Below are 72089 nucleotides of genomic sequence, written 5' to 3' on the forward strand. Positions count from 1 at the left end.
CACCATCATCTCCACCATCGACATCGCCATCTCCACCGCTGCACCCCGTCATCGCTGTAACATCTAGGGTTGAATCTTGATTGTTTGATAGGGGAAACTCTCCCGGTATTGATTACTCCTTGTTATTGATGCTATTGAGTGAAACCATTGAACCAAGGTTTATGTTCAGATTGTTATTCATCATCATATCACCTCTGATCATGTTCCATATGATGTCTCGTGAGTAGTTCGTTTAGTTCTTGAGGACATGGGTGAAGTCTAAATGTTAGTAGTGAACTATGTTGATTAATATTCAATGGTTTGATATTTAAGTTGTGGTGTTATTCTTCTAGTGGTGTCATGTGAACGTCGACTACATGATACTTCACCTTTATGGGCCTAGGGGAATACATCTTGTATTCGTTTGCTAATTGTGGGGTTGCCGGAGTGACAGCAACCTGAACCCCCGTTGGTATATCGATGCAGGAGGGATAGCAGGATCTCAGAGTTTAAGGCTGTGGTTAGATTTATCTTAATTACTTTCTTGTATTTGCGGATGCTTGCAAGGGGTATAATCATAAGTATGTATTAGTCCTAGGAAGGGCGGTGCATTAGCATAGGTTCACCCACACAACACTTATCAAAACAATGAAGATTAATCAGCTATATGAAGCGAAAGCACTAGACTAAATTCCCGTGTGTCCTCAAGAACGTTTGGTCATTATAAGTAAACAAACCGGCTTGTCCTTTGTGCTAAAAAGGATTGGGCCACTTGCTGCAACTATTACTCTCGCATTTTATTTACTTGTACTTTATTTATCTGCTATATCAAAACCCCCTGAATACTTGTCTGTGAGCAATTACAGTGAATCCTTCATCGAAACTGCTTGTCAACACCTTCTGCTCCTCGTTGGGTTCGACACTCTTATTTATCGAAAGTACTACGATATACCCCCTATACTTGTTGGTCATCATACGCCCGCATCGACTCCTTTTGCTTCTGCTGGCAATGACGCAACTCATCAATCCCGACGGGCCTCTTGTAAGTCGCTTGAAATTTTTTGACGAAAGCGTCAACCAGGTCCTCCCATGACTTGATGGAGCCCTTTGGTAAACCCCTCAACCAGGCTCGTGCCGAATCCTTCAAGTAGAGATGCAAGAATTACATTGCCGCTATCTGATTCCCCTTATGTAAAATCACGGTTTGTAGATAATCATCTATCCAGGATCTCGGCTCCTGCTTCCCGTCGTACTTGGCAGCGTCGGTGGGAGTAGGTTTGAACCTTTTGGGTGACATCGTCTCTCAAATCTTGTAACTTAAACAATCGGCTCCTCGCATCTCGCCGTCGTACTCCTGAGTTTCTTCAGAATCGCTGCTATCATAGTCTCCTCTTGCGGTTCGCTGTCGTCGAGCTTTATCAATCCTGCTCTGAGTAATGTCATCTCGAGCGTCTCTCGACCGATGCTTGGAGCCACTACCCTGATGCGTAGATTTCTCTTTTCGAGGAACCAGTTTGTCTCACCAAGGCACCCCGATGAGCTTGCGCCATGGGCCCCTCGGGTGGTGGTTGCTGGTTGATCGGGTATGCCGCGAAATTAGCGTAGCTCCCTCAACAGTTTTTGGTCTCAACATGCCTGCGGTGTCCATAGTCATAAAAGATTTGGACAAGTTCGAGGTTATTTCCCTTGCATCTTCTTCCGAGAGCCGAGGCATCCTTGCTCGATATCTTCCTGAACCTTGGTTTCTCCGAGATGCCCCTGCCTGTGAGGCCCTTCGGTGCTCGCTGGATTGGTCGGCTACGACCCAGCGTCGATCGAGGGTTGCTTGATCATTCGACAGCCGTACTCGATTTCTCTATAATATGGAGCGGTATGCATTAAGGGTACCTACCGAGGTCCCAGAGGGGAGCCCGGTATTGTTGAGTATAGCAGCTCGAGCCGCTTCCCATTCTTCTTCGGTGATAGTGTAATCGCTGTCGTCATTGCTAGCGCTGTTTTCGCGGTTGCGGCGCCTGCTGGCGTGTGGTGTACGTTCTCCTTATTCTCCTCCATTCGTCGAATTAATAGCATAGATCTGATGATGCGCCATGTTCCAAGCGGCTGTCTTGACGATGCTGTCGATATTTTCCTCATCCGAAGAGTAGTTGGCACTACAGATGAACGGTGTGTCGTCCGAGCCCAACCCGTGCCTAGTATCGCAGTTTAAACAATAATATGAAGTCATGTCGGATGACATGAAATCATCGGATCCAACTGACATAGATGACGTTGATCGGGGGTCGTTGGCGGTGAGGAATTTGCTGATGCAGTCAATCCAGCCAACATATCAACTGATGATGACGTAGTAGATCCCGTTGTTGAAGAAGATGGTGCCCTTGCTGAACTAGAGACGAACGGCTCGGGTAACCGAAGGACTCCTTCAGTGTTGACGTTGTAGTGAACGCTTCCAAACGTCATGCCCAAACCTCCTTGTAGATCCGAAAAGGTCGGGTGGGACGAGTAATCATGTGGCGTGAATTTGAAGGACCCGAATCGAATCGAGTTCCCCAAATTTGGTGATGAAGGAGCTGACGATACCGCCATTGATGATGATGAAGTTGCTGATAACATGGCAGAGGGAGCCGATGCTGAGTCTTGTGCCGACAGGCTTCCCACAGACGGCGTCAATTGTCGAGGGTGCTCCTCGGCAATGCCCACCTTGGGGTCTTAGGGTTGATGGAATCCTGCAGGCTAACACGAGACATCGGATACCAAAAAACGGGGAGAGATATTTACCTAGGTTCGGGGCCCTCGTAGAGGTAAAACCCTTACTTCCTGCTTGTTTGATATTGATAAATGAGAATATCAGATTACAATGGGGTATCCGAAGGCTTGGACTAAGGACTCGACGAAAAGCTAGGATTGTGTATGACCTAACTCTCGACTTGAAGTTGTTATGGCTAGATTGACTGTGTGTCCCTCGGCAGCCCCTCTCCTGGCCCTTATATTGCAAGCCAGGTTTTGAGAGATCTGTCCGGGTACGACTAGGTTACAAAGAGTGCTATAGCTAAATTTTCCTTGTTTCTTCGTCTCCTTTCCTTGTCCTTCAAGAATCCTTTACGGGAACCGACATAGCAGCCCACCTTGGTCGGTGGATGATCTTCATAGGCCCCCAGTTGGGCCGTAGGAGGTAGCACAATACTAGTTACCCGAAGGGTACTGCCCACATCACCTACAGTTGAAAAAGATGTTTTATTGTCTCATCTTGATGACAGAAAACACATTTATTACAACCATACCGGTTGCGTTTAACAAGGTTGTCTTTGGTTAAAATCACACCGCGACGAAGGTACCACGCAAAAACTTTAGTTTTCAGTGGTATCTTCATTTTCCGAATGTATTTATTATTGAGAATCGGTTGGGGAATGGTAAGCGCCCTATACATTGAATTGACCGAGAAAACACCGTTCTTGGTTAGGTTCCATCGGAATTCTTCAGTCCCTTGAGCTAATTGTATTGAAGCTAACCTCTGTAGCAATTTATTCCAACTAGTCAGTCGGCGGCCAATTAGATCACACCTGAACGTCATAGAGGGAGGAGAAGTTTCCATAACCTTCTGCAAGGTGTCTCCCTTATAATGAACAATATTGTACAAAGCTGGATATTGTTCCCGAAGAGTAGTTGTTCCCAACCATCTATGTTCCCAGAACCTAATCTCCGCCCCATTCCTTATGGAGAACGAACCAAAAGGGAAAAACTGCTTCTTAGTTGCCATAATGCAATCCCAAAAGTGAGAATCTCCAGGTTTCTAAAAGACCTAAGATAACGCTTTTGAGCCCACATACTTTTTCCTTAATAGTTGTTGCCATATTGCGGTGATCCAGTATACCACTGCATGGTGTAGTACGCAAGTCGTTGACATAACACAAGTGAAACATCGTTCCACTCGTATTACATCACTCATAGTGGTACAATAGAAATATATGCGAGTCCAAGGCATGTCTGTAGAAGGATACACGAACTGTTTACAGAAGATCAACATAGCCTCCTACTTTACAGTGAGGTAAAACTGCAAATAAAGCTTGAAAAGAACAACTTGTAGTCTAACTTATTGATAACTCTAGCTCTAGAGATACTTGGCTTGCTATAGAACTCTAGCTACTTAGGTGCTAGGATTAGGGAAATGGTTCCCTTCTATTACTAGTCGAAGTTTTCACTCTAGCTGATGCAGAAGTTGACTCCATTGACTTCATTGACTGGTTTCCTCTTCTTGTTGTACTTGACTCATTTGTCTTCGAGTTCCACGGTAGTTTCTCCTGCGGTGACTTTAAATCTAAGAAGGGGGTTCAAGAGGGAGGGAATGAGTACGAGCATACTCAGCAAGTTCATTATAGGAAATAGGTGTATCATGCACTAGCTACAACCATAGACCAGAAAGTCATAGGCGAATGCAAGTTTTTGTAATCATTTTTTTAAAAGGTTGATTTTATTCTGAAAACTTTGTTCGCCAGTCTTCACAGGTTGACCAGAACTTCACGGAGTTCCTTTCCTACCGCGTTCGTAGTTCCCTTTCCAGAACAGGGAGTGACAGTCAGAATTCAATACACTCTGCAGAGGTGAGTTACTTTTCCCATAAGAGAACTTATCCTTGTTGCCAACCAGGCTCGATATTCCCGTCCACACTTCCTTGGTGTGAGGCCCAGTATAAGATCCAAGCCAATCATTGCCTTCTCCGCGATCCCGCATACCCACCCTTTTGTAAGTCTGTCATGTCCTTTATCTATAGGTAGACCGACCCGGGCATTTGTTCTCCCCTTTACCATTAAGGTAGACCGTTCTCAACAATCTACATGCCCTGTCATGTACACTATAGATAGACCAACACAGACAACCCTTACAATCCATTATAGGCCTTTAACAAGGCTGCCCTCTCCTGTATCTATTGGTAGACCGTTCTGGACCAATGTCCTCACCTTTACCAAATAGATAGACTGATCTAGGCAACCTTTATTACTGACCCGTTGATATGCGAGAGGAAAAGGATACAACTGACTTCCTCAGAGCCGTTATAGATCTCATGGTTAACGCGATATGTACGACGCTAGAATCACTAGACGATATTGGTGATTAGTCCTAGATGAGTAGAACCCTTGCAATGGAACCTCCACCATCAACACATATCATGATTCCATTGCCCACCACATAGTCATATTCATAATTGTAAAGTAATATTTTGATGTTCAATGCCGGAGTGATAAGTATATTACTTTGCATATAGTTTGATACAATAATCAAATGACATGAGTAAGCGATGAACTTGCCTTTCTTGACTGCAAGATTATGCAGGTAAAAGCTTCGATACGTGATAACTTCAAATTCTGAAATACCATCATCGTCCGGTAAGGATAATGTTTAAAGAATTGGCAAAGATGCTATAATGCATAGTATGAGATGCAATCGCCCCGAGCGTAGACTAACCCTAATGATTTAGGATTGGTGAGTTGTGAAGATTTCTTTTAGGGTGTGTTGCACTTTTAGAGTGGTTTCTCACACAAGGTTCTTATTAAGGTTTGATTATCTTAGTAACATAAACAAGTGATATAAGGCATCATAACAATCATGCACACAAAGTAATAGTGATTGCATAATATGTAAAGAGTAGTGGTCAGTTTTAAGTTCTACAGTGCATGGTTGATGATTAATTATTATATTTCAAAAGAATAACTTTTGAGAAACATGTGAATTAATATTTAATAAGTATCTCAAGTAAGAATTATTTGTTTTTATTGTTTGCTTGATATTTACTTCAAAAGAATAACTTTTGAAGAACATATCTAATAAAGAACAATAATTACTATAAATAGGAGCTATGTGCTTCTAGGGTTTACTAGGGGCAGCGCTACCAATCGGAACCCGATGGTCTGCTTCCCATCGGACTAGTCCGTGGCCACAAGATCAAATAGCTATGTCCGTACGATGTTGAAGCCAATCCCGGGCGTGTGTTTCTCAAAAAAAAAAAAAAAAGAAGCCAATCCCGGGCGTGACCACCTCCACAGATCGTGCGCCAGATTGCATGCTTATGTGGAACAGATCCGGTAATCTCAGTTACTAATTATAAATTATATTTTGTTTCCTACTAAATGCTTCCAGATTTTCAGGCGACTAATTAATCTGATAAATCATGTTTCCAAGAATTTGTTTCCTTATTTGTTTCCAATCAGGAGCTGATTGTGTTTTCAATAATATTTGATGTTTCACCGTGAATATGAATTTGCTTCAAAAATAATGGGAGCGTTCTTCTAGTAATTCATTTCCAACAAAATAAATGTAGAAAAATAATTAGGATTTGTATTTTCAATATGCATTTTTCTTGATGACAGAAGCATTCGTCCTGATCGATGGAAGCACCATTTTTTCAGTCTCCATTCGTTTGCAACAGCATCACGGCGACATGTTTTTGAAACAAGAAAGCACTTATATTGACAAATGGAAGCATCATTTTTGTGGCGCTAGAGACACATTGCAGTCAACGTTCTTTCTACGATCAATAGAAATATTTATTTATACATGCTAATATTTTTGATATATCAATACAAGTTTTGATGGAAATATTTGCTTCGTAAAAACAAATCCGTGGAAGCACAACATGAAGCACGAAGCAAAGAACAAATTAATTTGATTTAAACAAAAAATTACAACTCTTGTGGTGACAAAATTATACAGTACTACAAAAACAGTTTCCTAACTTCTCCCTAACCAAAATTATTGACCATTGTATGGGTTGATCATGGACGATCATGTGCTGCAAGCTGCTCCTCAATAAGGCATTTGTATCCCACCAGCGGCGTACTTGGCAGTATAGCAACATCACTGAATACACAACTAGAATAAGGTTAGGCAGAATTATATTCATATACTAGAGGCATCAATTAGTAACACGAAAGCAAGCCCTAGCAGTAAGAAAGATTGAAGCACCAGTTGGAAACTTTGCATGAAGCAAACACATATGGTTGAAGCATCGTCTCCTAGCCGTTGAAGCAAAATTATTGTACGATGAGAGCATCACACAATGGTACTAGTTGAAGAAACAAATCAAGTAGGAAAACTTGGCCGGCGTAAAGCAAGGATATTATGCCATGAGAGCATATATAACCTGCACTAGCACTAGAGAAAATCCGTTTATGCAAATCAGCATGCTTCCGGACAAATTTTAGGTACTGAAATCCGTGATCTTATTGATGTCGCAGAACATATGTGAAGCATAAATTATAGTTCAAAGTGCTTGATAAGAAGTGAAAGCATACTTATTTGAATTGGCAAATTTATTTCCTTGAGGCAGAACATGTGTACATTAGAAGCATTCTTTCTCAGCTATGTGCTTTGCTTTTGAATTTCTTCTACTCAAGCATATGCAATATTTCATGAAATCCAATGAAAATGACAACTTCTACATTCACTCCACACACAAGCATGATCACTTTAACTGGATGTGTATCCAACTTCACCATCATCGCTAGTGTATAATTCTGGGAGACATTACAAAAACACGAAGCATGAAAATAAGCCAAAAAAATATAGCTTCCATTTCTAATATACATGTCAAGCATCCTAACAAGCATCATAATAAGGAGGATAAGGAAGCATCAAGGCAATCATCGTAAGAAACATCATAATAAGCAGATATGGAAGCATAATAAGCATGATATGGAAGCATTGAAACATGGAAGCATCAATTTAATTTGTACGCAGCAGATTGCAATCTATATGGAAGCAAACAAATTTGAAATGTATGATATAACAATAGTTCCCGCAAATTGTACAAAATATGTATCAACTTCATCGTCATCTGTGCATAATTCTTGACACACAAAGTATGCACAACCAGTATGTTAAAGCATAAATAAGTACTAAACTTACCCCGTAAATATCTACAAACTAGAAGATGCAATGTATGGCGAGAAAAAAATGGTTATATGATTCGGCTGGAGAAATTGATTTCACAATTCCAACAGGTAGAGAACTACAAGGACTTGCAGTTCATAAATTTCAGAAAAATGGACGCACACCTAGATCTAGATCTAGCTATTACCTTCTCCCCGGATCGAGTTGCTATTGAAGGGAAATAACCGGAACAATGTCGGTGGAAGCAGGGACGGGATTGAGACGACTCGCAAAACTGGTGGTCAGTAATGCTGGCAAAGCGACATGCGTGCCGCGGCGCACGAGACAAAGCAGCCGCCGCCGCCTGTGCTCGACCGGGATTGAGCAGCCCACGAGACAAAGTTACCGCCACTGCCTGAGGTCGAACAGGAAGCAGCCACCACCACCTGTGCTCGACCGGGATCGAGCAGCGCAGGAGACAAAGCAGCCGTCGCGCGCTGCCTGTGCTCGACCGGGATTGAGCAGCATCGTTGGAGAACGGGGGCGAGGAGAGGAGCCTAGGGCCATCTGAGGAGCAGGACGACGATGATGGAATCATCGCTCTCCCATGGCGATCGATCTCTGGAGGCGTCGATTAGGGAGGCGTTACGGCAGCCGACGGGTGCAATAACTACTGTCATGATTTTGGGAATTTCGGTCGGGCCTGAAAAAGAAAAACTCGACGAGCCGTCCGATCTGAAACTACATGGACGTCTCTTGAGTGGGCCGACCAAACGATTCTCATCGGACTCCGTTGTATAGTGCTTACCTTTACTAGGATTCACTATTAGGTTCATTTAATTCACCAATAAGAGACTAGTTGGTTACTAAGTAGGTTGGATCCATAGGAAGCAAGTATTGGCGTGTTTATTACTATGGTTAATTATAAGTTATCATATTAAAGGATGGTTATCAAGGTGGTTCCATGGGTTAACCATTAGGGTTTACTATACTTTCCTATTTGTCTCACTAAGTAATCAACAATGATTTCCTAAACTAACTGATTCATTAACCTCAAATAGAGTTTAGTTGAGTAGAAGCATGTGGAGTGGTTTACTACTACAAGATTGGTATTGTGGTTGATCACTATGGTTCTACTAAGTTGTGAGTTAAGGTTGAGTATATGCAACTAACAAGTTAATTAGGGTTCACCATTATGTTCAATTGAGTCTTTCAAATAGTATTAGAGGAACCTTACATAGCTGAGTTCATAAACATCTAAGGCTTGCAAGATTTGGTTAAGCATTAGCACCATGAGGTGATACTAGTTGGTCATATAAGGTTTATTCAAAAATGATGACATGAAATGATGAGTTCTGTTTTATTTTTAGTAGATCATGAGCTTGAATTTATTGGTTGCATAATAAGGATCTATAGGTAAAGGTAAAGTTCAGATGATCCCATTTCATAAACCCCAAGGATTTTAGAGTTGAAAATGATTTTAGGGTTTTCACATAAAATAATAAGATCAAGGTTCTCACTCATATTAGAACTAGGGTTTCTAAATTGTGATACAACTCTTAAAATAAGAATTGGTAATTGAGTTTGAATTATTAATGATTTTTAAACAAAAATAATAATGGACTTAACATTTTATTATTTTGAAAGATTTAATAATTAAGATAAATTATATTTAGGGTTTAATGCAGGAATTAGAATTTTATGGTTGTTATTGAAAAATAATAACTTGTTAACTAAAAAGAGGTTAAGGTAAATAAATAACTTCTTACTGCAAAATAATATTAGTTTTAACATGTTCTTACTTTATTATTATTTAAAGAAAATGGTAATTTGCAAATTAGGGTTTTTAAAATACCACTAATATTTAAGTTAATGAAAATATGATAAAGAAAATTAATCTTAATATTTTCTTTACTTACTGAATAGCTATTATTTATTTTTGAAACTTAACTAATTATTGAATTTAAATTGTATTTTGGATAAAAGAAAAAAAATAATTACTAAAGTTTAAAATAATTGAATTTTTATTTTGACAAAAATTTTCATATTATATTTTTATTTAATAGAGTTTATTTTTGTGAGAATTTTGATATCTTATTTGTATTTTTAGGAGTTAAAATGAATTTTATAAATTTTATCAAAGCTTCAGTTATTTTCTGGAATTTGGATTAAAGTATAAATACTAAACGTACCGGTCTGGATCTAGCCCTAGCCACAGATAGGTGGGACCTGTGTCCACCTTAGGTGCCACGCCGGTGAAGACCGGTCAAGGGCCATGATATGGTCCCACGGCTACGTCGGCCTTGCCGGTCAATGGCTGCCGGCGGTCAGCGCATGACGGCGCCGCCGATTTACGGCCTCTCGGAACGGGCTACTAGTTGTGTTCGATTCCCCTCAACATCCTGAGCAAGATGGTGGTGGTGCTTTTCGCGGGTAATCACCGAAGCATCGCTGGCGAGAGGTACTGCGGCGATGAGCTCCGACCAAAATACGAAATAGAGCTAGAATGCATTCTAGGAAGCGAGTAAGAGCTTAATCGACGCGCCATCTCACCGTGATGCTTCCACGATGGTCGACGAAGTCAATCGGAGACGAAGACAACGATGAGCTTCACTTTTCTGCGGCATGCCGATGAAAGGGAACAGACGGTTGGCGGCGTCTGGGACCTCCTCTTCTCAGTTCCTTCAACCCAGATGATCAATTGACTCGGGCGCTTCTCCTCGTCCACTTCAGAGACTCCGGGGTGGCCCAGTCGATGGCACCATGCTCAATTCCGGCGACCTGGCGTAGATGATTGTGAGAGTTTGGGAGCTAGGGAGAGTTAGAGAGGAATTAGGAAACGATTAGGGTTCCTCGGTGGTCCTCCCCATCCTTTTATAGGGCTCGAAGTGGTCAGGAACGACGACACGATGGCGGCGTCCGGCCGAGATGCATGACGATGTCGGTGCTAGTTCTGCGCGCGAATCTTGACGCTCCTGCTGGCAACCGATGCAGATGGGATTCACCTCGGCTCTGGAGTGGTTGTTGGCGTCCGGGGATCCTTATCGGCAACGCGGACATGGCTTCGTCGCGCTGTCGATCTACAGCGAGGAAGAAGACGACGTCTTTCTTGGCACTAGTAAGCTTGCACGTGTCATGCACGTCTTGGCTAATATGAACCCAATATAATGGAAAAAAAAGTAGAACAAATCAATGTTCATTTGAGATAATTATCTGATCCCGGCCATTTGACTCTGTGTCATCTACTTCCAAATGAATAAGGTATAAAATACATGGGAAAGTAATTATGAACACTAAGCAAGGAATTTTGTTAAATTACCCTAGTTCATCCACGTGTACAACATGTACCCTTCAATCTCACTTGAAATGTTTATGTCCTCCGGTTCCTCTTTAATCAGATTCATTACTGAAAATGTACTCAAGTTGTTATTAGTCAGCACACAATATCAGAGATCAATAATACTTTCGATGTAAAGCACTAATTAGAAGAGGCATTTGTAGTCTATGTTGCTAGTGTACAAAAATGATAAGAAAAATATGCATTCAAGATAACATTGATAATAATACTTGGTATCATACTTTGCAAGTTGCATTTTCATTAGCTATTCGTCTGAAATTATGTATCTCGACTGAAATATGATGTGCATAATACAGTTACCCAAATTTCTATTTAACCTCACATTCCAACAACCAAAAAAATTGGTTCCTAGTTCATGCAAAATAGGGGTTGTATTCTTCCAGTAAATTTAAATCACTTATCAGCTCCATTTTCTTAAAAGTAAAGTTAGTCAATATCCATTCCAGGGATTTCAATTTTTCAGCCTAATGGAAAAGTAAATGTATATGGACATACCTCTATAATGGCTTGAAGATCAATTGGTCATTGCTGGTTAAATGAGACAACTTGTCTATCCGAAATAAGATCGAACTAAACCTTCTTCTGTAATGTTCACCAAGTGTACCTAGCACAAGGAAAGATCTTGCCGGGTCAAACAGGAATGAAAACGATAGTTGAAGTTTTCGTTTACTAACAACTGTATTCAGTATCAAGCATTAGATAACTAATGTATGCTTTTCTATTATACACCATCATCACAATTACCCCTTGGCTGAGAAACCCATCACCGCTAACATAACCCCTTTTGAGTTAAAGAACTGCAGTGAAATATGTTGACTCGAATGTCCTACAGAACTATTACCCAAACATTACAATCTTAAACTATGAAAGCATGAGTATATCTATATGTACCTCTCATGACTACAAGGTGAGGATTAATGCTACAAAAAAAATTGTAACTTTTTTTCAACCAAACATTCCTTACTTAGAACCTATAGAACAAAAAGGGGAAAAAATCTGAATCTTATAGAAGTTTAGTAATAATTATCTGAGGTCAGTACAAAGTAGTGCTACATCATTAGTCGCTGTAAGGTATAGTGGGAAATCAATGAAAAAATAGTGCAAGCATGGTAGCAAATTATCTCCACTAATTGGAAGATCGTAGCATGTACAGGTCACTTACCAGTTCCATACTCCGCCCCCTCGGGGCCTCTCCAGAACTCGTCACCTGACGCAGCTCGTAGCTTGACCCTGCTCCCGGTTAAAAGCACGAAAAGGGACCATGGAAATAAGCTAAATCTAATTGGATTCAGAAAAATCATGATCAAACCTTCCAGCTGAAATGTTTGGGCTACTGGTGCTGCTGAATCGATCACTCTATTGCTAGCTGAACTGTTGGGCTAGCTGAATGGCTCGTCTCCTCCACAGAAACAATCACAGTTTGCTAAATGACAGATCATATATATTGTACAAACGATGATGTCAACATCATTGAAGATATCTCCATACCTGACCTTGTAATAATAGTGCATGCACACAATTGAAGACGTATCCTATATATAATCATATCTTCTGGCTTGGAAAGCATACAATTTATTCAACTACAAAAACAGTAAAACACAAGCCCTGATGCAGTTATGACCATGCATAGCACAAAAGCTGACTAAAAATCGGAAGGCACCTAAAAGCTCCAGAGCATGCACCATAATATGAATTCGAATCTGATCGCCTCCGGACTCATTCATGTATAATAAAGAGATATCCTCTACTTTCTTTTCCTAAAGAGGAAACGTAAACAAAGTCCAGTAAGCAAAATATATAGATTGCTGATAGCTGCAGACTCTGCGTTTATGGAGAACCAGTCAGCAAATTTGGATAAAAGTCCAGCATAGTTCAATCTGAACGTGATAAAATCCTTGTCCGCTGTCGAGCAGGGCATGACTGTAGGAGAACCGACGGGGATCCAATCGAGAGAGAGGTCGAAAGCCTTGGTGGCAGGGGAATATGAGGGGCACGGAGAAGAAGGAAGCAGACCTCGTTTCCAGCGGGCGTGGGTCGACGACGCTGAGGGTCGTACTGGGCAGGCGGCACCGCGGGGGTGGCCGCGGGGATCACAGGGATCCAAGAGGCCAGGGATCAAACTCGGATGCGGCGGCGGCTCCATCCTCAGGCGCGGCTTCTACGGCGTTGGCAGAAGTTCCACGGGGTGGCGAGCCGAAGAACACCGAGGACGACTGTGGTGTCGTTGTAGGGGAGTTTTCCCTGGAGGCGGCGATGTGGGTAAGGATTTCCTCGGTCGCCTCTGGCTCTGGGAGATCATTGGTATAGGAGTGACGGAGGGGAAACTCCTTGCGTCGGCAGATGTGCCGTGCGGCCCGTGTGGGGCGATCTGGTCCTAGAGAAGGGGAATCAGCGGCGCAGTTTAGCGCTGGAAAGTCGGGACTCTGGCACCATGAGAACGGGGATTGCGCGGGCGAGGGTGTGGGAGAAAGGATGATTCTGAACCGTGGGATGCGCGTGGATAAACGGTCTAGATTAAATTTTCCAACACATGTTCGTGCCTTTATAAGTAGTGGAGATGGAGATGAGAACGGGGATTGCGCGGGCGAGGGTGTGGGAGAAAGAATGATTCTGAACCGTGGGATGCGCGTGGATAAACAGCCTAGATTCAATTTTCCAACACATGTTCGTGCCTTTATAAGTAGTGGAGATGGAGATAGAGATGATTTTAAAGCAAATCGGTACGTGACTGGCTTTGTGGGCTTCTCCTAGGTTGGCTTGGGCTTGGCTCCGAGGCTGATTGCTGGGCTACTGGGCTGCTGCGACCTGCTGTGGTGGACAAGCAAGGTAAGCTCCTCTCTCTCTATTTTCTACTAGATTTAGATGTGCGCCTTGGCGCACGAGCCCGTAGAATTCATAATGATTTGCAGTTTGTATTACGACGATAAAAATCAGGTGAAAAAATGATAATACACTTTTTTAGGTTTTACAAAGAAAATTCGATAGGATGAAACGAAAGAAATCACGAACAAAGTAGCAAACCCTTATAGACATCTTCCGCAATGGTAAACAATTGGGAAAATGCTATATTATGCTTCTATAAGGATCGATGATAAATCGCCATCCAACAAGTAGGCCATAAGATGCAGGAAAATATATTACACATAGCAGTATCAATATATAATTTTAAAGATAAACGCATTGTTTCTCCATATGCAAGGTTCTGCAGCTCTGAATACATGAGAAGTTCAGAATCACAGTAAACTTTACGCAATGAAAAAGTACATAAAAGTAGACTTTAAGCAATGAAGCATCCCTTATGCCTCGCCTTCCTCCTTTCTCATAACTGTCGTAGTGGTACTACTACTATACAGAGCGCAAACCTTGGCTACTGGCTGTAAATGACACTGCAATTTAAACAGAACATACGCTGAGAAGATCAAGAATTCATGCATATGTGGAAACAACAGGAACACTCAGTTAGTATTCTTTATGCAAAATAACATGGTACAATTCCATATATTTTAGACCTCCGAATTGCAAATATGTGGTAGGTGTATTATTCCAAAAAATTGCAAACAAAAAGAGAAAGCAAGAAGCAAACTACAAATGGAAGAATAGATCAACAGCACCATATGGATGGGGTGGGCCACCAAGCAGGTTTAATTACCTGACCAGGGGAAAGACATCACGAACTATAACAAAATCTGAAAAGGCTTTTTTCTGTTCTTTCAGACATCATGAGTAGAGGACACCGATTTAGCAACACTGGAGATAGCAATGGTTGAAAAACATCATTGGCATTTGAGATGTAACTAACATACAGGCAGCTAGCATATATTTGTCCTTTGGATTACATAAATCGGCCACATGATTGTTTAAATGAAAACAAGTAGTACCCTCTAGTATTTGAGGGCCAGTGAGTGTAGGATCTCCCACATCATATACAGTAGCCTATACAATCGATAAAAAGACAATTCAGGACAACTATTATGCAGAGGTAGGAGAATCAAGGACTTGTTCATTTGAGGCCACAATCTATGCAAAGGTTGTTTTGTGTAAATGGAAAAGTATTTTGGTGTTAATGAAGTACCACAGTTCAAAGCATGCAAATAAAGACAGAATTGACCATAATCATAAAGGGTATCCTGGTACAAATTTTGTACAAATCAAGGTAGGGGAAAAACCAATCTTTTCACACATCATGCTGCATGGGAGTAAATGGTCATTTTCTCACATATATAAGAGGGCTACTGTCCCTTTGTCAAACAATTTTACACCCATATTATATCAACAAAAGCTCAGCTTAATTAGTGTTCTGCAAATAACCTACAGTGAGTATCAGACAAAGCATCAAATTGAATGTCTACAGGCTGCAAATTTCAAATATGACGATGCATAGATAATCTCCTGTTATTAACAAGTGCCTGGATCAAAATAAGCCAAGTGAAATAAGCTTACCTTATATTCTTTTATATCCATAGAAAGTGGCGTTTTTCTTACTCCTAATACAACATCAAAATTTCCAGTTACATTACACTACACTTCTGCAGAAAAATGCCCCTAAAATTAAGGAGTATATAAGAAGTACAACACAGCCAACTTTACTTTCAGATATTTAGGCGTACAATATGATCGAACCTGTTCTTGTAAATCTTGAAGGACTAATGTAGTGAAGCTCTTAAATCAACAGTTATCTCCAGCAGTATAGAACCACTGGAAAAGGGCGCATAGGAAGCTGAACAAAGAGAACTTTTGCAATGTATTTACTTGCTTCCTGAAATATCATACTCGAATCTTGTCAGTAGGAAAGAACACCAACGGGTGTTCAATTCAAACATAGATGCAGGCAGACAGTAAAATGCAGACAAAAGGTATGTGTCAATGTTTTGAAGTGCAGCATGATAAATATGCAATTTTCAGTACTCTGTCAAACTACTCAGAACAAACAACATGAGCAATTTGGGAGTAGGTCACAGTAGATTAATGCAGTTGAATCATGCAGTGACGGTGAATCTACCTGTGTACTAAGCATGCCCCGAGAAAGAACCAGTAATAATATAAATTACTCCAAAGGAGATACTACTGTATTCCAAATAGACAAACAAAAAATGTTGTAGACAGGATGCATGCAATAGGAAACTCATGTATCGATTTGGGCCGCGTGTACCACTCCTAACATGGACACGCATGAGCATACTGCATCAGCATTCGTTGTGTGCATATAGTAGATAATCTTGCAAGTTAATATCTGGTACATGGATAAGCACTTACAATGGTTAAGACTGCCTTGCATATAGATATGTGCTGGATATACCCTAAATAAATAAGATGAGAAACATCAAACCTTGGTAAAAAAGAAGAAGCAATAATCCTAGGAGAATAACATGAAGATCATAGAAACTTACTGTGGTTTTGTCTCTGCACTTGCATGTAGTAGACATGATCTTTCAACAGTTGTAAACCACCAAATGTGACATTCGACATCCCTAGACTGGGCAAATATTTTTTAGCACCTGAAAATCCAAAACAGAGCCACAACATAGAAAATAATAGAAGGTGGATTCACAAAAATACATTTCAACACACAAATAAGTAAATCTAACCTGCGATATCTTTATAATGTCCTATTAGTTTTTGAAGAACGATGGTGGGTCAGAAACCTGGCAAACCGCCAAACTACCATCAAATGAACCATAAGCAAGCACATCTGAAATTGCACAATCAAGTTTCAGTATTGTAACTGCCAAGAGTAAAATCAATAATGGATGAGTATACTACTCAATTAACTCAGGAGTATGAGAATACTTCATCTTTGACAGAGAACAAAATGTATAACTATGATAAAATAACCTGATGCTTTGCAGTTACCGAAGATGCAATGCATTCGAACAAAAGAGAATGCAGGTTCACCAAATCTGACATGGCACCCAGGTGGCCTCTCCTTGGCGCTCCCCAAGCAGACCACTTCCCTGGCTTCATAGACTTCCTCTTCAGTTCCTCTTATGGAGCCATTTTCTCAAATTTTCGGGTGCCAAATGTTACCTGCCCAGGAAAAATAAGCTGAAGTGAGTCCAATGGAAGGTACAAACTTCGTATTCTGTACTCCTAGGAACATATTTTGATATTATAGTTTGCGCTTCTAGTTCTATATAATATCATAAGATCGATCTTTGGGCATCTGGAATAGTAAAAATGAACTGTAGGTTGTAGCAAGATAAATCAACATTTTAGGGATAACTTAGATAATACAGAAAATGGTTAAACAATGAGATGTATAAAATGCACTCATCCATAATGTGATCGTCATGGAAGATCCAAGTTTGATGGTGAAGCAAAATAGGAGGCTAGGATCATGATGATCACGGCAATGATCACACATGGCATCATGTTGCATGGAAAGAACTAATGTTATGGAGAAATTTATTAACATTATCCGACAAAAACACGAGCTATGTTAACCACACAAAGTAGGGTGGTAAAGCAATAACTTTTACTCACTTAGATTTAGTGAAGAACTGAAGATGGATAGTAAAAATAAAATGTTCTAGAGGCAGAGGACATAAGGAAAGGAAGAGCAGAGAGTGTATACCCCAGCTTTCACCGCGTCTCACAATGAGGCAAGCCCTGGGGAACACCATGGAACCGCAACACCAAAGCTCAACTGAGTTGAGCAACCTCAAATATGCTTCTCTATTATCTCTGGTTAACCAAAAGATCAAAAAGTATGAAAGCAATACAAGAACAGAGAAATAATCTGCTATATATTTAAAAAAAGCTAATCCAATATGAAAACAAAAATGTAGCAACCCACTATCCAGATGGCTCACTTTGGCTACAGAAAAGCTCAAGTGAGATGAGCAAACTCAAATATGATTTTTTTTAATCTCTGCTTAACCAAAAGATCAAAAAGTATAAAATAACCTGGTTGTTCACAACAGATGTTTCTGCAGTAGTGGGGGTGGACATAGACTCTTCATCGTAGTAGTCTTGATCCATGGAAACCAACGTGAGAAGAGGTAGGAGTTCGCACAAGGGGAGGTGGGTGCTATTATCTCTGAATGAGATTATAAGCAAACAATCTTGTCTAAGCAGAGGATGAGAGTTGACATATGATGGCAGGAACACTTATAATAGGCTCGTTGCCAGGCTCCTTGATAATGGACTCAATATGTATATAGCACCGAGCTCATCTACGGTGTCACTGTCATCTGTTTTATCGCGGGTAGTTCAACCAGTTCTGCATGTAGAGTCATTGCCCAGAACTGCTCTTCATGTAGTTTCTCGTGACATCTTTTAGGTGGTACCTGATCGTGAAATAAAGCCAAATCAATCTCCTGACATCTTTTAGGCGGAACCTGAAAAACTGGTGTGCTAACTTTCTATATCACATCAAATGTAAATAGATAAACTAACACTAGAAATGCAACAAAACAGAACCATATATGCATCATAAAGGAAACAAAACTATGACCTACTGGGATATTTACTTTATCAGATAAGCAATATCACTGACAACAACGCCATATACACAACAAAACCTACGAAGGTAAGAAATAAAAAGCTCAATCTATTCACAGGCTAAGTTTAAATAATTAACAAATTAAAATTCTATTTTCTGAAGTCATTAAAGAGAAAATAGATGAAAAGGGTCATTGCCGGGAATGCTGTGAATTTATAGAACGAAGAGCAATGGTTTGATAAACCATCCAAAGCAGCAAAACGGAATCTTGAGCTACAGTCTATTAGCACAGTAAATCAATGTGGATCATCTAAAATACTAAAGATAAAAATGGACAAGTAATGCATTGTAATTCTAAAATAGAAATTTTCACATTGATATAGTCACCTAAATTTAAATAAACTACTGAGTGAAATGGTCTCAGTGAACAATAACAGCAAAGAGGCTTGAGGTAGCAAACATTCATAGATCTCTAGAGATGCAAAAGAACAACCGGTTGCACAATATTGACATGGGCAGGAGAAAAAGGAAGTGCCTGAGAAAAGAACTGTTATGGTCGGTCTGACCTATACACGTAGGAAGCCCACTAGTGGCTAGTTGTGGGCTTAGCCCAAGTAAATTAGGGGCTTAGCCCAAGTAAATTAGGGTTTCGAGGAGGCCGTCCTCCTATATAAACACTTGTATCCCTTCGAGATTAAGCAGACAAATATTCAGTATCATACTGTCTCGTCTCCTGAAGGGAGACGGGAGACCCCTGCGCCCAGCCGCACCCAACCCTAGCCGCCGCCTCCTTCCTCCGCGACGGCGCCCAGCCGCCGGCGCCGAGCCCTCCAGCCTCTTCGCCCTCACTTCCACCCTTACAACCTCCGCCCTAGACCCGGTAGAACCCTAGCCCCTACCACTTTGGTATCAGATTGTCTAGGTCTTATGGGCTCCAACAGCCCCCCCGTCGACACCATCGCCGCCACGTCCACCGCCGCCACCACCACCACTTCCGCCGCCATGACCGGCGCCCACGCGCTGCAGGGGGCCGCCGCCGCCAACGGAGACCAGGCCGCCGCCGTCCCCACGGGCCTCGACCTCCTGCCCGCTACTTTGGCGGACCTCGCCGACAGCCTCCGCGCCATCCGCTTCGAGCTCGCGGAGATCAAAGCCGGCCAGCACCCGCCGCCCCCACCGGCCGCCGTTCCGCCGCCGCCCCCACCGGCCGCTGTTCCGCCGCCGCCACCACCGACCGCTGCTACGCCGCCGCCCCCATCGGCCGCCTCCGTCGCCAGCAATGGCCGGCCCGCGTGGTGGCCGCCGTCGCCCTCGCCGATTCCCACATGGACCGACGCGGCACCCGTCTACACTCATACTGCGGCGCGGACGACGGTCCAGCAGCCCGCCCACCGCCTTGGCGGCCCTGGCGGGTTTCCGGGGCCCTTCGCCGCGAGCACGTCCGTCAACCCGACCAGCCAGGAGGGCGCCCCCATGGTCCCGGCCGTGGCACAGCAGCCGCCCCGCTTCACGAAGCTGGAGTTCGCCACCTACGACGGCGCCACCGACCCCCTGAACTGGCTGAACCAGTGTGAGCAATTTTTTCGGGGGCAGCGGACGCTCAGCACCGACCGCACATGGATCGCCTCCTATCACCTACGGGGCGCCGCGCAGACTTGGTACTACGCCCTCGAGCAGGACGAGGGCGGGATGCCGCCTTGGGAGCGTTTCCGCGACCTGTGCCTCCAGCGGTTTGGACCGACCCTCCGTGGCAGCCGCCTCGCCGAGCTGGGACGCCTCGCCTTCACCACCACGGTCCAGGACTTCGCCGACCGCTTTCAGGCGCTCGCGTGCCATGCCCCGGGTGTCTCGGCACGGCAGCGCGCCGATCTCTTCGTCGGCGGCCTCCCCGACTACATTCGCGTCGATGTCGAGATGCGCGAGCCGGGGGACCTGCAGACGGCCATGTACTACGCACGAGCCTACGAGCAGCGCGCCCTCGCCATGCAGCAGGTCTACGCGCAACGTGGCAGCGCCCGGCCCGCGCCCCGACCCGCCCCGACACCCACCGCCCCACCGCGTCCCGCACTGGCCGCTGCGCCCGCAGGCCCTCCTGCGCCGACTCGCCCCTTCAAGCGGCTGACGGCTGCGGAGCAGCTTGAGCGGCGCCGCCAGGGGCTGTGCTTCAACTGCGACGAAAAGTACGCGCCGGGCCACACGTGCGCCCGCCTCTTCTACTTGGAGACCGTCGATGACGCCGACGTTGAGGCCCTCACCGCCGAGCTCGCGGCCGCCACCGTCACTGAGGCCGGTGTCACGACCTACGCGCCAGTCGACGCGTCCGCCTTCGTCGTGTCTCTCCATGCTATGGCGGGCATCAAAACGGCAAAGACGATGCTGCTTCCGGTGACGATCAATGGGGAGCGTCTAACTGCGCTGGTGGACACGGGCTCCACACACAACTTCTTGTCCAGCACCGCCATGCGCCGCCTCGCTCTCCAGCCGGCGGGCTCGGAGACGTACAGTGTTACCGTAGCCAACGGGGATCGTCTTACGTGCCAGGGCGTGGCGCGACAGGTTCCCGTGCTTGTAGGCGACGAGCCCTTCTCTATCGACTGCGTCGGCCTCGACTTGGGCTTCTACGACTTCATCCTCGGCCTCGACTTCCTGAGCACCTTAGGCCCCATCTTGTGGGACCTCGACGTGTTGTCCCTCATCTTCTGGCGCGAGGGCGGCCGCCGTGTTCACTGGACGGGCATGGGCAGCACTGGCACATCCCCGCAGCTACACCTGATGGCCGCCGCGCTCGACGAGGCGCATCCGCTCCTGGCCGACTTACTGCAGCAGCACGGCGACCTCTTCGACGAGCCGCAGGGCCTCCCTCCCTCGCGACCCTGTGACCACCGCATCCACCTGCTGCCAAACACGGCACCCGTAGCTGTGCGGCCGTACCGGTACCCCCAGCTGCAGAAAGACGAGCTCGAGCGCCAGGTGGCGGTCATGCTCGCTCAGGGCATCATCCGGATCTCGACGTCACCATTCTGCGCCCCCGTGCTTCTGGTGCGCAAAACCGACGGCACGTGGCGTTTCTGCATCGACTTCCGCGCCCTCAACACCGTCACGTCCAAGGACAAGTTCCCCATCCCCGTCGTGGATGAGCTCCTGGACGAGCTGCATGGCGCGCGCTTCTTCACCAAGCTCGACTTGCGCTCGGGCTATCATCAGGTGCGCATGCACCCGGACGACATCGCCAAGACGGCGTTCCGCACTCACCATGGCCACTACGAGTTTTTGGTGATGCCGTTCGGCCTCTCCAATGCGCCGGCGACCTTCCAGGCTCTGATGAACGACGTGCTCAGCCCCTACTTACGCCGCTTTGTGCTTGTTTTCTTTGATGATATTTTGATCTACAGCGCATCCTGGGTGGAGCACCTGCAGCACGTGGCCATCATCTTCAACGAGCTTCGAGCGCATCGTCTTCACCTCAAGCGCTCGAAGTGCTCGTTTGGCACGACCTCCGTCGCATATTTGGGCCACGTCATCTCCGCCGACGGTGTCGCGATGGACGCGGACAAGGTCGCTGCCGTCGCCGCCTGGCCAACGCCCCAGTCGCCACGAGCTCTTCGCGGATTTTTGGGCCTCGCAGGATACTACCGGCGATACATCCAGGACTTCGGCCTCATCGCTGCGCCCCTTACGCGCCTGCTTCGCCGCGATGCTTTCTCTTGGGACGAGGAGGCGGCCACAGCCTTCGCCGCCCTGCAGCGGGCACTCACGACGGGTCCCGTTCTTCAGATGCCGGACTTCGACGAGCCGTTCGTGGTGGACTGCGACGCCTCCGGCATTGGCTTCGGCGTCGTCCTTCACCAGGGCGAGGGTCCACTCGCCTTCTTCAGTCGCCCCTTCGCCGTGCGCCACCACAAGCTCGCCACATATGAGCGCGAGCTGATCGGGCTGGTCCAGGCGGTGCGCCACTGGCGGGCGTATCTTTGGGGCCGGACATTCCGTGTGCGCACGGACCACTACAGCCTGAAGTTCTTGCTGGATCAGCGCCTCTCTACCGTGCCGCAACACCAGTGGATCAGCAAGCTCTTCGGCTTCGACTTCACCGTCGAGTACCGCCCCGGCCGCCTCAATACAGTCGCCGACACCCTGTCCCGCCGAGACATTGACGACACTGCGGACGCGCCCACAGTTGGTGCAGCCCTTTGCATCCACTCCGGGCCATCTTTCATCTTCATCGACGAGGTTCGCCGCGCTACTGCCACGGCTGCGGATGCGCAGCAGCTGCGCCAGCGCCTGGCCGACGGCGAGCTGGCCGCGCCATGGCGCCTGGACGAGGGACTACTCCTCCATGGACGCCGCATCTTCGTGCCGGATCATGGAGACTTGCGCCACCAGGCCTTGTCCTTGGCGCATTCTGCAGGTCACGAGGGCGCCCAGAAGACCCTGCACCGTCTCCGCGCTGATTTTTACATTCCAGGGGATAGCGCCCTGGTGCGAGACTGGGTGCGGGCGTGTGTCACCTGCCAGCGGAACAAGACGGAGACGCTCCGTCCGGCAGGCTTGCTGCAGCCGCTGGACGTGCCGTCCCAGGTGTGGGCGGACATCTCCATGGACTTCATCGAGGGGCTGCCGAAGGTTGGCGGCAAGTCCGTCATCCTCACGGTGGTTGACCGCTTCTCCAAGTACGCGCACTTCATCGCCCTGGGCCATCCCTATACGGCGGCGTCCGTGGCACGCGCTTTCTTCGACGGCATCGTTCGCCTCCACGGGTTTCCGTCCTCCATCGTCAGTGACCGTGATCCTGTGTTTACGGGTCACATCTGGAGGGACCTCTTTGGGCTGGCGGGCGTGAAGCTCCGCATGAGTACGGCGTTTCATCCTCAGACGGACGGCCAGTCCGAGGTCATCAACAAGATCATCGCCATGTACCTACGCTGCCTCACCGGGGATCGTCCACGAGCTTGGGTGGACTGGCTGGCGTGGGCCGAGTACTGCTACAACTCCGCGCTGCACGCTACTCCCTTTGAGGTGGTCTATGGGAGGCCACCACCGGCGATGCTTCCCTATGCGTCTGGCACGGCCCGTACTGAGACGGCGGATGACCTGCTGCGTACCCGCGATGAGATACTGGCTGAGGCGCGCCAGCGACTTCTTCAGGCTCAGCAGCTGGCCAGGAAGTACTATGATGCACACCATCGCGAGGCGGAATTTGCGGTGGGCGATTGGGTCTGGCTACGCCTTCTTCACCGGACGACCCAGTCCTTGGACCCGCGCTCCAGGCGCAAGTTGGGACCTCGTTACGCCGGTCCTTTCCGTGTGCTGGAGCGCATCGGCAAACTCGCCTACCGCCTTGAGTTGCCTGCGGGCTCGCGCCTCCACGACGTCTTCAACGTCGGCCTCCTGAAGGCATACCGGGGCGACCCTCCTTCTGCACCACCAGCTCTTCCACCTACTTCGGATGGGCGTCTCGAGCCTGCCCCGGCGAGTGTGGCTCGCGTGTTGAAGGCCCAACAGCGCCGTGGTGTTTGGCACGTCTTGGTGCATTGGACCGGCCTGCCCGAGGACGAGGCGACTTGGGAGAAGCTTGAAGATCTCCGTCAGCAGTTTCCAGAAGTTCAGCTCGAGGACGAGCTGTTTGAGAAGGCAGGGAGAGATGTTATGGTCGGTCTGACCTATACACGTAGGAAGCCCACTAGTGGCTAGTTGTGGGCTTAGCCCAAGTAAATTAGGGGCTTAGCCCAAGTAAATTAGGGTTTCGAGGAGGCCGTCCTCCTATATAAACACTTGTATCCCTTCGAGATTAAGCAGACAAATATTCAGTATCATACTGTCTCGTCTCCTGAAGGGAGACGGGAGACCCCTGCGCCCAGCCGCACCCAACCCTAGCCGCCGCCTCCTTCCTCCGCGACGGCGCCCAGCCGCCGGCGCCGAGCCCTCCAGCCTCTTCGCCCTCACTTCCACCCTTACAACCTCCGCCCTAGACCCGGTAGAACCCTAGCCCCTACCAAGAACCTTCGTTCTACACCAGAGTCATTTGATGAAGCAATTAACCCGTGGTGTGCCAACCTACTCATAGGACATACTGTTAGCTCAACTGGTAGAGTATGCAAAACTTTGCAAGGATACAAATTATTGTAAAGTCAGAGAAGCTAAAACACATCTAAGAAAATTAGATATGGCGCATATTGGTTGCACTCACCTAAAATGAGTAACTTCACTATGATGCTTTTCTGAGGTACACAATCATCAAGCTCCATTTTTCTTGGATGCAATAGAAAAATCCAAGTGAGATATCACCATCTATTTATTATTCCAAGAGGAAAAAACAATAATTTCAGCACCACCCATGAAGTCCTCTTGCAGATCCTTTTAACGAATTTCAAGGTGCAGCTCTCCAGCTCCATCAATAATATGCTTAGCACTCCTCCATGGAGCATATGACTATAGGATCATAATTCGCCAGAGGCCTCAAACTTGCACATGCTTGGGAAATGGACAAAGCCTCACCTTGGGTTAAGTAAAGCATAGGGTCAGAATGCAAGGCAACCTTGCACTGAAAGGTAACCTATAATTTGAGAAACTATTGAAGCATCAATAAATTAAGTAAAGCACATAATGATATGAACACGAAAAAACTACAGCGAATCGACAACGGCTCACCTGAGGCTAGCGAATTTCTACACCGGCCATCGTGCTCGACGGAAGCAGAGGATCCTGGACCTGCATCTCTCCATAACCTCCACCGTGTTCAGGTTACACCAGCGGTCGTTGCTCCAGTCTGTTCGCGGCATTATGTAATCAAGAAAAGAGTATCTCAGATTAACCAAACTCAAATCACTACCATGAACAAATTTCATACCATGAACAAATTTCATCAAGCTTGGTACACAGGTTGCAGTTGGACAAGAAAAGTTTTTTTCTGGCAAACATTGGAAGGGAAAATAACCCGCCATACAAAGTTCGCATCCTGGCTCTCGTACCTGCAGGTGTAGATATAGGATTTGTAAACACACCAACAAATGATAAATCTAAAAGTTGTAGGATTCCCAATCAAATAAATGGTAAATCTATGTACAAAGCACGTGCACACAAATCTCTTTCACAATAACCTGTTGTGTAAAAGCATGAAGATTGTAGGTACACCAATAGAAGGCTACATTCAACCGTATTTATACCACACCCCAAAAAAGTGAAATGGGGTATTCATAGAACAAATCAATTAACAGATAATAATATATGTATGATAGCCACATATGTAAAACAAGGATTCGTCATTTAGAGGATTAACGGGCCATGTAAGCATGTCCCTTGTGAACTCGAATTTTTTCCTCCTCTTGTAGAAACGGATCTGCAAAAACCAAAACGTAATGTTCAGAGGACTAAATCAAGCAAAAAGAGTCTACTTCCACTTTTAGTTCAGCCTATAGGAGAGGATGAATCCATGTAGAAATGGATCTACACAAACCAAAAACAATGTCCATGGGACTAAATCAAACAAGAGAAGTTTGCTTCCACGTTTAGTTCAGCACTTAAGCCTATAGGAGAGAGAGATATGATGAACCTGGGAGCGAAAAGGGGCGAGTCACTTTTCCCCTTTCGCTCATCCCACCTCTCCCTCTCTCTCCACCGTCCTCTCCAGATCCGGGCCGGCCGGCCCCTCCCCCTCCCTTCTCCGGCGTTTGCCGGCGTTGTGGTGCGGTGAGGGACCCCTCCCCTTGTACAGCAGTAGTTTAGGTTTGGTCTTTGTTCCTGTGTTCAGCTTCTTGCTGCTGGTGTCTGGCGCTATGCCGGTTTGGAGTAGTTCGCCGGAGATTGGCCATGTCCGGCGATTTCTGGTGGTCTTCCTCTTCTTCGTGGTGCTCCAGTGGTTGGAGACGAAGGCGGAGAGGGGTTGCACCGCTAGCATCTCCATGAATAAGGCTGTTTGGTGCTATCCCCTGAGGTGGAGACGAGGCGCTTGGAAACTTCCTCCGGCCGGCCATGGTGGCAAGGAGAGGAAGTGCGCCGGCAAATCGTGCTCTGCAGCGGGAAGATGGCGGGGATGGATTCTGCTGCGCCTTGGTAAGAAGATCTCTGGGAGTTCATCATCAGCAGCACTTCTTCGACGGCGTCCTGTCGTCCAGCTGCTGAGCTTCATGGCTGTGGGGCAGCCACTCCCTCCCGTGTCGCCAGTTAGCTAGCGAGCGCTGCCAAACCTCCAGGCCATTGTGCCAGATCGGAGGCCCTCTAGCGCCGATGCAGTCTGCTCCCGACGCTCTACCCCAAGTGGCCATGTCCCCGGTGGTGGTGCTGTCGTCTGCGTCTGGTTGCTTCGTGAAGATTTCGGTGGAGAAGGAGCTAGAAGAAGACCTGGCCTTGATTGCTTTTATGTATTTCTTGCTAGGGTCTTTAGTGCAAATTTCAAGGGCCATATAGTATTTTCTTTTCTTTTCAAGGTCCTTCTTGTAAAACTTGCTCTACCGACAATAATATAATGCAGCAGTCGGGGTCCTTCGTGACCCCACCCCTTGTTCAAAAAAAAAAAGATATGATGAACCTGAAAAATAAGGGGTAAAGGAGGATCTAACGGCCCAACCAATCCAGTGCCGGAGCTCCCTCTGCTGGAGCTTGCCTGAGCTCACCCGAGCTCGCCGGAGCTCGTCCTGGCGGAGTTCGACCGCGCCGCCCCTGCTGGCCATCCTTCGACACTCCTCCGCGACCGCGCCGTCCTCGCCGGAGTAACGGAGGTCGCCGCGACGCCCTGTCGGGACTCTCTCGCCCGGCCCCTCACGAAGGTTTCCCGCGAGCGAGGCAAAAGGGAGGCGGCCGAAATGATGGAGCGCCCGAGGGAGGCAAAGGGGAAAAGGAGGAGGCGGCGGAGCTCGACTGGGGATGGTGAGGGCGCAGCCGTGAAAGGGCTAGAGGAGGCGCACGACCACGCCGACGGAGATCGACAGCGGGGAGTTGCAGGCGGCGCAACGGTGGCCGCAGCCGGCAGCCGGCGGCCGCGAGGGAGAGGGGCGGGGAGGAGTCTGGCGGCCGGCCACACGATGGAAGGAGAGGTGGCGGCGGTAGAGGAGGGGATTTGGGAGGAGATGAATGAGGGGATAGGGATTGCTTCTCGCGTGCGCAGCCGGGATGGAGAGATCTTTTTGCCTGGCCAATCACGCGGCGCCACGTGTGCCAATCAGTGGAGGAGAGTTGAGGCACGCCCAGCCCTTCCACGACGCATGGCATATCGTGGATAGGCTAGAATTGCTCCATGAGTATGCAACAATTATACCTTTAGATTCCATTTTCTGTTATATTATATTTTCCGTTTTGAATTTGTTATTTGAATTCAATTTAGTTTGAGGTGATTTTGAATATATCCTGCTAAAATTTATTTGAGATGGTTTAAGTAATAACCTTGTTCTAAGGCAATATTAAATGAGTTAATATGGTTGTACTTTAAATCATGCATCAAGATTTTAAATAGAAGTGCTAATGAACATGATTTTCCTTCTCTTTATTAGGAGATCCAAATTATCTTTCTTGTAACTTTTAAAATTACCTTAAGAATCATAAGATCTTTCATTTGGTGTTTCCACTCAGGTAATAATTTACAGAGTAAAGTTTATTACTTGGTTTTAATATTAAGATGATGATCTTGGGAACATGATTTCATTTGTTTAATTATTTCTTAGAACTTTAGAAAAGGTTTGGTCCATTTTATAATCACTAATCTTGTTTTAGAAAAAAATATTTTGAAATACTTAGGTAGATCCTATGCTCATCATAATTAATGCATTTGCTTATATGGTGGTTCTGTTTTATAAGACACTACTTCATTTGGTCCACTATACAAGGCATTTGGAAGGCAAAGTAGAATTTGATATTGGTTTAACTCTAATCACCTAAATGGTATTTAAACTTAAGGTGGTTCTAGCTCAGGTTTATACTTGTGATCCATGATACACAAGTTAGGGTTTAGGCATGAATTCTATGTGGTATAATCTAGGGTTTCCCTCATACTTATTAATTGAGGTAATAAGGAAAATAGGAATATGGTCTAGGGTTTTGGTTATGTTTCATTAATTGAAACATAAATGGAAATGAGGTGCGGTAGGGTTCTACTTAGTATTCCAAGTGATTCATGGATTGGAACTCAAATGTGGTCTAGGGTTTTAGTTGTGATCACCCAAGTGATGCAAAAACTAGGATTAGTATATGGGCATAAGATATGGTTATGTTTTATTGGCTAGGGTTACTCTTCCTCACTTTGATAGGATTCATGTATTAAGACAATACTATGGTTGTCTCAAGTGTGTGGATAAGCAAGGTTTTAAGTGTAATGTCATTACTCCTCCACCCAAGATATGAGGAATGATCTTGGTTTGACTACTAATGATCTACCTATCATTTCATGTGATGGATGGTATCTACTTATCACATAGGTTTAAATTATCATCCAAATCTACAAGGCATGGCCATGCATGAGACATAATCAACTTATTCCTCACTAGTATCTCTTTACTATTCCTCTCATCATACTCATCTAGATGCTTAAGGTATATGATCATTACCCAATTTGTAATGATCAAGGTATTGGCCTCCTAATGGTTCATTAGTGAAACATGGTTCTCCTCTCCAAGATCAAGTATTGGTCAATATACTTGAGTATACACTTTTAGCTTGAGCTCTTTTAGATAGGTAAGATTTCTCTAGTGTTTATGATCATTACCAAGATGTGATGATCATAACATTGGCCTCCTCATGGATTACTAGGGAAATAGATTCCCATTTAGCATCAAGTGTTGGCTGGGTTAAATAGGGTTTAGCACTTCACTTGTATTTCTCATAGCTATAGTTAGTATCAATAACTTACCTCACTTGGGTATGGCTTGAATGATAACCTAAGGTTCTACTTAAGAAATTATGTAAATGCTTATGGATGATACTCTCCCTTCTGTGAGGTTTAGTAGAAATAGGTTTGGATAAACAAGATTGGAATAGTCAAGGTTTGATAAAGAACTAATATGAATATCCTTGACATGTGTTCAATTATTGTAATTGAAAATATACCATCTGAATCGTGGTAGGAATATTGATTTAGTAGAAAGGACATGGAAAAGATAAGTAAAGAATAATTTCTTAATTATTTATGTTCATTGGTTTATAGTTGAATAAACATTCATGCGTTGTTGCAAGGAATATCATGTTGAGATCTTTGATAAGATCTCATATTTGATCCTCACTTAAGGTGTTGTTATTGTAAAGTTAATCTCATTTGATCTAACCCATAGATCAAATCATCTCTACCCAAAACAAGATTTTAGCAAAGATCACAGTGAAGTTTATAGCTCTTGACTTGATGATCTACTTCAATTCCACCAAGTCAAGTGAAACTTCAGTTACTGTGATAAGTTTTATTTAAAAGCGCGAAAATTCCCCGGATTTTCTATGCATGAATGCAATGTACACTCTGGTGTTCTCTCATTTTGTAGCACCCAAACCTGGGATATTACACATATACCATCCTCAGTTAATAACCCGACCAACCATTTTGCTAGCAAAGCCCTGTTCTTAACTTCAAGATCGTGAACACTAAGTCCACCTTGATCTTTTGGACGGCATACAACGCTCCATTTAGTTAACCGATATTTCTTCTTCTCACTGTCCCCTTGCCAAAAGAATCTTGAACGTAGATAATCTAATTTATTCAAGATTCCTTTGGGTAGATGGAAGAAAGATATCATATAGAGTACCATATTCGTAAGTACTGCATTTATGAGAACTAACACTACAAGAAAAGTTCTGATAGACAATGTCTCAAAATCGTCCGCTAAGGGGTATTTTTCATCGCCTATGTGCCTAACCCGACGATATGGGTTCTGTTATCGAAACTGCATCAGGCAAAGTCCTACGACGATTTTTTCGGTCCGTCGCGCTTGGGCGCCCTTCCGCCACGGAAAATCGGACCGTTGCCCAAGTGTTTTCGGGAGCCCGTTGACTGCTGACGTCATGCAAACTGACACATGGCAGACGCCGTTAACTGGCAGTTAACGGCGTTAACCGGCTGAAACCCCGTGGTAGATGGTAGGCCCACACGAGGCCTGCCACGTCTTAAGCGGGTCGGCCCATTAAGTTTACGTGCCGGGCCAGCTGACTTAGTTTGACCGGTCAACTATATAGCTGGGCTGGTCCATTAGTTACGTGGGCCGGGCCTAACCTCTAAGGTTGACTGGTCAAAACTTTAATGGGCTAGCCCACTAAGCACGTGGGCCGGGCCGAATGCACTCGTTTGACCGGTCAACAGGCAAAAGGGCCGGCCCACAAGACATGTGGGACCCACTTTCCTGTTACCGGGCCGGCCCATTTAAAAAGTGGGGTCCACCTTAAAGCAAGTGGGCCGGCCCAAGAAGTTATTGGACCGGCCCAATTAGCATGAGGGTCCCACTTTCCTGCTATCGGCCCGGCCCATTTAGTACGTGGGGTCCATATTTGATCAAATGGGCTGGCCCAACAAGCCAGTGGGCCGGGCCAAAAGCACAGGTGGGTCCCACTTCCCTGTTAAAGGGCCAGCCCATTTAGTGTGTGGGGTCCACCATATAGCAAGTGGGCCGGCCCAACAAGATAGTGGGCCGGGCCAAAAACAAAGGTGGGTCCCACTTTCCAGTTAAAGGTCCGGCCCATTTAGTATGTGGGGTCCACCATATAGCAAGTGGGCCGGCCCAACAAGATAGTGGGTCGGGCCAAAACACAGGTGGGTCCCATTTTTCTGTTAAAGGGCCAGCCCATTTAGTATGTGGGGTCCACCATATAGCAAGTGGGCCGGCCCAACCCGCTAGTGGGCCGGGCCAAAAACACAGGTGGGTCCCACTTTCCTCTTAAAGGGCCGGCCCATTTAGTATGTGGGGTAGACCATATAGCAAGTGGGCCGGCCCAACAAGATAGTGGGCCGGGCCAAAAGCACAGGTGGGTCCCACTTTCCTGTTAAAGGGCCGGCCCATTTAGTATGTGGGGTCCACCATATAGCAAGTGGGCCGGCCCACCAAAAAAGTGGGTCGGGCCAAAAACACAGGTGGGTCCCACTTTCCACTTAAAAGGCCGGCCCATTTAGTATGTGGGGTCCACCACAAAAGCAATTGGGCTGGTCCAGCTAGTTAGTGGGCCGGCCCAGTAGTGGGTGGGGTCCACCTTAAAGCAAATGGGCCGGCCCAATTAGAGTGTGGGGTCCACCGTAAATCAAGTGGGCTGGCCCAATAAGTAAGTGGGCCAGCCCGTTTAGTTGATGTTTATATGCCGGCATAATAGGCGCTTTAGGATTTTGCGGGGCGGCACATATGTGATTTCGCTTAATTGGGCCGTTTAAGGGATGGGAATTCGTGATTTAGATACTGAGAATATTTACGCAACATTGATTTCTGTCGGATAGCCTCACTTACCACAAGCAACAAAGAAAAAATGCTCGAAAGAACTATAAAAACTAACTAAATATTACATCAGCTGCAAGGCTTTGAAAAAATATTACAAAACCCAGAGAAATTGAATGGTAATTAAACCTAGCAATACAATGAAGCGATCCGGCAATCTTTTAAGTTGTCCATGTAGCACCTATATCTGAAACAAAGACATTACAAGTTAAGACATCAACAATGGAAAGGCAAAGACACTACAATATTGTTTGCCAAAGAATTTGGAACTCATCATTTCGTCGTTATAACAAGATCATTGTAATGCGCACAATAAGCAAACAAAGAGTGCATGCCGCATACCAACAGCCAATATAACAGAGCATGTTAGAATGAAACAGCAGACTTACTACTGTCGAGTCCCATGCAAACCAACATGTTCAGGGAGTACAAAATTGGCATGAACAACATAGTATCAGGCTATAAATTTTGTAACAACGACTGAGCAAGATGAAGTTATGATGGCTACATCTACAGAGCAGGGAATGTAAACCAAAAATAGAAGTTACGATGGCAAAAGCTAAAGAGGAGGGAATGTGAACCAACATGTGCCAAGTGCAATTACTTCATTTTGGCCGTGAACTAAATAATACTCCTGAACTTATAGTGAAGGGGATGCAAATCAATATGTTTCGGGATATAAACTTGTAATGAGCAACACATAGAGGATAGTTAATGCTGGAGCTTAGGATGGACCAGATACAGAATATAGTGGGATCACCTGTGAACTTGTATAAGAGGGAATGCAAACCAATATGTTCAGCATTCCATATGTGAGCGTCATGCCAAGTCAGAGAAAAAAGTCAATAATGCAGCTTTTGAAGAACAAGATGGCACACAAAATTATTATCTAGTAGTATGACAAGTTTATTTGTACTACAGACTAGATAGCAGAGTGATAGCATGCCAAACTAAGTCCTTACTTTGTTAGCTTACAATGAACTAGATACAAAACAATGGCATCACCTGTAGTACAGGGAATGCAAGCCAACATGTTCATGGAGTAAAAAATTGGCACAAACAACATAGTAGCAAGCCATAATTTTTGTAACAACGGCGAGCAAGATAAAGTTATGATGGCTAGATCTACGAGCAGGCAATGTAAACCAAATATAGAAGTTACGATGCCAAAAGCTATAGAGCAGGGAATGCAAACCAACATGTGCAATTACTTAAAATTGGCCATGAACTAAATAATAGCAGGATGTTACTATAATAGCTAGGAATAAAACAGATAGGAGTTATAATGGCATCACTCATAAACTTGTAGATAAGGGAAACAAATCAATTTGTTTCGGGATATAAAGTTGTAATGAGCAACACATATAGGCAGTTACTTTGTTAGCTTACGACGAAGTAGATAGAAATAACAATGGCATCACCTGTAGTACAGGGAATGCAAACCAACATGTTCAGGGAGAACAAGATTAGCATGAACAAAATAGTAGCAGCCTATAATTTTTGTAACAACGACTGAGCAAGATAGAAGTTATGATGGCTACATCTACAGAGCAGGGAATGCAAACCAAAATGTTCAATCGCTTAAAGTTAGCAATGAAGTAGAAAATAGCAACGTGTTACGGTCATAGCTAGGAATGAACTAAAAGAGCTTTAGACAAACAAGCATACGAACCCCGAACATGGCGCTAAAACAAGGGACTTACATTAGGAGAAGCACTGTGGGAGTCACGACGAGATCTTCCTGGGGTTGATAGATCCGGTGATGAAGTACGCTACATGTGCTACTTGGGGTTGGAGAGACGGCCATTACACTTCATGATTACTCATCTCATCTGCAAAAACGTAACGGCGCGTCGTTAGCACAAACAGGTTCCCCCAAGATTAAACAAGAACTTGCAGGCAAGTAATAGAAAAGCGACAGTAGAAGAGTTTAGATCATGCACGGCGCCAGTGAAGCAGATCCGGTTCATGCACAGCGGTGTCGGTGAGCAAGATCCGATGCGGTGGACGACGGATCCGGCGAAGCGGCTCAGCTGAAGCGGCTATGATGAAGCTGCTGGATGAGCATATGGTTTCGAGGTACGGCGGGGATGATCCGGTCCGGTTGATGACGGCGTCGATGAAGCGGCTCCGGCAGGCAGCCGGATGACGAGGATCGCGAGGGCTCGGGTAGGCCAGGGAAGTCCGGCGGGGATGTTCCGGTGCGGTGGTCGTGGAGGTGGGAGAGAGGGACTTGGGAAGTTCCGGTGGGTGGTCTGAGGGAAATGAATTTTTTTTGGAGGGTCTCCGGGCTAGGGAGGTGGTGATCCAAAAAATGGACGGGCATACCCCCCACCAACCGACTTTGCTGCCATCTCCACAGGGGTAGAATGGGAATTTGGAAGCGTGTGAAATTTTTGTATTTTGTGGGCGGGAAGTTTTGCCGCTATGAGATTTTGAATTTGGCTACCCTCCAAGTATAATGATAAAAAATTGTGACACCGTACTAGTACCTCTGTTCAAGGCCGAGTGCAAAATCAAATCATCATCACATTAAATACCGGTTACTATCATCGTGATGTATCTTCTTATCCCATTCAAAAACCCGTCTGAAATATTTCAGGATTGGCGGGAGATTTTGCCGCCCGACTGAGATTTGATTTTGAATATGGCTATGGTCAAGTAATATAATATAATACTAATATAAAGACGGTACACCTGGTTAAGTACTAATTGCTCTGCTCCGGCAGTCAAGGCCAGCAGCCACTTCAAGCCATCATCATTACAAACAAAATCAGTCAAATCTAGAAGCTAGTATAGGAAAAATCACAAAGACATAATAAATCCAGAAAACTAAGTACGGAGTATAATACATCAACTGCATACAACAGCCAAAAGTAGCCAATAACAATGTTAATGTTCACGACAAACTAATCTGAAAATAATACAAGACGCAATGTATGGCCAACATGAAGATTAGGATACCCCAGGATGAATGAATCTGATCTTCATTCAGCATATATTTCTTCGTCACTCCGTTCTCTGATCTGAAGGAAATATTCATTGAACTCCTTCCGTCTGCAGTGTGCAGCCAATACATCCTCCAAACGGTATGGCCTTTGTTCATTTCTCATACCGTAGTTTCCTAATCTATCCACACGTATTGGCCACTCATCCCAGGCCTTTATATCATCAAAGTACTCTCTGATATAACCCAAATCTGCGTAGTAGATGCAGCCAGGTTGAAGTGTCGGGTGCACTCTGGTGTCGACGGAGATACACCAGATATAATGGACGAAGAAGGCACGACTGCCAATGTTATTGACGGCATGGAGAGAGCGGCTCTCAGTGTCCACACGGTACACCAATGGTTGACCTTCCTCCAAATGCTTGTTGTCCAACAACACAAGCAGCAGAGCACCATCCGACTTCACAAGGTAGAACTTGTTATTTCCAAGTTCTGGAAATGAAAATAGTGTATCCATGTTGACACTGCTCGCGCGCTGCTCCAACTAGACATTGTTGGTGCACACTAATTTTCCGAACTCAAAATTGTTCACAGCTATTGCATACAATTCACCATTGAACGGGGTAATGCAACGCAGAGAATGGTGCTCGGTCGAAAATCTTCCTTCTCCCCAATCTTCATCTATACCCTTAGTTGGAGTGCTCTCATCGACCCAAGCAATTTCCGCCGGGTAATCTTTGGAAACGAAGACCATAGTCGAGGACTTCATTACGACGGCCCGACTTCAGAATAACATATGGCATATGCGCCTCAAACCTAGTATTCAATGTCTTTGTGAGTGGGTTCAGAAGCCGTATCTTGTGCGGCTGGTTCTTCTGGGCAAGGACGATGACGCCACGGTAAAAGCCGATGAAGTAGTATCTAAAATATATTGATGAAGATAACATTCTGCACTAAGATGTTTACGATTGAAAATAAAAATAGATTAACTCTATAGATATGGAGGAATTTGAACCTTGCATGAACTTCCGTTAGATCGATGGTGACGTAGCGGGATGTGCGGAGGTGGAGGAAGGTGAAATCAGCAGCGTGTGGAAGGGCGTGTTCTACCATGATCCATTCATGCAGGTGCACGTCGGGCTCAGGTAAACCTGAGCGCCAATTTCTACAAACTTGCCTCAAAGCAGAGTAGGTGTCCATGTACTCCTCGTTCGCCAGTAAGCAGTCCCCGATCTTGTGAAGTGGTCCGTCAGCCCTGAGAGAGGCCCAGTCCACGGAGGCGCCGCGCTTGGATGCGCCGCCCTCGGAGGCGACGGTCTCGGGGGCGACGGCCGCCGGCGCATTCTTCTTGTCCATCGCCGACAGGGAACGCGCTTAGGGCGGTTGGTGTTTTTTCATTCGATTTGGAGAAGTTGATGGGACGTGAGAGGCGTGGTTGCGTGCGTGAGTGAGAATGAGACTGTGTGCAGAGGGAGGGACAGAGGGGCTCTGTACAGGCAACGTGACGGTTGGTCTCGGCAGTTTCTCAAAAAAGCTAGACGTTTGGTCTCAACACGCGCACCGCCTAACAGCTGCGCACCACGACACGCGTCCGTGGTACTGCACGTCTGCACCGTTACGTGTACTCAGTTCTACCATCGAGCCTTACACTGGGAAAATATATGTACTCCGTACTCAGTTTTCCCCTCGAGTACTAATACTGGCTAGTGCAATATACTCAGTTTTACCCTCAAGTGGCTGGTCAACAGAGAGTCAACAAATGGGATTAAGTTGTCTAATTGAGTAATTTCATGCGCAAAAAAATAAAATCATAGTGCCTCCTACTCATGGAGTCTTGTTAAGAAGAGGAGGTCTAACACGTGGAAAATAGAATAGCACACCACAGGTCCGAAATGATGGAAAGGGCTAGGCAATCCATTTATTATAGATCTCAACAAAAACCACATGGAACTAGTATATTAAACTTATGCAGTAGCCAACACAACCAAAAGTCAGAAGTGCAGGCTGAGTCCCAAAGGCACAACACAATACGGAAACTTGCAAACTTATATAAAAGGGGCTATGCAACCCACTTATACACACATTAACAACCATCCTCGTGTGTGACAAGAGAAATTCAACACTGGATTCGGAGGTAGGCACATGAAGCTTTACAAGGGCCAATGGGGCACCAACAAATTAAGGATGAATTGAACCACACCATCAACAATTCAAACTCGAGACCTTGGCTCTAATACCATTTAAGTTCAAACTGATTGAAAAGTCTAGGCAACCAATTTATAAAACATCCACAGAGTTGATCCCAGCCGCAGATAAATGCATCCACCAACAAAATAGGAACATTGCCTCAGTCTCAGGAAAATTTCACAATACCAAGGTACTCACATGTCAATGTCAGTGTTCATCTCCAATTATCTATGGCATTTTATTAGTCTTTGAGAGATTATAACGAACTTGATTGGCCTCCTCCCGATAGGGCATCACATGCTTCTGATCTCGATCTCAACATATCAACTTGGTTTCTTAACACATCTGCTGCAGCTCGTTCTATTTGGAGTTGTTCCTCCAGAACTTGTGCAGAGAAAGACTTGGACTTGGACTTGGACTTGGACTGCAAAAACCCAGCATTTCGCAGGAAAGTGTTTTTGGTGATATCTTTATTTTTAAGTACCATGGTAAATGTCTCCATACATTCTTCTAGAGTTTTTTCCATACCGTCTTTCCCGGGTTTTGCCATCTCCAATTTCATATTTGCCTGAAAAATTTTCAGTCGTGTAAAACTTAAAGTTATTACAGAGAAACATGCAGACGGTAGATTTAATGTGTATGAACTACTTTTAATCCTACAAGTTGGTATGCCTGATTACACATCAAATGCATTTTCACAAAAACGCCTAAAAGATCATATTGACATGCCCATTATTGCTCCTACAAATTGGCAAGTGTGTCGTTAAAAAAATTAAATCATAAAGAAGACTTACAATAACACTTTCTGCAAGTTCTCCTATCACATTATGTTTGTTCTTCTGGCATGCCTCGAACTGCTCTGCCAGAGTCATCTCTTTGTCTGGTTGCATGTTGTTTGCGTGATCTACTTTCTACATTTTTGTACAATCATATAGAAATCAAATAACGTGGTTAAAATTGAGGATGGAAATATAACATGCACATGGAGTTCTACACAATTTACGAGTAACATATGTAGCAGTACAGACCAGCGGCGCATTACTTTTTGCCAGAGATGCCCAACCAAGTGACGAGATCCTGTACGGCTTGGTAAACATTGTTTCAAGTGGTTAGCCTGGTTCCTTTTAGACAACGTCTGCAAAAGGAGACTAGTGAGACACTGGCGCAAAATAAGTATTCGGAATTTAATCTGGTTTCACGGTCCTCATAAGCCATACCACATTCTTTGGATCAGACCAGTGCTTGACAAGATCTCCCCAAGCTCGTCGATCATACGAGTGCAGGAGACTTTGTTCGAACATTGGCAGTAATCTGGCCAGTGAAGTATGTCGCCTTAAGCTTATAGCGGTGCTGGCGCAACAATTCTTTGAATATGGAAGCGATGACAAACTTTACTTCCTCATCGAATTCAAACCTTAACTGCTCACAACGGTGGAATGATTGGTGAGTTATATAGCATAGAAACAACAGTAAGCTACAAGAAATGGGACAGATCAATGTGGAATAATTTATCATTACCAGGAGAAGCATGACTTACATGTAAATTATGCACTAAACTCTCGAACTGTGAAGGGGTGTCAACGTGCTGCTTCCACAATGGGAAGGTAGGAAGTTCATTCCTGATAAAATAGCCAATATGTGATACAAGATATGAAGATTCATGCGGATGAAGTGGCCTTCTGCCACCTACAATAGATGTGATGCGAAATCTTGAACCCATTCCGGAAATCTTAGCTGCAAGTTTTCTTCCTACCGTTGGCCCCCTCGTTTTTATTGATCGTGGCGAACCTACCAAGTTAATCATTACATCAAGCTATCATGGTATATAGATACATAAGGGAGCATTAAACTACAAGTCTTGAAAAAAGTATTACCTTTTTTGGCGTGTGTTGTGGGTATACTTCATGGGTGTACCATCAACAGTGCCTAGATCCGGCAAGCCCGGGTGGCCCATAGATGGTGATGTGGCATGTGGCCCATCAGGCGGCCCAGTTGCTGTTGATCATGAAGGATGAAGTCCGGCCCAGGATCAGTTAGCCGGATCCGCACCGACCTTCGGAGGAACCCGGATCCGTAGAGGCCCATGAGGAACCCGGATCCAGTACGACGTATATGGAAGGCGGATCCTTGACGTATACGGCAAGTCATTGTACCATAGTTAGGCAATCTGTAATCCGGCTAGGACTCTCCATGTAAACCCTAGATCCGTGCGCCTTTATAAGCCAGATCCCGGGAGCCCTAGAGGCACAACCACAACTCATTGTAACAACGCGAAAGCGCCCAGATAATTCCAGACAAGCAGCAGTAGGCCCTGTCATCGTGCAGGTGTTCCGAAGCTGGGTAAATCGCGTACCACCGTCCCGTGTGCACTCCGCCCTATGGCCCCTACTTCTTCTCCCCCTCGTGTGTTCCCTCCTCCGAGGCACCGTCGATTAGGCAACGACAGTTGGCGCCCAGCGTGGGGCCTGCGGCGTTTGGAGGCCGGAACCGGGAGGGTTCCGCCATGGGAAGCTACGACGATACGATCGCGGTGGGGCGTGTTCTTTACGCCAGGAATCTTTCGATCGTCCCTCCGGATGAGTGCTGGATTCCGGCTAAGACTAACCCCGTCAAGCTCTCCATCGTCCCAATCGGCGGCATCCACATCTTCATCGGTGAAACCGTCGACTCTAACGGAAACGCCCTGGTAAGTAACGCTGACGCGACCGCCGTTGAGCTGGACGCAGTCGCGAAGATCCGATCTGAGTCGCAAGAACTTCCTAAGGAAGATTCCGCCTTAGATCTAGAAAAATCAAAACCCACCCATCCGCCCCTGAGCAGGAAATAACGGTGGAAGACCAATGCAGATCCGCCTGGGTCTCCCAGGTGTTAGAGAAGCAAAGGTGTCACTTCGTGCACTTCATAGCCCACACCGCCGGAGCCGCCCCTCAAGAAGTCGGAGCTGGCCCCGTGCAGGATGAGGTGCCAGAAAACGCTGTCGCCCCGGATCAGCAGGAGGCTGTCGGGGAAAGCGACGCTCCGGGGCAAGAAGGTGCCGGAAACCCTGAGGAATCAATCCTCGGCAACCTAAGCCCAAATTCCGACGATGCTTCATCCATGGACACGGAAGAGTTTAACCGCAAGCTAGAGGAACTCGGAGCTGGTGAGCAATCTGACGCAGAATCCGCCCCGCCTATGCAGGTTCTCGCAACCGTGGCACCGCTGGATGGGCAGGAAACGGAAGACGAAGACTCCACCCCCGACCCAGAACCATCCAACGCAGAATCTCCGTTATCACGGGAACGATCGCGCAGGGTAGTTTTGTCTCTGGAAGAGATGGTTGAGCAAGCACGCATGGATTTAGTTGCACAGTCTGATGTCCTCAACAAGCCGATAACCCCTGACAACGCCGCAGATCTGGAGGCCTTAGAAGCCACAAGGAAGGAGATGCTGGCTACTGCTAAAAAGTTCGCCAACACCGCAGCTGCGATGCTGGATGAGAGGACAGAAGCCGCCAACTTTGTGGTCCACTTTCAGAAGAAGGACCGCGAGGTTGATGAATCTCTTGCAAAAGTCAGGGAACTCGAGAGGCACTGGGAGGCCAAGGTGAAATTCGTTGAAGAGGAGGAAGCCAGGATAAGGCGTGAAGCCATCCCTCCCCGCAGGATTACCTTTGCAACCCCCACAGAGCAGCAGCCGCTCGCAGCCCCGAAGGATAACATGAAGAAGGCTGCGGAGATCTTGAAAAAGAAGGATGAGGAGATTGACATCGACTATGTTCGCACGCTCGTTGCATCAGCGATGCAGTAGCAGAGCAAGGCCGATACTTCGCGCAGGCTGGAATCCAATCCGGATCACTGTGTATCTACCGCGCAGAAGGACGCCCGCGTCAATCGCCACCCTGATGATGAATCGCGCACCGGATCCACGGAGCGCAGAAGAAAAGCAAGGGAGCACCCGAATCCAATCCCCGTGCCGTCAAAGACGCCTCCATCAGATCCGAAGAAGGGAAAGGATGCAATGTACACTGGTAAGAACAAGTACCGGAACCCGTCACCTCCGCCTAATGGGTACCCGCGTCCCCCGCCGCCTCGTCGCCGCAGTCCAGCCGGAAACACCAGACCCCATGGGCCCGGTGGAATTAACATCCGCGACAACATGCCGCCGCCAAGGACCAGGGCGCGTACGCCGGAACCACGTCGGAACCAGAACAACGATCACGAGCCGGAGCCCAGGAGGAGCCGGAACAGTGATCGCGAGCCGGAGCCCAGGAGGAGCCGGAACGCGGAGCGCGAGCCAGAGCCTCGCCGAAGCCGGAACGACGGAGGAGACTATCACCAAGGTGAAGGTAGCCACCGAAGCCGGAGCGAGCCTCGGGAAGACCGCCGGGATTCAGAAGGCGGAAGCAAAAAATCCTATAGGCCCCCTCGCAGGTCCCCTTCACCGCCACCCAGCGGCGGAGGCGGAGGCGGAGGCGGTGGCCGAAGATCCCGCTCCCGCTCAAAAACCCCAGGCGGCGGCCCACGCGATGCCCGAGAACGCCTCAATGAGTACAGATCTGACTACATTGGCCCAAAATGCTTTGGCAGGATGATTCGAGAGGAACCAAAGCCAAGGATGAATCTCAAGCTACCCGGAAACCTGAAGAATTATGATGGCACGGAAAGGCCGGATACCTGGATTGAGGATTACTATAATGTTGTAACCTTCGCCGGAGGAACCCCTAACATCGCCTGCCGCATGCTTCAGTTGTACCTTGTAGGTCCAGCCCGGATCTGGCTCAGCGACCTCGAGAAGAATTCCATTTTTTGCTGGTTTGACCTGAAGAACGCTTTCGAGAAACACTTCAGGGGCACCTACAAGAGACCTGCCACAACAAGCGACCTGCAGGCATGTATCCAGAAGAAGGGTGAAACATCGAGGAATTTCCTCACCCGATGGTTGGCATGCAGAAACGAGTGCGAGAACGTTGATAACCGCACAGCAATGCACGCCTTCATTGGTGGCTTGCAACGAGGAGGACTGCTACGGCACAAGCTGACCTGCTTGGTCAATGCAAATAAGCTGACTTTGGATGACATGATCACCATCGCCAGTGATCATACTGCCGCCGATGACGACGCTGGCGGAGATCTAGCAGCTACAGAAATCCCCCTGCACCAGCAAAAGAAGAACCGTGATAACGGCAGCAGCAGCGGCACCAAGCGGAAAAACCCTGATGACCAAAAGAGTGGTGGATCCGACTTGATCGCCATGGCCTTCCAGCGCGGAGGCCAAGGAGGCGGAAGAGGACGCGGTCGTGGAGGCGGAGCCGGCAGGGGTCAGCAGCACGGCACTGAGGTCACAGCTGGCGGATCCCGCGCCCCGCAAACCTACGAGGAGTATAGAGACATGCCCTGCCTGGCCCACCTGGATCCGGTTACAGGGAAGTCCACTCACACTAACCGCAACTGCAAGTGGGCCAACGATCTGAAAAACGACCCAGAAGCAGGATACAAGCGAGCCCGGAAGCACCGCCCTCGCGGCAAAGGAGGCAAGGGCAAGAACAAAGACAAGGAGGAGGACAGTTCCGAGGCAATGGATGAGGATGATAACTCGCCGGATCCCAAGTCAGGGTCCGCAGGTAAATCCAACCCATTCGAGAAAAAGAGCGTGGGGGCTTACCACACTTTCCTCGGAACCCCAACAGTCCGCGCTACCAAGTCAGCTACCCGGATCCTGAACGCCACAGTTCCGGCTGTGCCGCAGTATGTCAGGTGGTCGGAAGTCCCGTGCACATTTGACAGGGAGGATCACCCTGTCATTGTGCCAAAAGAATGCTACGCCTTGGTTGTAAGTCCCCGCATAGACGGGTATGATTTCTCCAAGTGCCTCATGGATGGAGGAGCCAGCCTAAACATCATGTACCTGGAAACTTTGGAGCGGATGAACCTTACCAAGGAACAGCTAAAGCACAGCACCACTGAGTTTCATGGTGTGGTTCCGGGTAAAAAGGCAAATTCCTTGGGCAGCATCAGACTTCCCGTGGCTTTCGGCGACGCAAATAACTTCCGCCAAGAAATGATCACGTTTGAGGTCGTGCCCTTCAAGAGCTCCTGCCACGTCATTTTTGGCAGGCCCACCTACCACAAGTTTCACGCTAGAGCATGCTACATCTACAACAAGCTTAAGATCCCGGGTCCCAAAGGTATGATTACCTTATCCGGAGACTACAAGAAGGCTCATGAATGCGAGTTAGGCGAAGCCGCCTTCGCAAAGTCTGTGATATCTGGAGAGGAGCTGCAAGGCTACAGAGCCGCGGTGGATCCGACTGAGATGCAGACCACCAAGAAGCATATCTCTGAACAGAAGACCTCCTTCAAGGCCGCGATAGAAACCAAGAAGCACGACCTCATTGTAGGCGACCCTTCCAAGCAGGTTTCAGTCGGAGCCAACATGGACCCCAAATAGGAAGATGCGCTCGTCGAGTTCCTCCGCGCTAACATGGATATCTTCGCATGGCAACCTTCTGACATGTCCGGAGTACCTAGGGAACTCGCCGAGCACTACCTCAACATAAATCCGGGGGCTAAACCGGTGAAGCAAGCTATGCGACGCTTTGGAGATAAGAAGCGCCGCGCCATAGGAATGGAACTAGCTAAGTTACTAGAGGCAGGTTTTGTAATAGAAGTTATCCACACTGATTGGGTCGCAAATCCCGTCCTTGTACCCAAAAAGAACACTGAAATACTAAGAATGTGCATCGATTACTCCGGCTTGAACAAGCATTGCCCGAAGGATCCGTTCCCCTTGCCGCGCATTGACCAAGTCATTGATTTGATGGCGGGGGCGGAACTTCTGTGTTTTCTTGATGCGTATTCCGGGTATCATCAGATCCGGATGAAGGAGTCTGACCAAAAGGCGACTTCGTTCGTCACCCCCTTCGGCACTTACTGCTATGTCACCATGCCCTTTGGTTTGAAAAATGCAGGTGCCACCTATCAACGTACGATGCAGCGGTGCCTCAAGGACCAAATCGGCCGGAACGTGCACGCTTACGTCGACGACATCGCGGTCATGACCCGGAAAGGATCCGACTTGATTAGCGACCTCACAGAAACCTTCGACAATCTCCGCAGGTACAAGATGATGTTGAATCCGCTGAAGTGCGTCTTTGGCGTGCCAGCCGGAAAACTCCTTGGCTTCATAGTCTCTCACAGAGGCATTGAGGTTAACCCGGAAAAAATCAAGGCAATCCTGTGCATCAAACGGCCAACTTGTCTCAAAGATGTGCAACGACTAACTGGTTGCGTCGCAGCAATCAGTAGGTTCGTCAGTCATCTTGGTGAGAAGGCGCTACCTCTGTACAAGCTGCTGAAGAAAACAGACAAATTCGTCTAGGACGACGCAGCCGACGCAGCTCTTCGGGGGTTGAAGGAAATACTCACCTCCCCACCTATCTTGGCAGCCCCAGCAGAGTCAGAACCAATGCTCCTTTATCTGGCAGCTACCAACAAAGTCATCAGTCTCGTCATGGTGGTGGAGCGAAAGGAAGAAGGTCATGAATGTGACGTCCAAAGACCAGTCTATTACATTAGCGAGGTACTGACGGAGTCAAAGCAAAGATACCCTCACTTTCAGAAGCTAGCTTATGGAGTATTCCTAGGCAGCCGGAAGCTGAGACATTACTTCCAAGAGCACCTAGTAACAGTTGTGGGCAAGGCTCCGCTGTCGACGATTCTCAACAACGCTGACGCAACAGGACGTACGGCTAAATGGGGCATCGAATTATCCGCCTTCGACATCGCCTACAAACCTAGGACTGCGGTTAAATCCCAAATCTTGGCAGATTTCGTCGCAGATTGGACAGAAGCTCCGGATGCAAGTCTGGAGCCGGAACCATAAACATGGGTCATGCACTTCGATGGATCCAAGCAGCATCAAGGCTCAGGAGCCGGAGTCACCCTGAAGTCCCCTACCGGAGAAGAACTGCAGTATGTTCTGCAGATCCACTTCGAAGCTACAAACAATATGGCGGAATACGAGGCTCTACTACACGGTCTGCGCATCGCTAAGGAGATTGGGATCAAGCACATCATATGCTGTGGAGATTCCGACCTGGTGGCACAACAAGTAGCCGGAACCTGGAACGCCAGAAACTCCGTCATGGCGGCCTATAGAGACGAAGTTGACGAGATCGCCAAGTGCTTCCTCGGATACGAAGTCAAGTACGTCAGGAGAGACGATAACGCAGCGGTAGACATGCTATCCAAGCTCGGATCCGGCAGGAAGCAAATTCCGCCTGGCATTTTCCTGGAGCACCTACGGATACCCTCAGTCAAGGGCGCTAACCAGGAAAATCCAGAAGTGGCAGTATCTCCGGCAAAGGAAGTGATGGCTATCATTCCGGCTTGGACCCAACCTTTCCTGGACTATCTCATTGATCAGAAGTTGCTGGAGGACGAGGTCCTCGCGCGACAGATCATTAGACGAGCAAGATCCTACACAATCGTTAATGGACAGCTCTACAAACGAAGCGCAACAGGGGTATTTCTTAAATGCGTCTCTAATCAAGATGGTATTGAAATCCTCAGAGAGATCCATGCAGGGGATTGCGGGCATCATGCCGCTCCCAGGTCACTCGTTGCAAAAGCTTTTCGGCTAGGCTTTTACTGGCTCACAGCTAAAGAAGATGCTGATAAGATAGTCAAGACCTGCCGAGGTTGTCAGTACTACGCTACTCAACCAAACGCTCCAGCCCAAGAGCTGAAGACCATACCTATCACCTGGCCGTTTGCGGTCTGGGGGCTCGATATAGTTGGTAAGTTAAAAAGATCATCTCCCGGCGGTTTTGAATACCTTTTGGTCGCTCTTGACAAGTTCAGCAAATGGATCGAGGCTAAGCCAGTGAGAAAAGCCGACGGTGCTACGGCACTAAAATTCGTCTGCAGCCTCGTGATGAGATTCGGCATCCCACACAGCATAATCATAGATAATGGCACAAACTTCGCACAGGGAGAATTGAAGGATTATTGTGAGACAGTAGGGATTCGGCTGGACCTTGCATCTGTGGCTCACCCACAATCCAATGGTCAAGTTGAAAGGGCTAACGGCCTAATATTATCAGGAATTAAGCCACGCCTTGAAGAACCCGCTGCGACGAGCAGCTGGAGCTTGGGCTGACGAGTTGGAAGCTGTCCTGTGGAGTTTGCGAACTACCCCTAACAGGTCAACAGGCTTTACCCCATTTTTCCTGGTATATGGATCCGAAGCCGTGCTTCCCTCCGACATCATCCACGATTCGCCGCGAGTTTCCGCCTTCAATGAAGAAACAGCTGACGAGGCTAGACAGCTATCTGTGGACCTGATCGAGGAAGCTCGGAATTTAGCTGACCAGCGCTCCGCCATCTACCAGCAGAAGCTCCGATGTTATCACAGTCGTCGAGTTCGGAACCGCTCTTTCATGACAGGAGACCTGGTCCTCCGCCTTCGGCAGGTGAAAGACCATAAGCTGCAGTCTCCATGGGAAGGACCCTTCGTCGTTAGCAAAGTGCTTCATAACGGATCGTACTACCTTGTTGATTTCCGAGAGCTGAAGGACAGACCTGCCAATTGGCACCGGAAACGCAAGCGCGAGGATCCGGATGACATCTATGACGAGACAGATCGCCCCTGGAACATTGCACAACTACGTCCTTTCTACACCTAGCGTATTTTTTCCGAGTTACAAACTCTGTAATAATTATACATGATCAATGAAATAAAGCTTATGGTTCACTCTTTGAGTCTTTTACCTCCTTTACTTGTTCATTTTAGATTGTGTATGTTTTTTCCGACTAAAACCGCAGAGCTGGATGTTTTCGCCTAGGCGTGTATGAAAGTTGTGATTTCTCAAAATCGTCCTTTAGGACGTAAGCTTAAGTTTTCTGATGGAAATTTTTTCTGTTGCGAACTCGTGGATTCCTAGTAGCGATTTCCGGCACCTCGGCTAGGGGCTTGTTTCCGCGGTTATTGACGGATTGCCATTGGGCTTCGTCGCCGCTGGCGAGCGTTTCCGGCTGAAGGTCTTCCGGCTCGTGGAGGGTCAAGCGAGTAAGCCGGAAAACATAGAAATCAACACTTGCTTTCCAACAAAACGAAACATGCAAATAATATTAAACGGATAGCAGGATAAGTGTTCTCCGCCTGCGCATAACATGTTCTCGTCCCTAGCTAACTTAAGAATTTAAGTTATTCATTACAAACCCACTCCGGGGTCAAAAGTGATGCATCAGATCTCATTGTTTCACAGGTTCTCGGAGGACTGCTCTTCGTCAGAAGCTATGTAGGCGGAGCCATCATCCGAGCCACCGCCTGAGCCTCCGTCGTCGAAGTCGGAGCCTTCCTCGTCGTGGTCAGCACTTGACCCGGAGCCTTCCTCATCGCCCTCCTCGGCAGCTTCTTCTTCCTCCTCCTCCGGGTCGGAAAAGCCTTTGGGAAGATCATATTTGTTGTACCAGAACGAGTGGTTAACTCGTCCAGCAAAAAGGCGATCAAATCCCATGGCTTCCGCGAGGAGATGTCTCATGACGGTATCCTTGGGGACTCCGCGTGCGACATCTGAAAATCTCATGGTGGGGAAGTGCGCTTTGCAGGTGGCTAGCACGAGGGCAGCGACTCCGCGAGATGAAGATTCCTGCCAATCCTTGATAAGTTCCGGCACGTTCCGCATGAGTTTCGTCATGCGGTCAATCACCGTTGTCTTGGCTCTCTTCAGGTTGAGGGACTTGGCGATTCCGCGACATGCTTCGACGAGGTCATCGATTGAGGTCCGCGCTTCATCATATGCCTCAGTTCTTTTGAGGGTTGAATCTTTGGTCCACTCAAAGCCTAGGCTTGCTGCAAAGTAAAAAAGGATCAGTTTCTTCCGCGGACAGAGAAAATTTTGAGGAAGCCGGAGTCAAGACAATAACAAAAAGGGTCCTTACGGAAGATCAACTTGTCAATTGCTTCCGCCTCTGCCTCCTGGCTCTTGTTCTTGGCCGCCAGGGTGGTCACCCTTTGCTGGCTCTTCTTGAGTTTGTCAGCCAGTTCCACCATCTCGCGGGAATGTTTCTCGGAGAGCTCCTTCTTTTCTTTAGTTTCCTTCTCGGAGGACTCTTTCAAGAAGTTCTTCAGAGTTTCATTCTCCGCCTCCAATACTTGGACCTTGGCGGATAAGGCATCGATGGTGGGGCGCTTGTCAGTTTCTTCTGAGAACAGAACATCACACAAGTTATACACTATGGTGGTTCACACAGTACAAATTTAGGCAACCCGGATTTCTCACCCTTCAATCGGGTCTCCAGGCGGAGCACAGCTTGATGACTACTCTCAGCAGTTTGGCGCAGCCCTTCTATTTCCGTCATCTGCTCCAGCACATGGACGCGCAGATCTTCGTGCAGCTTCCGCGTGCTCTGAAACGCAGAGAGGATTTAGCCGGAAATTCAAAATTCTGGGGGCTGGCGAGGAGTTTAAAGTTCTGGATTGAGAAAATTTCAAATTTCTGTCTAAGACTAATGTTGAGAGAAGCATCGGCTAACACATGTTACACGGAAAAATGTCTGAACCAATCCTTGGGGGCTAGTGTTACCTGGCGCACCTCCTTATGCTTAGCAAAAAAGATCTTGAGTTCACTCTCAAGGTCGGAGAGCTCCTTCATCTCCGTATCCGCAGGCCCCCATACTTTCTCCATCATGGCTGAAATTTCCGCGTGACGTTGAGAAAGGGGGAGCTTCTGCAGCGACAGAGTTTGGGACGCGCCAGTGGCATGGATCAGCTGCACTTTCTGCTCGTACTGTTCGGCCGTTGGCTCGGCGGAAGTAGCGGTAGGTTGCTCAGGCGGAGGAGCAGATGAGGAGGCACCCTTGCCGGAATCGCCTTGCGTAGTCTCGGCGGCCGGATCTTCAGGGATGTCATCAACGTTGATGATGTCCTTAGGATTCGGCTTGGCGGTTGAAGCAGCCTTGGGTGGAACTCCGACTTCTAGTGTGACTGGTATGGAAGCCGGAGAGGGCTTAGTCTTCTTCTTGGGGGCTTTAGGGGCCTTGGGGGGCTGGTTTTCGGAACTTCTGTTGCGAAAAGAAAAGAGCATTACGATTAAGTATGTGCTGATTCACGATAGCGGAAGAATTTTCCTTCGAAGACTTTGCACTTACCCGGAAGGTCTGAAGAACTGTTGGATGTCCGTTTGGGATCGGTTGCTGGTATCGATGAGCTTAAGGCGCTTTTTCTCCGCCTCCGCCTTGCGAGTTGCCGCGATGCTGAGCACGTCGCGGGCACGTTTGGCCGAAGGGCTGGAGGGGGCAGCCCTTTTCCTCTTAGAAGGGCGCGGAGCCTCGTGAGCTTCCGCCTCTGATGCAGCTTCCAGATCTGTGTTGCCGGTGGAAGGAACCCGGAGAAGAGTTCCGAGTTCACTTTCTTCAAGCGCCTCGAGCTAATGCATAGAGTTAAACACTTAGACAAAAAGTTTTGATGCGAAGAAACACAATGGGCTAAAGTCAAGGTGACGTACCGCGGTTCCGGAGCCATTCATGTGAATGTCTTTGTTACACACGTGAACGTGAAGTTCACGCGGAATCTTGATGAGGACCCGGATCCTCTTGTCGATGGCGTCGGCGGAAAGATTGTCTTTTGTGGCGCGCATTGGGTCGTCGCGCCCTGTGTACTGGAACATCAGCTGGTCCCTGTGTTGGAGCGGCTGGATCCGCTTGGTGAACCAGGAAAGGGTCAAGTCCTTCCCTGTCAGCCCCTCTTCCGTCAGCTTGCAAATCCGCCTGACGGCGCGTGTGAGCTGGGGCGAGTCGGAGAGGTGGGGGCAGTGTGACCATGCCGGAAGCTCGGTGGCGCGGCAGTTCTTGAACGGCGGCAATTTCCTTGTGCTCGCTGGGTCGGAGACGTCCTTCAAGTAGAAGAAGCCCCAGAGACCCGATGCGCGCGGATTCGTGGCGGTCGGTGTGGGGGTAGACGCGGCCTGGGCGGATCATGAAGGTGATGGATCCGCATGTTGCTAGCTCGGTGGACTGCCGGATCCTCTCCTTCTTGACAGTGAAATAATATTGGAACAGGGAGAGCTCGGGAGTTACCCGGAGATGTTCCTCGCAGAGGGTGACGTGATTGCTGATCGCAAGCACGCTGTTCGGAGAAATGTTATGGGGCTGGAGCCCATAGACCTTCAGGATTTCCAGGAAGAAGTCCGAAGGCGGAAATGAAAAGCCCCGCTCCACCAGTGCTTTCGTCAGCACCATCTCGTTGTCATCCGGAGCTGGAGCTAAAGCGTTTGGAACTGACCTCCAGCTTCTGGGTTGCAGGAAGCCCTCCGCCTCGAGGTTCTTCAGCTCCATCTCAGTGGTGGTACAAGGCCACCATTTCCCTTGGCTTCAGAGTCTCGTTGGCGAGCCTTCAATTTTTTGACGATTTCTTCCGCCTTATGCTCCGCCTGATCCGCCCCGGAGGCTTTCTCCGGGTTAGCAGAAGTCCCTTCAGCCTCCTTGCCGGAATCCTTTGAAGGATCCAGCCTGACTGGGACGAAGGGGGGAGGGGCGAAGGAGATTGGGGTTGCCAGGATTGGTTCAGAGGTGGGAGGCGGAGTCGTTGAAGACATCTGAAGAAAAGACATTGGCGGAAACATTCCTTAGTCGGATCTAGCGTCGTCAACCTAATGATCATCCCTACCGACTACGGCGCGAGAGTGAAGCTCGAGAACTCACCGTGATGGAGTCCGCGGTGGCCGGAGTCACCGGCGACGAGGTTTCGACATGGTGGCTCGATGAAGTTAAGAACAGGACGAACTCCGTACGGCGGCGAAGCAGCTCCGGCGAAAGTCCGGCGAGATTCCAGCACGGCGGAGAGAAAGCTCGAGGCGGCGCTTCGCAGAGAGGTAGAAAGGGGGGTGAATGAGGATTAGGGGGTCGACGGCGGATATTTATAGGCTGGGGGGACGAGATTCGTGCTCCGCATCCTGTGGTCGGAACGCAAGCGTCGCGCCGTTGGATGCGTGACACGTGTCCCAAACCCTAACGGTAAAAATGGCTAGAGATAAGTTACCGCACAAATCGCGCGAAAATGGCGCCAGAATTGGCGGAACCGTTTGAGTCTGCTAAAGATTCCGGGTAAAGGCTCGAAGATAAGTAATCCCCATTCGCAAGCAGGGGAGTAACCCGGAGACATGTTTGAAACTGTCGATGGATGGAGTCCCGCAGGATGGGGGATTTTCTGACTAAAGGTTGGGAAAGAAGAAAATGTGAAGTTGGAGTTCTTCAAATTTCTCCGCGTTACCAACGATGCCGGAAACCTAAGGTGCAAGCATGGCGGAAACTGCAGGCGAAACTCGGAGAACTCTGGGGGCTACTGTTGTGGGTATACTTCATGGGTGTACCATCGACAGTGCCTAGATCCGGCAAGCCCGGGTGGCCCATAGATGGTGATGTGGCATGTGGCCCATCGGGCGGCCCAGTTGCTGTTGATCATGAAGGATGAAGTCCGGCCCAGGATCAGTTAGCCGGATCCGCACCGACCTTCGGAGCAACCCGGATCCGTAGAGGCCCATGAGGAACCCGGATCCAGTACGACGTATATGGAAGGCGGATCCTTGACGTATACGGCAAGTCATTGTACCATAGTTAGGCAATCTGTAATCCGGCTAGGACTCTCCATGTAAACCCTAGATCCGTGCGCCTTTATAAGCCGGATCCCGGGAGCCCTAGAGGCACAACTACAACTCATTGTAACAACGCGAAAGCGCCCAGATAATTCCAGACAAGCAGCAGTAGGCCCTGTCATCGTGCAGGTGTTCCGAAGCTGGGTAAATCGCGTACCACCGTCCCGTGTGCACTCCGCCCTATGGCCCCTACTTCTTCTCCCCCTCGTGAGGATCCCTCCTCCGAGGCACCGTCGATTAGGCAACGACAGCGTGGGTCTCGTCATCGGGAGAGGAGTTGTCTTTCGCAGGACTAAGGGTCGGAGGGAGATCATCACTAGTTTGCTGGTGTTGTGGCAGCACTGTTTGGACATTTGAGGCTGTATCATCTGGGACTAGCATCATGTGTCCTTGGCCATTATTTCCTACCACCACTCCTGATGATTCCAATTGTTGGCTCGAATTTCTTTGTGGAAAGCTGGATTACATTGGCAATTGTTGCCGAGAAACGATTGGCAACTGGTGGTTGTGGAATGTGTGGGCTGGTACATCTTTGGGGCTACTGCAATACGATTCGATGGTTTGTGGTTTTTACGAGACCTTTTACTGTTATCATTCTCGGCATGTTCGCCACCTCGTGTCAGTCTTTTGTTAGACCTTGTAATAGGAGGAGCAGCACGAGCATCAGGCTTAACCCTTTTTTTATTACGCACTGTCACCCATCCTCCGGTATCAGCCTGAGGTTCCTGTTGAGTGTTCTTCCTCCTGTTCGTTCTTGAAAAGTTCTTGCCCGAATCTGCAGATGCCTGTCACACATAAATGATATTTCAATGTACAATATTATATGATGATGATATGCAGATGGAATGGAAAAACAGTAAGGCAACATATGCCAAAACATATATGATGCGTTAACTAAGCAGGAAAAATGTAGTAATGAGATTGAACATGGCATGGGTAACATATTTGGTAGGACTGGGATACAACAAATGGAAGTTGGGACAAATAATTCGATGACAGGACAGAGAAAACTCACCTTGTTGTGTTCCAGAGGATAGTCGACCAGGGCATCTTCCTGAGTCAGCTCGCCATCACAATCAGCAGGATCAAATTCTGAATCAGAGGAATGTTCCGTATCCTTTGTGAGGGACGTGGGTGGCGTTTTTTCACTAGACCTTGTAGAAGGATGTAGTGTTAGGCCCAACGAGGCTGCAACTCGGCTATTATGCAGGATAGTTTGCCTCCGTTGCTCTTCGTACTCATTCTCGAGTGGAAGACCTAACATGCATTGGCGAGAAATGCAGATGAGATTTATCATGGAACTGTGCATGTAAGAACAAATTAATAGTAGCACAGTGAGACTGCTCAAAAGGTGTAATGACAAACAAACTATGGTTCAAAAATAATTGATGTTCATATTGTCAAGCTTCATGCACTAGCCAACGCAACCGGAAGTCCGGACTGATGGAAAGGGCAAACAAATTATGGCTCAAAAATAATTTACGTTGGGCAACAGAGGGCAGCAGCAACAATTTTTAGGATAAGTATGAATGTCAAGCTTCATGCAGTAGCCAACGCAACCAAAAGTCCGAACTGATGGAAAGGGCTAAGCAATCCACATATACACTCAAACACATATAAGTGTCATTTCATGCCAATGGTTAACCATATGGAATGGCGTGTGCTTAATATAATTGCCTAGGGTCTTCGAAGTTCCAACAGATCGGTCTATTGGATGAACTTCCTAGAGCATACAATTCGAAATGGTATCAGACCTACAAGGTCCTGAGTTCAGATCCTAGCAAGTAGCAACGCAGTATTCAAAATAAATATTTCCAGCCTTCCTAAAAAAATATCTAATGATACATGCCTAAGGCTCGGTCTATTGAATGAGCGGTTTTATCACTTAGCACCACAAGTTGGGGATTTTTTATCACAAAACACCAACATTTGGGGAAATTATTTCACATAACACATTATTTGTCATTAGTTGGCTTGACAAGAGCATCACCCTACAGCGTGACACCAATTTACAGTACGTGAGCATGTTTGCTACAAATAAATGAATTTTGGTGTGAAATTTTGTAGACACTCTGTGGAAATGAGAATATGAGTCACACTTTACACACAAAATGAATTACCGTATGACGAATATTCATTGAAATTATAACCACACAAGAACATGAGATTTGGGTTATATATTCTGTACCGGCATAAGGTTTTGATAATGTGTACCAATACAACTACCCTGGACATAAGATTTTTTTGAACTGTCTGGACATAAGATTAAACTACTAGTGTTGACAAACAGCTTTGTATTTAGCGTTTAACAGAAAATACCACAAAATAAAGTCTAATTGTCTTTCACCTGTTGTCACTCTTAAACTGACGGTGGCCTGAAGTCACTAATGGGCTATCAAACAGAGATCATGTATTCTGCGAAACAATTACCCCAAATGTTGGTGTTTTGTGATACAAATTTCTAGGGTTGTGGTTCTGTGATAAAATAAAATCCCGAACTTCTTGTGTTAAGTGATAAAACCTCATTGGATGAACTGGCTAGAGCATGCAATTCCACATGGCGCACAAAGAGTTGCAAATAGAAAAAATACAGACAGTTTAATACTATCAATAAATTGCTCTGCTAGCTTGACTGCTATCATAACCTTTGTAAAACGTACTACCACCATCCCAAAGTTTTTACCAAAAATCATTATTATCATGCAAAATACAAATTTAATATCATTAAATAGATAACGAATATATTTTCGTACGGTATCTACGAAATATTATATTTCTTGATAGATTGTTCTGAAAGTTTGGTCAAACTTTACTTGGTTTGACTTTTATAAATAAGCCTTCAGGTTTGGGGTGGAGGTAGTATACTTCAAACCCTAAAAAAGTACAGCACAGAAGTGATATTTGGAAAAGAAAAGCGTAACGAAAGCGGACATAAGCTCTGCCTCTTCATCAGCAGATGTAAGGTTACGATCAGCAGAGTTCCGAGATAAAAAAAATTACAGGCAGTTTAATACTATCAACAAATTGCTCTGCTAGCTTGACTGCTATCATAACCTTTGTAAAATGCATACTTCAAACCCCCAAAACATATCACACAGAAGTGATTCTCGGAAAAGAAATGCATAGCGAAAGCGGACATAACCTCGATCTTCCTCGATCTCGATCAGCAGATGTAAGGTTGAGATCTCATATAGCTACGCGGCAAACAACTATCTACACTGATCTAATATCAGCAAGAATGCATTGCAAGAAATCAACGAAAACTAGTGTCAGAAATCAAATGCATATAACAAAAGCGGACATGTAAATTATTCATCAACCTTCGTCTGAGGCCAGGGCGGATTTACTCTTTGGTTGGGGGTGGTCGACTTTGGGGCCGCGTTTTTTGCCCATCTCGATCTCCGGTGAGGTGGACTACAGAGTCGGGGAAGCAGATCCGGAGCAGATATGGTGCGGTCAACGTCGGCGTCGAGGAAGCTAATCCGGCTTGCTAGACAGCAAGGGAGGTCCGCCGGTAAAGAGTGGTCGGTCACTACGGTGGCCGGTGAGCAGGCAGTGATGGTGAGGAGGGGCGGTAGGCACGGCCGTCGTCGTGGGAGTGTGCCTGGTAGAAGCATGAGAAAGATGTGGTGTTCGAATTGTGCTCTACAGGGAAATATCCTCTGTTGACCGATGTTTTATAGGCCGACGGGCAAACCGCAGGTTTTGGGGTAGCTTGAAAATGGGACGCGCTGATGCGTGCAATTAACACGTCCGTTGGGAACCCCAAGAGGAAGGTGTGATGCAGATAGTAGCAAGTTTTCCCTCAGAAAGAAACCAAGGTTTATCGAACCAGGAGGAGCCAAGAAGCACGTTGAAGGTTGATGGCGGCGAATTATAGTGTGGCGCAACACCAGGGATTCCGGCGCCAACGTGGAACCTGCACAACACAACCAAAGTACTTTGCCCCAACGAAACAGTGAGGTTGTCAATCTCACCGGCTTGCTGTAACAAAGGATTAGATGTATAGTGTGGATGATGTTTGTTTGCAGAAAATAGTAAAGAACAAATATTGCAGTAGATTGTATTCGATGTAAAGAATAGGACCGGGGTCCACAGTTCACTAGAGGTGTCTCTCCCATAAGATAAATAGCATGTTGGGTGAACAAATTACAGTCGGGCAATTGACAAATAGAGAGGGCATGATAATGCACATACATGATATGATAAGTATTGTGAGATTTAATTAGGCATTACGACAAAGTACATAGACCGCTATCCAGCATGCATCTATGCCTAAAAAGTCCACCTTCAGGTTATCATCCGAACCCCTTCCGGTATTAAGTTGCAAACAACAGACAATTGCATTAAGTATGGTGCGTAATGTAATCAATAACTACATCCTCGGACATAGCATCAATGTTTTATCCCTAGTGGCAACAGCACATCCACAACCTTAGAACTTTCTGTCACTGTCCCAGATTTAATGGAGGCATGAACCCACTATCGAGCATAAATACTCCCTCTTGGAGTTAAGAGCAAAAACTTGGCCAGAGCCTCTACTAATAACGGAGAGCATGCAAGATCATAAACAACACATAGGTAATAGATTGATAATCATCATAACATAGTATTCTCTATCCATCGGATCCCGACAAACACAACATATAGCATTACAGATAGATGATCTTGATCATGTTAGGCAGCTCACAAGATCCAACAATGAAGCACATAAGGAGAAGACGACCATCTAGCTACTGCTATGGACCCATAGTCCAGGGGTGAACTACTCACTCATCACTCCGGAGGCGACCATGGCGGTGAAGAGTCCTCGGGAGATGATTCCCCTCTCCGGCGGGTGCCGGAGGCGATCTCTCTGAATCCCCCGAGATGGGATTGGCGGCGGCGGCGTCTGCGGAAGGTTTTCCGTATCGTGGCTCTCGACCGGGGGTTTCGCGACGAAGACTATATGTAGGCGAAAGGGTAGGTCGGGCGTCACGAAGTGGCGACACAACGAGGCGCGGCCGGCACTGGCCGCGCCGCCCTAGCGTGTCGTCGCCTCGTGGCCCCACTTCGTTTCCTCTTCGGTCTTCTGGAAGTTTTGTGGAAAAATAGGCCCCTGGGCGTTGATTTCGTCCAATTCCGAGAATATTTCCTTACTAGGATTTCTGAAACCAAAAACAATGAAAACTTGACAAGCGGCTCTTCGGCATCTCATTAATAGGTTAGTGCCGGAAAATGCATAAATATGACATAAAGTATGCATAAAACATGTAGATATCATCAATAATGTGGCATGGAACATAAGAAATTATCGATACGTCGGAGACGTATCAGCATCCCCAAGCTTAGTTCTGCTCGTCAGAAGCAGGTAACGATAACAAAGATAATTTACGGAGTGACATGCCATCATAACCTTGATCATACTATTGTAAGCATATGTAATGAATGCAGCGATCAAAACAATGGTAATGACATGAGTAAACAAATGAATCATAAAGCAAAGACTTTTCATGAATAGTACTTCAAGACAAGCATCAATAAGTCTTGCATAAGAGTTAACTCATAAAGCAATAAATCAAAGTAAAGGGATTGAAGCAACACAAAGGAAGATTAAGTTTCAGCGGTTGCTTTCAACTTATAACATGTATATCTCATGGATAGTGTCAATGTAAAGTAATATAACAAGTGCAATATGCAAGTATGTAGGAATCAATGCACAGTTCACACAAGTGTTTGCTTCTTGAGGTGGAGAGAAATAGGTGAACTGACTCAACATAAAAGTAAAAGAAAGGTCCTTCAAAGAGGAAAGCATCGATTGCTATATTTGTGCTAGAGCTTTTATTTTGAAAACATGAAACAATTTTGTCAACGGTAGTAATAAAGCATATGTATCATGTAAATTATATCTTACAAGTTGCAAGCCTCATGCATAGTGTACTAGTAGTGCCCGCACCTTGTCCTAATTAGCTTGGGTTAACACTGATCATCATTGCATAACATATGTTTCAACCAAGTGTCACAAAGGGGTACCTCTATGCACTTTGTACAAGGGTCTAAGGAGAAAGTTCGCATTGGATTTCTCGCTTTTGATCATTCTTCAACTTAGACACCCATACCGGGACAACATAGACAACAGATAATGGACTCCTCTTTTAATGCTTAAGCATTCAACAACAGTTAATATTCTCATAAGAGATTGAGGTTTTATGTCCAAACTGAAACTTCCACCATGATTCATGGCTTTGGTTAGCGGCCCAATGTTCTTCTCTAACAGTATGCATACTCAAACCATTTGATTGTGAAAACCGCCCTTACTTTAGACAAGACGAACATGCATAGCAACTCACATGATATTCAACAAAGAGTTGATGGCGTCCCCAGGAACATGGTTATCGCTCAACAAGCAACTTATTAAAAAATAAGACACATAAGTACATATTCAATACCACAATAGTTTTTAAGGCTATTTTGTCCCATGAGCTATATATTGCAAAGGCGAATGATGGAAATTTAAAGGTAGCACTCAAGAAATTTACTTTGGAATGGCGGAGAAATACCATGTAGTAGGTAGGTATGGTGGACACAAATGGCATAGTGGTTGGCTCAAGGATTTTGGATGCATGAGAAGTATTCCCTCTCGATACAAGGTTTAGGCTAGCAAGGTTATTTGAAACAAACACAAGGATGAACCGGTGCAGCAAAACTCACATAAAAGACATATTGTAAACATTATAAGACTCTACACCGTCTTCCTTGTTGTTCAAAACTCAATACTAGAAATTATCTAGACTTTAGAGAGACCAAATATGCAAACCAAATTTTAGCAAGCTCTATGTATTTCTTCATTAATGGGTGCAAAGTATATGATGCAAGAGCTTAAACATGAGCACAACAATTGCCATGTATCAAATTATTCAAGATATTTTAGAATTACTACATGTAGCATTTCCCGATTCCAACCATATAACAATTTAACGAAGAAGATTCAACCTTCGCCATGAATACTATGAGTAAGGCCTAAGGACATATTTGTCCATATGCAACAGCGGAGCGTGTCTCTCTCCCACACAATGAATGCTAGGATCCATTTTATTCAAACAAAAACAAAAACAAACAGACGCTCCAAGCAAAGCACATAAGATGTGACTGAATAAAAATATAGTTTCAGGGGAGGAACCTGATGATGTTGTCGATGAAGAAGGGGATGCCTTGGGCATCCCCAAGCTTAGACGCTTGAGTCTTCATAAAATATGCAGGGGTGAACCACCGGGGCATCCCCAAGCTTAGAGCTTTCACTCCTCTTGATCATAGTATATCACACCAAACTTCAAGCAAACTCATTAGAGGGTTAGTGCACAATCAAAAATTCACATGTTCAGAGGTGACACAATCATTCTTAACAATTCTGGACATTGCACAAAGCTACTGGACATTAATGGATCAAAGAAATTCATCCAACATAGCAAAAGAGGCAATGCGAAATAAAAGGCAGAATCTGTCAAAAACAGAACAGTCCGTAAAGGCGAACCTGGAAGGGGCACTTAACTTGCTCAAACGGAAAAACTCAAAACTAATGAAAGTTGCGTACATATCTGAGGATCACGCACGTAAATTTGCAGATTTTTTTGATTTTTTTACAGAGACTTCTGCGCGAATTCGTGACAGACAGCAATGCTGTTTCTGTGCAGCAATCCAAATCTAGCATCAACTTTACCATAGAGACTTTACTTGGCACAAAAACATGATAAGGAGAGGTTGCTACAGTATTAAACAACTTCCAAGACTCAAATATAAAATAAAGTACTGTAGTAAAAACATGGGTTGTCTCCCATAAGGGCTTTTCTTTAACGCCTTTCAGCTAGGCGCAGAAAGTGTGAATCAGGTGTTATCAAGAGATGAAGCATCAACATCATAATTTGTTCTAATAATAGAATCAAAAGGTAACTTCATTCTCTTTCTAGGGAAGTGTTCCATACCTTTCTTGAGAGGAAATTGATATTTAATATTACCTTCCTTCATATCAATGATAGCTCCAACAGTTCAAAGAAAAGGTCTTCCCAATATAATGGGACAAGATGCATTGCATTCAATATCCAAGACAACAAAATCAACGGGGACAAGGTTATTGTTAACCATAATGCGAACATTATTAACTCTCCCCAAAGGTTTCTTTTTAGCATTATCAGCAAGATTAACATCCAAATAACAATTTTTCAATGGTGGCAAGTCAAGCATATCATAGACTTTCTTAGGCATAACGGAAATACTTGCACCAAGATCACATAGAGCATTACAATCAAAGTCATTGACCTTCATCTTAATGATGGGCTCCCAACCATCTTCTAACTTTCTAGGAATAGAGGTTTCAAGTTTTAGTTTCTCCTCTCTAGCTTTGATGAGAGCATTTGTAATATGTTTTGTAAAGGCCAAATTTATAGCACTAGCATTAGGACTCTTAGCAAGTTTTTGTAAGAACTTTATAACTTCAGAGATGTGGCAATCATCAAAATCCAAACCATTATGATCTACAGCAATGGGATCATCATCCCCAATGTTGGAAAAAATTTCAGCAGTTTTATCACAGGCAGTTTCAGCAGTTTTAGCAATTTCAGGAAGTTTTGCAGGCTTTACATTAGAAGTGGAAACATTGCCAATACCAATTCTTTCACCATTATTAGTAGGAGGTGCAACAACATGTGGAGCATTAACATTACTAGTGGTGGTAATAGTCCAAACTTTAGCTACATTATTCTCTTTAGCAAGTTTTTCATTTTCTTCTCTTTCCCACCTAGCATGCAATTCAGCCATTAATCTTATATTCTCATTAATTCTAACTTGGATGGCATTTGCTGTAGTAGTAATCTTATTATCAATATCCTTATTAGGCATAACTTTCAATTTTAAAAGATCAACATCAGAGGCAAGTCTATCAACTCTAGAAGCAAGAATATCAATTTTATCAAGCTTTTCCTCAACAGATATTTTAAAAGCAGTTTGTGTACTAATAAATTCTTTAAGCATAGCTTCAAGTCCAGGGGGTCTGTTCCTATTATTGTTGTAAGAATTCCCATAAGAATTACCATAACCGTTACCATTAGCAGAAGGATATGGCCTATAGTTATTACCAGAATTGTTCCTATAAGCATTGTTGTTGAAATTATTATTTTTAATGAAATTCACATCAACATTTTCTTCTTGAGCAACCAATGAAGCTAAAGGAACATTATTTGGATCAGCATTAGATCTACCATTCACAAGCATAGACATAATCGCATCAATCTTATCACTCAAGGAGGAGGTTTCTTCAACAGAATTTACCTTCTTACCTTGTGGAGCTCTTTCCGTGTGCCATTCAGAGTAATTTATCATCATATCATCAAGAAGCTTTGTAGCCGCCCCCAAGGTGATGGATATAAAGGTACCTCCAGCAGCTGAATCCAATAGGTTCCGCGAAGAAAAATTTAGTCCTGCATAGAAGGTTTGGATGATCATCCAAGTAGTCAGTCCATGGGTTGGGCAATTCTTTACCAAAGATTTCATTCTCTCCCATGCTTGAGCAACATGTTCATTATCTAATTGTTTAAAATTCATTATGCTACTTCTCAAAGATATAATTTTAGCGGGAGGATAATATCTACCAATAAAAGCATCCTTACATTTAGTCCATGAATCAATACTATTCTTAGGCAAAGATAGCAACCAATCTTTAGCTCTTCCTCTTAATGAGAAAGGAAACAATTTCAATTTTATAATATCACCATCTACATCCTTATACTTTTGCATTTCACAAAGTTCAACAAAATTATTAAGATGGGCAGCAGCATCATCAGAACTAACACCAGAAAATTGCTCTCTCATAACAAGATTCAGTAAAGCAGGTTTAATTTCAAAGAATTCTGCTGTAGTAGCAGGTGGAGCAATAGGTGTGCATAGGAAATCATTATTATTAGTGTTTGTGAAGTCACACAACTTAGTATTTTCAGGGGTATTCATTTTAGCAGTAGTAAATAACGCAAACTAGATAAAGTAAATGCAAGTAACTAATTTTTTTTTGTGTTTTTGATATAGAGAGCAAGATAGTAAATAAAGTAAAACTAGCAACTAATTTTTTTGTGTTTTGTTTAAGTGCAGCAAACAAAGTAGTAAATAAAATAAAGCAAGACAAAAACAAAGTAAAGAGATTGGATTGTGGAGACTCCCCTTGCAGCGTGTCTTGATCTCCCCGGCAACGGCGCCAGAAAATGTGCTGCTGGCGTGTAGTTGACGTGGGAGATAGAAATCTTTGTGGTGTAACTTTTCTTCAGGTCCCCGGCAACGGCGCCAGAAAATGTGCTTGATGCGTGCAATTAACACGTCCGTTGGGAACCCCAAGAGGAAGGTGTGATGCAGACAGTAGCAAGTTTTCCCTCAGAAAGAAACCAAGGTTTATCGAACCAAGAGGAGCCAAGAAGCACATTGAAGGTTGATGGCGGCGAATTATAGTGCGGCGCAACACCAGGGATTCCGGCGCCAACGTGGAAACTGCACAACACAACCAAAGTACTTTGCCCCAACGAAACAGTGAGGCTGTCAATCTCACCGGCTAGCTGTAACAAAGGATTGGATGTATAGTGTGGATGATGTTTGTTTGCAGAAAATAATAAAGAACAAATATTGCAGTAGATTGTATTCGATGTAAAGAATAGGACCGGGGTCCACAGTTCACTAGAGGTGTCTCTCCCATAAGATAAATAGCATGTTGGGTGAACAAATTACAGTCGGGCAATTGACAAATAGAGAGGGCATGACAATGCACATACATGATATGATAAGTATTGTGAGATTTAATTAGGCATTACGACAAAGTACATAGACCGCTATCCAGCATGCATCTATGCCTAAAAAGTCCACCTTCAGGTTATCATCCGAACCCCTTCCGGTATTAAGTTGCAAACAACAGACAATTGCATTAAGTATGGTGCGTAATGTAATCAATAACTACATCCTCGGACATAGCATCAATGTTTTATCCCTAGTGGCAACAGCACATCCACAACCTTAGAACTTTACATCCTTGTCCCAGATTTAATGGAGGCATGAACCCACTATCGAGCATAAATACTCCCTCTTGGAGTTAAGAGCAAAAACTTGGCCAGAGCCTCTACTAATAACGGAGAGCATGCAAGATCATAAATAACACATAGGTAATAGATTGATAATCATCATAACATAGTATTCTCTATCCATCGGATCCCGACAAACACAACATATAGCATTACAGATAGATGATCTTGATCATGTTAGGCAGCTCACAAGATCCAACAATGAAGCACATAAGGAGAAGACGACCATCTAGCTACTGCTATGGACCCATAGTCCAGGGGTAAACTACTCACTCATCACTCCGGAGGCGACCATGGCGGTGAAGAGTCCTCCGGAGATGATTCCCCTCTCCGGCAGGGTGCCGGAGGCGATCTCCTGAATCCCCCGAGATGGGATTGGCGGCGGCGGCGTCTCTGGAAGGTTTTCTGTATCGTGGCTCTCGGTACTGGGGGTTTCGCGACGAAGACTATATGTAGGCGAAAGGGTAGGTCAGGGGGCGTCACGAGGTGGCGACACAACAGGGCCGCGCGGCCAGCACCTGGGCCGCGCCGCCCTAGCGTGTCGTTGCCTCGTGGCCCCACTTCATTTCCTCTTCGGTCTTCTGGAAGCTTCGTGGAAAAATAGGCCCCTGGGCGTTGATTTCGTCCAATTCCGAGAATATTTCCTTACTAGGATTTCTGAAACCAAAAACAGCAGAAAACAGCAACTGGCTCTTCGGCATCTCGTTAATAGGTTAGTGCCGGAAAATGCATAAATATGACATAAAGTATGCATAAAACATGTAGATATCATCAATAATGTGGCATGGAACATAAGAAATTATCGATACGTCAGAGACGTATCGCGCGCCAACAATTTCGGCGCGTGTTTTACGGCAGAGACGAAAGTCACCCATAAGAAACTTTCCTCATGGAATACCTTTTTCTTGTTGGTTGGTCGTGTGGACAACATATATAGTGGGAGATGCCCATAGCTAGCTAGGCCATTCATATCAAACTCGAGTGATTATCACTAAGTTTACAATGAATATATTTCATGACACTCGCTATTGGCCGGATAGTAGAAAATATATTTCATGAATATCCCATATTAGTTAATTTATATTATTTCAATTGCTAAAATATTTTCATATTCTTTTAGAGTTCTAAAAACACACTACACAATGACAATGGATATTACCAATACCTTCTAGGTCCCGGCCATCAGATTTAGGGCTCCTTTGATTCATAGGATTTGCATAGGAATTGTGTAGGATTTGGTTCCTATGGAAAATTTTCCTATACATGTTGTTTGATTCATAGGAATATATCCTATAGGAAAAATTCCTATGGAAATCTTGTAGTGTAATTCCTATAGGAAAAAAACATTAGCTCATACCTCATGAAAAATTCCTTTGCTTCAATCAAACATACTTCATCTTCCTATGGGATTCAAATAGACATGCCATTTAATCCTATGACTTTCCTATTCCTATGCTTTTTCTATCCTTTAAATCAAAGGAGCCCTTAGAGAAAAGTAGCTTAGCCAGAGATTTAGACCTTTGTGCAACAAATACTTGAGTTGGTGATATGTGCAAAAGAACAGGTTAACTGAGTGTTCTGTGCAACAATGATAACAATAAGTGGAGTTTCGTGCAAAGGATAAAAGGTGCAAAAGGGATCACACGGAAGGAGAAAGAGAAAGAGAGAGCAGTGCCTCACGGGGCCGCTGTTATTTATGGTGAAAAGAAATGCTTCACTTTTTTCGGTGAGTGATGTTGACTGGCACACAGGGTTTCAGTTCTGTAGACCTGCAGTGCAGGCTACGCGCCCGTCTAATATTCTTTTTTTCAGCGACAAATGGGAGAGAGAGAGCGAGTCTTGACGATGCGTCTTTACTTGACAAAGAAGATTGCTGGGAGTTTTCCTACCTACCGCACGTGACTTGTGCTCACTGATGTGTGGGACCTACACGCATGGAAACCACACGTAAGTGACCGACCTACTTTATTCTAGGGGTGCCCGTCAAGCTAATACATAGTCTGCAACATGAAACTCTATTCGCTTATAAAATCTGAACTTTGAAATCCAATTTAATTTAAGTCTATTATTGGTCATATCAAGTATAAAATTACATTCTGAAACTTGTTCAACGCTTTCTCATAAATTATTATGGTAGTTTTTTAAAATCAAATGCTAATTGATTTGAGATAAAAACATATATTATTGCACAACAATGGGATATTAAAATATCTATTTGTAAATAAAATTAAGAAGTCAATGTTGTGGTAAGTTAGGAGGTTCAAAGGGTAAACCAAATATAATGTTTTGTTCAATCTCATAGTAAATATTACCAAGTTTGATTCTCCCCGGACAGCATTGTTTGTTATAGTGTTCCCTAATTGGGCATGGTGGTGCATCTTGCCATTTCTAACACTGTTGATGACTAGACTTTTCAAGTTTTCGGTATAAAAAATCGTTTTTCATTTTCTAGATGATAAAATATGTTTATTTTGTGCATGGGGTAGATAAAATATGGGTCAAAATGGCGCATCTACATTTTTAAAATAAATTAGGCCATATTTTAATGCCAATTCCCAAATTTACGGTTTTTAGTGCTTTCTAGCTAGTTTCGCACATTTAAATGACTGTATGCTGATTTATTGAAAGTAAATCAAATTTTAATTGTAGGTGTGTTATAACTTGGTCCTACAAGTCCCCACAAATCATTTTTAGATACATATTACTTACTATATATAGAAACCAGTGATAGTACTAAAATATTCAACCCCTTTGCAAGGATAATCATGTCGACCATTTTGACCTGGTTTAGAAATAAATAAATGAAAATGAAGAAAACCTCAAAAATGAAACCCTTCCGCATGGAGTGTGCTTGTATGTGTTAGTTGACAGGGAAAATAATAAACATGTGATAGGGTAGTAAAAAACAAAATGTCTTCACACAAAGCAGACTATCGTGTATGAAGATTCCTGGTTTGCAAGCCAAATGATATAGTTATGGCCATATTTGTGGCATAGTTTGTTGCAATGTGCCCAAATTGGGCATGGTGGTGCATCTTGCCATTCCCAACAATGTTGCTGACTAGACTTTTTGACTTTTCGGTATATAAAACTCATTTTTCAATTTCTAGATGACAAAATAGGTTTATTTTGTGAATGGGGTACATAAGATATGGCTCAAAACTGCGCCTCTACATTTTTAAGATAAATAAGGCCACATATTAGTGAGAATTCCCAATGCTTTACGTTTTTTAGTGCTTTCTAGCTAGTTTCACACATTTAAATGACTTTATGCTGATTTATTGAAAGTAATTCCAATTTGAAATGTAGGTGTGTTATAACTTCGTCCTATAAATCCCCAAAAATCATTTTTGGATACATATTACTTACTATATACAGAAACATGTGATAGGGTAGTAAAAAACAAAATGTCTTCACAAGACGGACTATAGTGTGTATGAAGATTCATGTGCTTTGGTTTTCAATTTTTTATTTTTTTCTGAATGTTTATGCCCATTTGAATCTTGGTCAAATCCTAGGTTTGACCAAGATTTAAGCAAGTTTAAACCTCATGAAAATGAAAAGGTAAGCCTGGATCCTTCTTAGTCATTCTAAAATGAAGCTTTTGGGGGGTTCTTGAAATCTCAATGTTTGAAACCCAAAACCACTTCTCTTCATGGTTGGCTTCATAAGAAAGAGTTTAGGGTTAGGGGTAGATACATGATTTGTCGGGTTTGAATATGTCTAGAACTTGTTTATCAATTTGAATGCTTACTATATATATGACTTAAGAATACTATGTGCTTTGGTTTTTCTTTTCTATTTTTTTTGATTTTTTTCTGAATTTTTATGCTCATTTGAACCTTGTTGGTCAAATCCTAGGTTTGACCAAGATTTAAACAAACTTAAAACATGAAAATGAAAAGGTAAGCCTGTATCCTTCTTAGTCACTCTAAAATGAAGCTTTTGGGAGGTTTTTGAAATTTCCATGTTTGAAACCCAAAACCATTTCTCTTCATGCTTGACTTCATAAGATAAAGTTTAGGGTTAGGTGTAGATACATGATTTGTCTGGTTTGAATATGTCTAGACCTTGTTTATCAACTTCAATTCTTACTATATGACATAAGAAGACTATGTGCTTTGGTTTTTCATTTTTTTTGATTTTTTTCTGAATGTTTATGCCCATTTGAATCTAAAGGTGAGAGAACACGTTAAAGGTTATTCTAACAAAGGTCATGCTTGGAATCTTACCTATGTATTATTGTACATCACAAATGTGAAATGAAAATATGTGCATCGATCTCTATAAACCATAAACCCTAACCCTAACTATATAGAAAAAGGTGAATGTTTATCGGGTTTGAATTTTTATGCCCATTTGAGTCTTGGTCAAATCCTAGGTTTGACAAAGATTTAAGCAAGTTTAAAACACATGAAAATGAAAAGGGTAAGCCTGGATCCTTCTTAGTCATTCTAAAAATGAAGCTTTTGGGGGGTTCTTGAAATCTCAATGTTTAAACCCAAAACCACTTCTCTTCACGGTTGACTTCATAAGACAGAGTTTAGGGTTAGGAGTAGATACATGATTTGTCGGGTTTGAATATGTCTAGACCTTGTTTATCATCTTGAATGCTTACTATATATATGACGTAAGAAGACTATGTGCTTTGGTTTTTCTTTTCTTTTTTTTTGTTTTTTTCTAAATTTTTATGCTCATTTGAATCTTGTTGGTCGAATCCTAGGTTTGACCAAGATTTAAACAAACTTGAAACATGAAAATTAAAAGGTAAGCCTGGATCCTTTCCTAGTCACTCTAAAATTAAGCTTTTGGGAAGTTTTTGAAATTTCCATGTGTGAAACCCAAAACCACTTCTCTTCATGCTTGACTTCATAAGACAGAGTTAAGGGTTAGGGGTAGATACATGCTTTTTCTATTTTGAATATGTCTAGACCTTGTTTATCAACTTGAATGCTTATTTTATATGACATAAGAAGGCTATGTGCTTTGGTTTTTCGTTTTTCTGGTTTTTTTTTAATTTTACGCCCATTTGAATCTTGGTCAAATACTAGCTAAGTTTGACCAAGATTTAAAAAATTTAAAAACATCAAAATGAAAAGGCAAGCCTGGATCTTTTGTAGTCACTCTAAAATGAAGCTCGTGGGAGGTTCTTGAAATTTCGATGTTTGAAACCAATACGACTTCTCTTCATGCTAGACTTCATAAGATCGACCGAGAGTTTATGGTTAGGGGGTAGATACATGATTTGTCTTGTTTGAACACATGTCTAAACCTTGTTTATCAACTTGAATGCTTACTATCTATATGACATAAGAAGCTAGACTATGTGCTTTTGTTTTTCATTCTTCTATTTTTTTTGAATTTTATGCCCATTTGAATCTTGGTCAAATCCTAGGTTTGACCAGGATTTAAACAAGTTTAAAATATGAAAACGAAAAGGTAAGCCTGGATCCTTCTTAGTCACTCTAAAATGAAGCAGCTTTTGGGATGTTTTTGAAATTTTCATGTTTGAAACCCAAAACCACTTATCTTCATGCCTGACTTCATAAGACAGAGTTAAGGGTTAGGGGGTAGATACATGCTTTTTCTATTTTGAATATGTCTACACCTTGTTCATCAACTTGAAGGCTTACTATATATATATGACATAAGAAGGCTATGTGCTTTAGTTTTTCATTTTTTTATGTTTTTTGAATTTTTATGCCCATTTGAATCTTGGTTAAATCCTAGGTTTGACCAAGATTTAAACAAGATTAAAACATGAAAATGAAAAGGTAAGCCTGAATCCTTCTTAATTAGTCACTCTAAAATGAAGCTTTGGGGGGGGGTCTAGAAATTTCCATGTTTGAAACCCAAAACCATTTCTCTTCATGCTTGACTTCGTAAGACAAATCTAGTTTAGGGTTAGGGGGTAGATACATGATTTGTCGGGTTTGAATATGTCTAGACATGCTTGTTTATCAACTTGAATGCTTACTATATGACATAAGAAGACTATATGTGCGTTCGTTTCTTATTTTAAAATTTTTTCTGAATGTTTATGCCCATTTGAATCTTGGTCAATCCTATGTTTGACCAAGATTTAAACAAGTTAATTTAAAACATGAAAATGAAAAGGTAAGCATTGAACCTTCTTAGTCACTCTAAGATGAAGTTTTTGGGAGGTTATTGAAATTTCCATGTTTGAAACCCAAAACCACTTCTCATCTTGTTTGACTTCATAAGACATATCGAGTTTAGGGTTAGGGACATGGTAGATACATGATTTTTCTTGTTTTAATATGCCTAGACCATGTTTATCAACTTGAATGCTCATTATATGACATAAAAAGGCTATGTGCTTTGGTTTTACATTTTCTGGTTTTTTGAATTTTTATGCCCATTGAATCTTGGTTAAATCCTAGGTTTGACCAAGATTTAAACAAGTTTAAAACATCAAAAATGAAAAGGTAAGTCTGGATCCTTCTTAGTCATTCAAAAGTGAAGCTTTTGGGGGGTTCTTGAAATCTCAATGTTTGAAACCCAAAACCACTTCTCTTCATGGTTGACTTCATAAGACAGAGTTTAGTGTGAGGGGGTAGATCGATACATGATTTGTCGGGTTTGAATATGTCTAGACATGCTTGTTTATCAACTTGAATGCTTACTATTTGACATAAGAAGACTATATGTGCGTTGTATTTTCATTTTTTTGTTTTTTTCTGAATTAATGTTTATGCCCATTTGAATCTTGTCAAATCCTAGGTTTGACCAAGATTTAAACAAGTTTAAAACATAAAATGAAAAGGTAAGCCTGGATCCTTCTTAGTCATTCTAAAATGAAGCTTTTGGGGGGTTCTTGAAATATCAATGTTTGAAACCCAAAACCACTTCTCTTCATGGTTGACTCATAAGACAGAGTTTAATTAGGGTGTTAGGGGTAGATACATGATTTGTCGGGTTAATTTGAATATGTCTAGACATGCATGCTTATTTATCAACTTGAATGCTTACTATATGACATAAGAAGACTATATGTGTGTTGGTCAAATCCTATGTTTGACCAAGATTTAAACAAGCATAAATCCTGAAAATGAAAAGGTAATTAAGCTTGGATCCTTCTTATTCACTCTAAAATTAAGCTTTTGGTGGGAAGTTTTTGAAATTTCCATGTTTGAAACCCAAAACCACTTCTCTTCATGCTTGACTTCATAAGACATAGTTAAGGGCTAGGGGTAGATACATGCTTTTTCTGTTTTGAATATGTCTAGACCTTGTTCATATCGATCAACTTGAATGCTTACTATATATATATGACATAAGAAGGCTATGTGCTTTGGTTTTCATTTTTTGATTTTTTCTGAATGTTTATGCCCATTTGAATCTTGGTCAAGTGCTAGGTTTGACCAAGATTTTAGCAAGTTTAAAACACATGAAAATGAAAAGGCAAGCCTGGATCCTTCTTAGTCATTCTAAAATGAAGCTTTTGGGGGGTTCGATCTTGAAATCTCAATATAATGTTTGTAACCCAAAACCACTTCTCTTCATGCTTGACTTCATAAGACAGAGTTAAGGGTTAGGGGTAGATCGATACATGCTTTTTTCTATTTTGAATATGTCTAGACCTTGTTGATCAACTTGAATGCTTACTATATATGACATAAGAAGGCTATGTGCTTTGGTTTTCATTTTCTGGTTTTTTTTGAATTTTATGCCCATTTGAATCTTGATTGAATACTAGCTAGGTTTGACCAAGATTTAAACAATTTTAAAACATGAAAATGAAAAGGCAAGCATGGATCTTTTTTAGTCACTCTAAAATGAAGCTTTTGGGAGGTTCTTGAAATTTCCATGTTTGAAACCAATAAGACTTCTCTTCATGCTAATAGACTTCATAAGATCGACCGACTTTATGGTTAGGGGGTAGATACATGCTTTTTCTGTTTTGAATATGCCTAGAACTTGTTCATCAATTTGAAATTTCCATGTTTGAAACCCAAAACCACTTCTCTTCATGCTTGACTCCATAATACAGAGTTTAAGGTTAGGGCCAGGGAAGATACATGATTTTTCTAGTTTGAATATGTCTAGACCATGTTTATCAACTTGAGTGCTCATGCATTATATGACATAAAAAGGCTATGTGCGTTTTTTTTATTTTTTTATTACCATTTGAATCTCGTTCAAATCCTAGTTTTGACCACGATTTAAACAAGTTTAAAACATGAAAATGAAAAGGTAAGCCTGTATCCTTCTTAGTCACTCTAAAATGAAGCTTTTGGGAGGTTTTTGAAATTTCCATGTTTGAAACCCAAAACCATTTCTCTTCATGCTTGACTTCATAAGATAAAGTTTAGGGTTAGGTGTAGATACATGATTTGACTGGTTTGAATATGTCTAGACCTTGTTTATCAACTTCAATTCTTACTATATGACATAAGAAGACTATGTGCTTTGGTTTTTCATTTTTTTTGATTTTTTCTGAATGTTTATGCCCATTTGAATCTAAAGGTGAGAGAACACGTTAAAGGTTATTCTAACAAAGGTCATGCTTGGAACTTACCTATGTATTATTGTACATCACAAATGTGAAATGAAAATATGTGCATCTCTATAAACCATAAACCCTAACCCTAACTATATAGAAAAAGATGAACAATCCATGCTTTTCGATTGCCTTTTTTGATCCACCTTTGGCTGGATTTCAAATTGGGGGGGGGGGGTAGGGGACGAGTGTGTTTCTTTGGATGCCTCTCTCGTATTTGCTAGTTTTTGGGGGTCACAAAAATTCAGGGTAGCATCATGCCCACCCCCTCCCTTCACGCGCGGAAAAAGTGTTAGGCGAGTAGTAAAATGGCATGAACAACAAGTTTCAAGTAAAATTTCGAATGTAACCAGAATGTACCAATTGATAGATGAGTTAACTTGGCTTCATGGAAAAAATAATGTCATGTAAATGAGTTAACTTGGCTTTCCTACCCTTGAATCCATAGGAAACTTTGTACTAATACAGTATAATGATCACCCGAGTTATTACACCAACAGGTCTTTCACTTACGTGTGGTTCCCATGCGTGAGGTCCCACACTTCAGTGAGCACAAGTCATGTGCGGTCGGTAGGCAAACGCCCATCTTCTTTGTCAAGAGAAGACGCATCAAAACTCCCCCCCTCTCTCTCCAGTTATCCACCTCCGCTGGTTGCTGGTTTTGGCATTGCGTTTCTACCTCAGCTCGGAGGCCA

The 72089-nt window shown here is 44.7% G+C and overlaps 3 long non-coding RNA genes across 7 annotated transcripts; all 3 read right to left on the bottom strand.

Moving 5' to 3' along the window:
• Positions 1 to 6499: 6499 nt before the first annotated feature.
• On the bottom strand, positions 6500 to 13559 carry LOC127295339 (uncharacterized). 3 transcript variants are annotated; one of them, XR_007847722.2, is made up of 5 exons: positions 13211 to 13559; positions 12360 to 12954; positions 11693 to 11801; positions 11159 to 11245; positions 6500 to 6828 (listed from the first exon to the last, which is right to left on the bottom strand). It is a non-coding gene; the product is annotated as an uncharacterized lncRNA (long non-coding RNA). The 3 variants fall into 3 exon arrangements; XR_007847721.2 differs by having other exon boundaries at positions 12360 to 12427; positions 12507 to 13558; XR_007847720.2 differs by having other exon boundaries at positions 12360 to 13556.
• Positions 13560 to 15839: 2280 nt separating this feature from the next.
• Positions 15840 to 17217, bottom strand: LOC127348913 (uncharacterized). Of its 3 annotated transcripts, XR_007880017.2 has the most exons (4): positions 17030 to 17217; positions 16783 to 16919; positions 16451 to 16692; positions 15840 to 15953 (listed from the first exon to the last, which is right to left on the bottom strand). It is a non-coding gene; the product is annotated as an uncharacterized lncRNA (long non-coding RNA). The 3 variants fall into 3 exon arrangements; XR_007880016.2 differs by lacking the exon at positions 15840 to 15953 and having other exon boundaries at positions 16345 to 16692; positions 16783 to 16886; XR_007880014.2 differs by lacking the exon at positions 15840 to 15953 and having other exon boundaries at positions 16345 to 16692.
• Positions 17218 to 18296: 1079 nt separating this feature from the next.
• On the bottom strand, positions 18297 to 25090 carry LOC139838791 (uncharacterized). Its single transcript, XR_011756648.1, has 3 exons — positions 24823 to 25090; positions 24636 to 24735; positions 18297 to 18483 (listed from the first exon to the last, which is right to left on the bottom strand). It is a non-coding gene; the product is annotated as an uncharacterized lncRNA (long non-coding RNA).
• Positions 25091 to 72089: the final 46999 nt, after the last annotated feature.

Source organism: Lolium perenne, chromosome 4, assembly GCF_019359855.2.
Source record: "Lolium perenne isolate Kyuss_39 chromosome 4, Kyuss_2.0, whole genome shotgun sequence".
Classification (NCBI taxonomy): domain Eukaryota; kingdom Viridiplantae; phylum Streptophyta; class Magnoliopsida; order Poales; family Poaceae; genus Lolium; species Lolium perenne.